Here is a 72,089-nt window from a genome sequence, read left to right as displayed (position 1 = left end):
GATGACTGAAATTTCAGTAACAAGTTCTGTCTATGTATTGTTTACTCCAAAAAAATAAATCTGGCAGTCATTTCTCATAATATCATTCGTTTTTTTAGTTTTCGGTAGATAATAGAGATGCCGATAAATGCGTTAAAATGTAATATCCGAAATTATCGGTATCATTTTTTTAATTATCGGTATCGTTTTTTTGTTGTTGTTTTTTTTAATTAAATCAACATAAAAAGCACAAGATACACTTACAATTAGTGCACCAACCCAAAAAACCTCCCTCCCCCATTTACACTCATTCACACAAAAGGTTTGTTTCTTTCTGTTATTAATATTATGGTTCCTACATTATATATCAATATATATCAATACAGTCTGCAAGGGATACAGTCCGTAAGCACACATGATTGTGCGTGCTGCTGGTCCACTAATAGTACTAACCTTTAACAGTTAATTTTACTCATTTTCATTAATTACTAGTTTCTATGTAACTGTTTTTATATTGTTTTACTTTCTTTTTTATTCAAGAAAATGTTTTTAATCTATTTGTCTTATTTTATTTTATTTTTTAAACAGTACCTTATCTTCACCATACCTGGTTGTCCAAATTAGGCATAATAATGTGTTAATTCCACGACTGCATAAATCGGTTGATATCGGTATCGGTTGATATCGGTATTGGTAATTAAAGAGTTGGACAATATCGGAATATCGGATATCGGCAAAAAGCCATTATCGGACATCCCTAGTAGATAACTAACTATTCTTGGAACGCTCCCCTTCAATCAAACCCTCTTGGTGTGATGTCACCTACAGAACTGGTGCTGATTCACCCACATAGACAATGTGGATAAAACTATAAAACTATTGTTTTGATCACTTAATTGCATGTTTGTTTGTTTTACTTCAAAACGGATGTACACTATGAGCAAAAAAATAAATATGAAATAATTTCCTTACTTCCCTGCACTTTGAGCTCCTCTTTGGGGCAGTGTGGCTTGGTTGGCAAAGTGGCCTTGCCAGCAACTTAAGGGTTCCAAGTTCGATTCCCGCTTCCGCCATCCTAGTCACAGCCGTTGTGTCCTTGGGCAAGACATTTCACCCACCTGCTCCCAGTGACACCCACACTTGGTTAAATGTAATTTAAAGATGTAGATCAGTGGTGCACAAACGATTTGCCTCCAAGGGCCAATGTGAATATGTACCAATGGTCCGTGGGCCAAACACAGAGATTTTAAGCATACAGCTACACAATAATTCAGTAGTTTGATCGCATACTGCCATTATTTAAGGTATTGGAGATCATCACGTTCGATAGATGGCTAATTGTCAGCCTTGTGGACATTACATCAATCATTGTGTGAGCTTTAAAGAGTATGACTATGTATTGAATTTATGGAAGCCACCTTTTGGCGGGCCAAAAGAAACGACTTGGCGGGCTGAATTTGACCCCCGGCTTCCACTTTGGGCACCCTTGTTATAGATAATGGGTTTCACTATGTAAAGCGCTTTGAGTCATGAAAGAAAAGCGGTATATAAATATATTTCACTTCACTTCACCATAGCCTGTGTTCCTCAAGCTCTTTCAGCATTTCCTCAATTGTCTTGAAGAAAACCTCAGTAGAAGAGGACGCAAAACAAAATACGTTTTTGAGCGCCGGGTCTGCTCTTCTTTTCTAGTTTATCCGCAGATTCCGACTCACTCGTTCTTCCCTCAGAAGGTTCTCCAAATTTTCGGGATCGCATTTGGCATGAGACTTTTAGATGTTTTTCATCCAAACTCCGACCAAATCTCTTCTTCTTCGAAGCCATCCATCCATCCATTTTCTACCTCTTGTCCCTGTCGGGGTGGCGGGGGGTGCTGGAGTCTATCCCAACTGCACTCGGAGGTAAGGCGGGGTACACCCTGGACAAGTCGCCACCTCATCGCAGGGCAAACACGGATAGATAAACAACATTCACACTAGGGCCAATTTAGTGTTGCCAATCAACCTATCCCCTATTGGAGGGGGGAGGAAATCAACATCAATAAAATGATGGCTGCAAATTTCACTCCTGTCTCTTTGTCTGTCACATTTTGATTATTGTGCATTGACAGTTTGATAGTTTGATTAAAATTTTTTACTGTAACTTCACATTTATGATGTCAGTCAGCCATTCCAGCAAATCACATTGACTGAATTATACAACTATATACCTGTTTTTGATAGGAAGTGTGTGGGTCTCCTCTTGCGTCTGTTCAAGTCTGATTGTGATTATTTCCACAAGCTCCCTTGTGTTATCTGTCCTTATAAAAGCCACCACATCTTTCACCAAAGGGACCTTCAATGCTTTTACTGTACTTTGTCACGTTAGCGCACACAACAACCTATTTTTTCTACCCAACATCAAGGTTAAATGCTCCATGTGCTTTCTTCTTAATAATCCTGCCATGTTGAGGGTAGGGTAGTACATGCAGTAGTGTACATGTATTTACATTATTTCAGAGTCTGGTGGGATGACTTGGTTTCCTCAGATCATTAGATTGGTTACAAGATGGAGAAGTGAATGCACTCCTTTGAGTCTGGGTTCTCCTGAGACTGAGTGTCCAACCTGACACCTCCAGCAAGACTCTAGAAGACCTCACATTGAGACCAGATGTTTCTCAGATGTGTATGAGGAGGTAAATTAGCAGTGCAAATAGAGGTGTTGTGTTCAGTATGTATGGTGTGCACTTCCATTTACAGTCTTGCTTTACTGGTACTTACAACCCCAAAAGGCTGTTTTTGAAGCATTCAACAACACATTTCACAATAATCCGTAATATCCCCTCACAGGGTTTTTAAAGTCAATCTATCTAAAGTTAACCTGCCCCCATTTGAATATGAACTGAATGGTCTTTATCATTCATATCAGATTGCAGCAACCAGGAGACCTTGAGGCACTTGGCAAAGAACATTTTTACAGCTAGATAGATTACGTGCAAACATTTTGGGGCTGACAAAGAATATAACAGACCCACGCCTATAAAAGCTTCTGTATTACGATGGTGTATTAAGTGTCAGTAAACATGGCTGTAAGGGAACTGTGCGTGTATCTGCAGTATATGTGGAAAGCTTATAATTTTCCTTGGCATAAACATGCTGGGCCACTGTGGGTGTGCTTACCTTTGCAATTTAGGACAAGTAAATTGTTGGCCCGAGTGACAGTTTCCTGACTTGGTTATTACAGAAGGATTTGAAGTTTTGCTCTACAGGCATTATTACATGATAATTCAAGTACTTCTTTGACCAGTTTGTTCCATGTTGGGAGTTATACTGTATGATTAGTAGGGGAAAACACACACAGTTGGAACACAAACATCTTGGCTAAGAGCCTGTGGTGAATAACTTTGTGGTGTATAGGTGTGGTGTGCATGTATATATTTCTAAGCAGACACGTATGTTTTACTTGTCTGCCTTATGGACCTATGTAAGGTGGGGAAGAAGGTTCTGTGATGCTGGTTGACCTCCAGATTATTGATCAAAAAAACATTTTCCTTAGGAAATAACTGAAATTAATTGATTATGTTCTTATGTTATGCAAGCAATGTATGCAAAATATAAGTTCATTCTTCTTCTTGTGTCAGTGTCAACAACGCTGTGGATCTGAATGTTTCAAATGATCCATCGCTTGTACATTGCTTTCTTTGGACTCATATTGAGCTCGCAAAACTAGAAATTGTTTTGAATTTGTGCGAATGAGTGTGAATTTTTTGGGTTGGTGCACTAATTGTAAGTGTATCTTGTGTTTTTTATGTTGATGTAATAAATGTTTTTATTTATTTATTTATTAACTAATTTTTCTATTTTTTATTTTTTTATTTCTTGTGCGGCCTGGTACCAATCGATCCAAGGACCAGTACCGGGCCGCAGCCCCATGGTTGGGGACCACTGCCTTAGACCTACTTCTGATTCCTGTTTACAACGCTAAGCCTTTTAGGTAATGTAGTATATAAACATTTAGCAACACACTGGCTTCCTAACTTCCTAGTTTACATACAGTATATTTATTTAACCTTTATTTATTCAGAGTAGGGCAATTAGGAACATATTTTCAATTGCAATGCTGACTATCGCAAAGAGGCATCATTTATGACCGATATATTGGGGTGTGATGATAATCTCTCATCATCTCTCATTTACCAACAACAAACTACAGCTACAGGTTGCTCTCAGCCGTTCACAAATGCTCTTAACATGGGGGGTAAAAGTGTTGTAACATAAATCAATGTTTAAGTTAAACAAACACTTTTCATGTCTAAAATAAACACGGGGAATGGCTACAAGTTGTAGACACCACCATAGGTGTTTCTTTCTACAAAACCCAAAACCAGTTAAGTTGGCATGTTGTTTAATTTGTAAATAAAAACAGAATACAAAGATTTGCAAATCCTTTTCAACTTATATTCAACTGAATAGACTGCAAAGACGATATATTTAATGTTCCAACTGAGAAACTTAATTTTTTTTTTTGCAAATAATCATTAACTTAGAATTTAATGGCAGCAACACATTGCAAAAAAGTTGGCACAGAGGTATTTTTACCACTGTGTTACATGGCCTTTCCTTTTCACAACACTCAGTAAACGTTTGGGAACTGAGGAGACCAATTTTTTAAGCATTTCAGGTGGAATTCTTAGCCATTCTTGCTTGATGTACAGCTTAAATTGTTCAACAGTCCGGGGTTTCCGTTGTGGTATTTTACGCTTCACAATGCGCCAAGTTTTCCAGTTTGAACGTTAAGTATCTTGTCTTTGCAGTGTATTCAATTGAATATAAGTTGAAAAGGTTTTGCAACTCATTGTATTCTGGTTTTACAAATGTATTTACGATTTACACAACATGCCAACTTTACTGGTTTTGGGGTTTGTGTAATAGATTAAAACAGTCCAGTAATTTGACAATGAGTTTTGAGTATGTGCTGTTACTTCCAAGTAGTTTCTATTTTTAAGTCTGCGTGGTATAAAATGAGTAAAACATCAATACAGTATTGTTTTCTGTTTTGTTGCAATCATGTGCTTTTTGAGGTTAACATTGCTAGCAAATTCATAAGAATACAAGTTGATTTAATGTTATTAAAAAATAAGCCTCAAAACATTGCAGCTTTCTGAAAAAGATGCCGGGAATTCAGGCATTTCAGGCTGTAACAATCACACAGAAACCGTGAAATCCTTGATGATCATTGAAGATTGCAGTTCTGTTGGAAACCTCAAACCGATAACACTTATCCAGTATTGTCTTTTATTTTTGGAATGCATTGGAATGGTTGGAAAATAATCAATATGAAGAAGATCAAAATGTTTTAAAACTGCTTGAGAGATTAAGACAATACTTTTTTAAATTGCCTAGAGAATGAACGAGAGGATAGGTTAATGGGGTTGAGGGGTTGGGGAAATTAGTAAGATTATCATTGTAAATGTAAATGGAGAGTTAGTGGGGTAAAGACATTTTCTGCTTCTTCCTTCTCTTTTTCGGACACAATTCAAATTGTGACGATCTATGAAGCGTGTTTTAATTTTGTCGTTTGTCCGAATAAAGTATAAGTAAAAATACCTTTCATTTTATTGTATTTGTTACAGTTACATTTTACTGACTGATACCAAAAGAAACCACTGTTTCTACAAAAAAAAATAGTCCGGTGACTATGCCCTAATGTAAAGTGCAGCTGTTTTGCAGTACAGACTTTAAAGATTAGATTAAGATTGACGATTAACACCCTTCTTATAGTCGCGTTCACGCATACATGGAATTTGACCTTTTCACTTATCCCATCACCAAACACGCCAAGCAATAGATTATCCACATATGAACGACTGCTGTCAGTTTGATCCTGTTAATATTTAATCTGTCTCATCCCCCTTGATACCTTAAATAACTTCAGTTTTGAGATATCTGTGATAAAGAGTGAATAAAATGTCAAAAAAGTTGTACGAGCAGCTCGCCAGGCGGCTTAGTGAAATGACCAAGTATATCATATTTCAGCCACTTCCTGTGGTTAAGGTAATAGCTTAATCCCGCAGACCCCCATGCTGCATCAGCCCACTGCACATTGACCCCAACTGGTTCAACAGAGTTTGGGAGACCTCAGCTGTTGAGCTGCTGTGTTAAATATCTGAAAGAATGTGTTTAAAGTGGTTTTTGTGTTTTCGGTGGCGGCAGGGCCGGCGGGCTCCACGCTTAGAAACCCCTCTCCTCTGGCCAGGTGCCAGGCTCTGCTCCCGTCTGAGGGGCAAGAGTGTGCTGCCGAGGATGAAGTTGTGGCCCCTTGGTGATGCGTTCACTGTCACTCATCTCCAAAGTAAACATGTATCTATGTTGCATTAATGGTACTTTACTGCCTCAGTTAACCTCATCACTCACTGCATTTTCCAACAGAGATGGAGAATGTAATGTTTCATGACAGAGTGCAATAAAACACCCTTGAGAGTTACTGTCGATAGTAAAAATGAAAAGATGAGTGTCTCGCAAATGTCTGATGACTTTGAGATGGCCTCATCGTGTTTGAATGTACTAATGGGAAATAAATCCTCCTTCCCTTTGTTGTTGGGCTGAAGGATTCAAAGAGATATTTCAATCCCTTCTGATAAAAAGGCATCACCACAGACAAAGACATTACCACAGACGCTTGTAGAGTTAGATCGGACTGGGACTGGTGCCGATGTGAGCTTGGCCGGCTGCCTCGGAAAGCCACACATAAGAGCATTTATTTAATTGCCAGACAGAGCAGAATAATTCTGTCATAATCTGAATTTACACTGTCACTTGAGTGGGTGTTGTATACGGAGACAGAACATTGAGACGGCGGAGGCGTGGAAGGAGGCGCATGGATAATATGGCTATTGTCATATCCAAGGGCCCCATCACTGTACGAGAAACTGTAAGAAGCATGAACAAGCGTTCCTTCAGAGCATCGAAAGGACGTAGTGATGTCCCTCAGCCATGGACAGAGCACGCTTGTCTTAGTTATCTTGAATGCAGACATGCAAGGGCAACGTTCATTCATTCAGTCCACCCCCACTGTCCTGTCAGAGAGTATTTTCTCTGCACGTTTGGGGCTGTGTTTGTGCACCGAGGTGGCATCATCTTCCCGGAGTGATAGATACCTCCACTAAGGTCAACACCACCACCCCCTAAGTGTCCTTGTGTTTTCCCTTGACCCCTTCCAAGAAGGTCGGCTTGCCATGTTGCATCTGTCCCACTCTGGAGACACTCAAGGAGAGCGAGTGCTTTTTAAGAGGCGGGGTGGGGGGCAAGGCTGGGCTTCTCCCCCGGTTGGCCATCTTTCATGCATGCATGCTTTTGCCCTTGAAGAGCCGTGAAGGATTACTCTGTGTGGTCTTTGCCTGAGCACACGTCACTCAATGCAACCAAAGTGGGTGACCAAAGACTCCTGGTCATTTTTTTCAATCTTGGACATGCTCATTTTTGACTGATAATCTAGTTTTAAGATGCCGCTTTGCACTAAGAGAGTGTATACATTCCTATATATAAAAACTCAATTAATGATAAAAAGAACTGTAAACAGAACATTTATACAGTGGTTTTGGCACGCCCCTTTTTTTCTATTTTTTGGTAAAAAAAAGGTAATTTCCTCTTATCACCAACAAGAGTCTTAGGGGCAGAAATATTTGAGGGGAGGCATTAAATTTTTTCAGTGGGGCCCCTGCCAAAAATGGATTCCCGCCATGTGAGCATGTGAGCTTGTAAAATCTGCACTGCTGGGGCTTCGTCTGTCCACAACTGATTACGAAATGTAGGACAAACACTTATATTTCTGGTTACTTCTGTTATTTTGTTTTTGAAATAATTTAGGCCTTTGCCGTGTCCTAAAAATGAAAGAGTTTGACCATTTTTATGATATTAATGAGATTGTAACGGACTGTTATTGATTTGATGTTGATGTGCTTAAACCCCTTTCTTGTCTAAAAGCTACTTGCAATATAATATGTACTTTCAAGCACATAATAAAACATAACAAAGTGTTTGGATGTGTTTATTAAATCAATGTATTCTTGGTTGCCAAAAAGGGATTCAAAGCAATATTTTGATATTGACGCATCTCATCTGTGCATAAATCAAACAAATCAATCAAATTGATAAAAATATTACTTTGAATCGCTTTGGCAACCATAAGTTGTCGTTTGGGGTGGATTTCAGCTTTTTGAAAGGTACTTCCATGAGTAAACATTACAGTATGTACTTTATTATCATATACTGCAGTGGTTCTCAAATGGGGGTACGCATACCCGTGGGGGTACTTGAAGGTATGCCAAGGGGTACGCATACCCGTGGGGGTACTTGAAGGTATGCCAAGGGGTACGTGAGATTTTTTTTTAATATTCTAAAAATAGCAACAATTCAAAAATCCTTTATAGATATATTGATTGAACAACAAAATATGAATGTAAGTTTATAAACTCAGTGAAGCACAAGCTCAGGTTTGTCACTAAAATGTATGTCAAAAAGAACTGTGAAAAGAAATGCAACAATGCAATATTCAGTGTTGACAGCTAGATATTTGGTGGACATGTTCCATAAATATTGATGTTAAAGATTTCTTTTTTTGTGAAGAAATGTTTAGAATTAAGTTCATGAATCCAGATGGATCTCTATTACAATCCCCAAAGAGGGCACTTTAAGTTGGTGATTACTTTATGTGTAGAAATCTTTATTTATAATTTAATCACTTGTTTATTTTTCAACAAGTTTTAGTTATTTTTATATCTTTTTTCCAAATAGTTCAAGAAAGACTACTACAAATGAGCATAATTTTGCACCGTTATACAATTTAATAAATCAGAAACTGATGACATAGTGCTGAATTTTACTTTTTTATCTGTATTTTTCAACCAAAAATGCTTTGATCTGATTAGGGGGTACTTAAATTAAAAAAAATATATTCACAGGGGGTACATCACTGAAAAAAGGTTGAGAACCACTGATATACTGTATGTAACTCTCTAATGGGTAATCTAACACTTTATGCAGAGATGAGATGTGTCAATATCAAAGTATTATATTGAATCACTTTTAGCACCCAAGAATACATTGATTTAATGAACACATCCAAACACTAGTAATACTTATTATGTGCATGAACAAAGACTAGTTAATATTGCATGTAGCCTAAACCCCCAAAAAAGGTTTTAGCACATCAACATTGTTTAAAACAATAACATTTCTTTACAATCTTATTAATATCATAGAAATGGCCAACTCTTTAATTTTTAGGACACGATACAGGCTTAAATAATTTCAAACATATCGTTACAATAACCACAAATATAAAGTGTTTGTCTTACATGGAGTAATCAGTTGTGGACAGATGAAACCCCAGCAGTGAAGATTTCGCGATGATCACGAATGGAATAATAGATGTAACTTACAGTTGTGATGTCACGATCGACGACTGCTGTTGATGGCATCATAGGAGTAAAAATCAAATGAGTCCTCTTCACTTTATCCCATTGTACCCATAATACGATGTGGAAAATGTTGAAGCCAGACATTTTGTATTTGTTTTTGGCGGGGACTCTTGACTTCCTCATCTGGAGAAGAAAAGCATTTGATTGGCTGTCATTCGTAACCAACCCACACCCCTCTTTCAATGTACGCAGTTATAGAGTTGTGATTGGATATACTCCGAACTTGTACCACCCAGACAAAGACAAACTTAAATATGATTGGATTTTGGTTCTGTCAACCTTTTCAAATCTTTTTTGTACTTAACTGAATTGTCAGTTAACTGTGTGCCTTTGTTTTGAATAAATAATGTCCAGTTTTTTCCTGCTCCAATGTAAAATAAATAAATAAAATAAAATATACAGCTTCCAGCCGACTCTGTGGGCGGACACGGCCATGACGCCGGGTCTGACTAAAGGTAAACGTGATGATACATTTTGTTTGTCATTTATGTGTATTTCACAATTTTTTCAAGGCCAAATTAAAATATGTTTTGTTGTAGAAACATTTCATCCACCCATTGTGTGCCTGGCAGCACATCCATTGTGGGAGGGCTTAAATTAATGCGCCGCGTAATGCCTAAAATCAGGGGCGTCACTAACTTTCAAGGACAGGGGGGGCTTAGCCCCCAGGAGATGCACAGGATGTGAGCGAACGTAGCGCACGAGCACAAAACCTCACAAACGGCTAACAAAGACTTAGAAATTATTCATTGTTATTATTATTATTTCAGTCGGTTTATTTTCAATCTGTGTTCAGTACAACAACAAACATGGGTTTGCACAGTGACATTTTAATTACAGCATCAACAAGAAACAATTACTTGCATGATCCTTCAAGATACACTGAAACACAATGAAAGTCATGGCATTAGCCTCTATGTTATTCATTCACAACATAGAGGCTAATGCCACGACTTTCGCTCACAATACAATAATTGTTTGTTCCCAAATATTTTGAAGTTGCACAGATTACATTTTGGGCACATATGTGACTAAAATGGTTGTAAATTTAAGCCCTGGAAATATTACTTAATTACTTGAATTAAAGTAATATCTGGATCGGGATAATTTGGCTTATATATCATATATTTATATATATATATTATGGCAAGTCGTTAAGGAAATTAAATATATATGGAAGTCTGAATAGAAATGAGAAAGGTTTATATATACCGGTACTGTAAATAAGAAAGACTTAGAGTCCGTCTGCTGATCTGAAAAAGAGCCAAAGCTGTCAAAGAGCTGAGGGACCATCTTTAAATTTCAATGCTGAAACAAATAATGCAAACAATAAAATGTAACTTCCAGGGCTTGAGATTAAAGTAGTCCCGTCGTCCCGGGAACGGTAAAAAAAATGCACGGGACGAAATTAAATGCTCTCCGGGACGATGGCTTTTAACCATTTATTTTCTTTTTATGTAATTATTAATTTTACATTTTATATTAAATGTCTTGGTTTTTCCTCCCTCTGAAAATCCTATGAAATGTTTAACAAGCCATCCTATAACAATACAACAGCTATTAATGTAACAATACAATAAATATATTTAATGATGTTTTTTTCATTATTTTAACAATAGGCTAATGTATATTACTTTATATGGATTCTACAAAAAACACAAAACTTAAAAACTAAATTATTTACAATTGCAGACATAAGGTTTCGTGCAGCTTCACTCATTGTAAAGGAAGACGGAAGTCCACGCAGGAGAAAAATGACTACAAAGATGGTGTCTGGGTTTTTCTTATATATATATATATATATATATATATATATATATATATATATATATATATATATATATATATACTGTATATATATATATATATATATATATATATATATATATATATATATATATATATATATATATATATATATATATATATATATAAAAGACTTAAAGGTATACGAGATAGGCTCCAGCCCCCCCCGCTTATCGATAAGCCATTTGTTTTATTTATTTCTGGGTGGATCATGTTGACTATTGGTCCTCCTAATTGTCATTCTGGTGATGTTACGTAAGGACATATATATATATATATATATATATATATATATATATATATATATATATATATATATATATATATATATATATATAAATGTATATATATATATCAAATAAAACAAATGGCTTTTCGATAAGCCATTTTTTATTTATTTATTTATTACAACGCCAAAATAGGCCTAACAACGCCAATGGTTGTAATTCTGTAGCACTTTGAGATTTGGAATCAAATGTAAAGTAGATTACAAATACAATCTATTATATAAACAAATAATATATATATATATATATATATATATATATATATATATATATATATATATATATATATATATATACATATATATATATATGTCCTTACGTAACATCACCAGAATGATTGACAATTAGGAGGACCAATAGTCAACATGATCCACCCAGAAATAAATAAAACAAATGGCTTATCGATAAGCCATTAAAAAAAAAAAAAAGTTTTAATATTTATTTATATGTATCATTATTCTCCTACTCACCTTTCCAGTAGAGGCCTCTCCCCTCTCACTTTATGTGCTCCTCTGCCCTGACTCTTACAGGTCAATAGGGGTTGTGGAGTGATTATTATTATTATCTACTGATGATAGTCATACGTGAATGAGCTCAGCTCCTGTTCTCCTCCATGTGTAAAGTGAGAAACACAGCTGATGCTCCAGAAGGAAGTAACCCCAAAGATAGCAAATGGTAAAAAAGAGTGCACATTTAACTTTATAAATAACCAGGACCTTCATGATGCATTTCAGGCTAACTAGCTAACTAAGTAGCAGCATTGTTTTAGAGTGGGAATGTAACTTTTTGTCAAACACAGACCTGGTGTAAAGTGGAGCTAATAAATTTTAATACAAACAGTGATGAATACTTACTTTCTTGAAAAAGTTTCTTCTGTCCATTTTGCATTTGTTCACGTTCTTGTTCTGCAGTGCTGTGTGCTATTGTGCTTCGTACACCTGCAGGACCGCAAGCAAGGTCGCAGAGAAAATTCAGACTGGATTTTGAGTGATGTGGGCATTTTCTATATGAACAAGTCCAAGGACCGCAAGCAAGGTCGCAGAGAAAATGCGGACTGGATTTTGAGTGATGTCGGCATTTTCTATATGAACAAGTGGAATGGATTGGATACTGACGCACTAAAGGGGCTCTCTACCTTACGCTATGAAGTGAGGGGAAACTGAGTGAATAATGACAGGTTATATGATTATTTATTTAAACTCATATTCGGGCCACTTTATTTATAATGAATATGTTGGCATGTATTTGTAAAAAAAAAAAAAAAAAAAAAAATGTTATTATTTTTTTTTTTAACACCAAATTATTTAGGGGGGCTTAAGAATATTTTAGGGGGGCTCGAGCCCCCCTAAAATAGGCCTAGCAACGCCAATGCCTAAAATTATCAAAATCTGTAAATATTAAATGTTGTTATAGATGTGCACGTTACTAAATAACACATAAACCAACATCATGTATATAAAATCGTAATGAAGGTGTGTGGATGTTTTTGTAGGGGCTCTATAGGCAGAATAGAACGGCTCCCATAAGCTTCATTGCAAGCAGACTTTTGATAGGCTTTTTTAAATATTTAGAATGCATAAAAATGAATCCATCCGTCGTCATGTCTTTAATAATGATTGTGAACGATAGGCAAAATTCCCCAAAAAGTGCAATTTCCCCAAACTAAAAGACGGCTAGAAACATACCAAAACATCTGACTTCCATTCATCTGAGAAACTTGCCTTTTCGGTGCTGCTGTTTTGGTTAACAAGAGAATATGCAACAACCGGTCATGTAGTCTCAGCAGTAAGCTTTTTGATGAACAATATGCAGCTTCAAACTGCCCTAGTTATGTGGGTAATCGTTATAAAAAAAAAAGGTAATCACAGTTACCACGAAGACAAAGTGACTGAGATAAATGGATCAGGGTTCAAACCGCCAACCCTTGAGTTATTTTAATATCTTAATATCCTTATATTAAGGATACTGTTTTAATTATGTGGTAAGAACTAACCTTGTATCTTTTGTGCTACCAATTTTTGTCCATATCTTTTCTATACTGCTTAACTTTATTAGGGTCAAGGTTAAGCTTGAGCCTAAGGCTGCACCAAAATGGCCAAAATAATATTGAGTTTTTTTTTTTTTTAATAATATTGAAATCGCAATTATTATTTAGGTAAGGTAGTAGAAAATGGATGGATGGAAGGTTCAGGGCCATAAAAGCATACACATTCAATTGGACACCGCTGCTTGAGCTAATTACACATTTGAGTCAAGTGTGAAACATGTAAATTAAATGACAAAATACAAAAAAAAGGCATTATTTAGTGTAATAATTGTACACACGTGAATTACAGTTCCACCTTTCCTGGATTTATACGCATGCGCAGATGAGGGCGGTGCCTGAATTCCAATGAAGAGCACATTGACGGAAAAGTGAAGTGAATTATATTTACATAGCGCTTTTTCTCTAGTGATTCAAAGCGCTTTACAACCCACGATCTACATTTAAGCAGCATTTACACCGGTGAGGGTGGGTGAAGTGTCTTTGCCCAAGGACACAACGACAGTGACTAGCATTCTCCATATACGTGCTACTGATTAGCATTAGCAATTTATTTCAACGTCTCCAAATTTAAAAAATCAAAAGTTGCATTGTTAGGAAAAACAGCGTTACATAATTACGTCGTTATTAAATGAAAAATGGTCTTTATTTATATAGTGCTTTACCATACCTGCAATAATACCGTGTTCATTATAAATCACCTTCACCCATTCACAAAAAAAGCTGCCATGCAAGGCAACCCATCAGGAGCAAGGTGTGCAATGGCAGTGATTAGGATTTGAAACCCTCAAGCTTCTGGCCGACCGCTCTACCCTCTGAGCTACGCCACCCTCAAAAAGTGTCTCCAGACTCTATTTAGCACGATGGCTCGACCGCTAATCCTGCTTGTACAACTTCAAAGGAGACAAGGAGAGCAGCGTGTTGTGCAGCCGTCCACACCTGTCGCCATTTAATAACAGAGGTGCGGTCTTTGACGCACGCCAAGGACTCCACAGAAGTGAGAGGCCACCGGCTGCAGCAGCCCGGGAAAAGATTGTTAATACCCAGTGGTGTGCCATCAGGGCCAGCAAGGCCTTCTCTGCTGGCCTAACATAACCAGAAATCATGATCATGATTAAAGATAAAAGTTATTTTTAATTTACTTTACCTAAAAATCCAAAAGTATTCATATTCTCTTCATGTCATATTATGCTCCTTCCAATGCTGTTTTTAGTTTAGAGTTTTTATCCAATCAGAATTCATGCTGTACGAAACCTGCCCGTGGCCTTCAGAATCAGCAATGCGGGCGTCTTAGCCCTGCAAAGGAACGGACACATACGGTTGATAGACAATTGTGATAGCCAATCAGATCACAAGTTTTTGTCAGTAATCCCTTCTAACTGGACTAACGCTGTGATTGGATACTCACTTGGGAGCCCCAGTGAATAGCCAATCACAAGTTGCGAAAACAGAAAGTGGCACCGGAACCATACGAACCATAGAAAACCACAGAAAACTCACCGGTACAATAACCACAAAGATAAAGTGTTTGTCTTACACCTAGTAATCTGCTGTGGTCAGACGAAGCCAAGCATTGCAGGTTTAGCAAGCGGTGTGTGCTCCCGCGAAGAAAATACATTTTCGGCAGGCAATCACATTTTGGCACAACACCGGCGGAGAAATGGTTTCCCCGCCACTTTCACAAGAATCAACCGACTACGACGGTACCACTGGCTTATACGCCGTCGGAGGGGTGCTACAAATTGTGAGATCAATTATTTTATTTCTTTATTTTTTCAAGTTTCATTTGTTTTATACAATTCTTTTTAATTTTGACAGTATACCACATAAGATATGTTTTAATTGCTGAAGCGGATTTATTGAAAGTTAAATGTGCCGAAAAATAGACCCTTTTGTACATGTGCAAGTGGGTTTCTGTATAGTATCTCCAGCCGTGTCCATGTGGTGACTTAGCCCTTGTGTGGTGTTCGGGTCTGTGGGACCCGTTTTCATTTTTTATTAAAAGAAAAATTATCCAATTAATTCATTTTTCAAACTGAGACTCACTGACTTTGGCTCATTTTCTGTGAAGAACATATAACAGAATACATATTTAATGACCACACACCATACACCCCCCCCTACACAATTCTATTACATATAAGATGTCCGGGTCCACTGGACCCGGGGCTAATAGAAGTCTGGAAATTGATGTTCTGTGTACCACACACACACACACACACACACACACACACACACACACACACACACACACACACACACACACACACACACACACACACACACACAGAGCAGGCCTAGACAGGAGGAGGACAGAGTGTAGGTACACAGAACATCAGATGGTCAAATGTGCGAGAAAATGAGAGCAGACAGTCTTGACAAACAATGTTGCAATGTTGTGTGGAAACCGCAGGTGCAGAAACACAAAAGAAGAATCCCTGTGGGATGCAGAAACTGGCAGACAAATTTTCCGTGCAACGTTCATATTGTTGTTACTCAGCCAGTGTTTGTGGGTCTGATGGACCCGTTGCATTTTGTGGCTTTTAATGCCTCACAATCAAACACTTTTAGGTTAAAATACTGAACAGATGTTTATTGGGATAAGGTATGATATTTTGAGAGGTGAAGTCGGACTAAGTAGGACATCACTGAAGGCTGAGGTGAGAACCGCACGGCCCGCCACTGCCACTGAGGTGATCGACGTGGTCATGGAGCTCTGTGCGGCCGTGGATGTGCTTGATTTGATATGCAGCAGAGCCTGCTTTTTAAATGTTCATATCGCAGATGATCGCACTCATTTAATCGAAGCAGACAAAATCTTGATTAAAATGTGATCAATTGTGCAACCCTACTGGAGCTTATCTTAGAAACCCACAACAAGCACACTCTACACAGAGATGCTCACTTATGTGTGGCCAACATGCTACCCATTAGGCCACAGTAATTTTCATGGCACGGAATGCCTCTCTAATTGGAATTTACTCACGTGCCAATTATAAAAAAGACTGCATTGTAGCGTTTAAAATCCCTGGCAAAATGTAGTCATCTGGAAGTAACATAATAGAAAAGTCCATGTGTTATCTCCATCTAGTGCAAACACAGCACTGATTTTTTTTTATCTTCCGGAAGAGGTGGATGTGATTTGAGTTTGGAGGTAATCTGATGATTTTTTTTTGGACTTTGTATATGCCTTTTCTCCTTGACCATAGGTTGTTCTCATCCATATCTCCTCTCCCTGGGTTAAATGCTTTGGCCCCCAGTCAGCAATAAGTCATTTATTTGCAGAAGCAAGCAGGCATGCTCCATGTATTTTTTTTTTCCCCCCCACTAATCTGTCCCTTGAGTATCAGTTCTAAACTGAGCTTGTTATGGAACCTGGCCCATCTGCAGCAAAATCCCATCCAGAGGCATTAATTGATGGTGTGTGACCAAAGGGGACGCCGAAGCTCAGCCTTCCCGATACAAACCCATTTAGCTCACCATCAGGCATGCAGCCAGCTCAATAACAAACTCAATTGCATGCTCTCCATCTCCTATCCCCCACTAAACGACTCTCGCTATATTGAACGCACTAAATTGTGTCGTACCCTTTTATTGTGGCTCGCCATGAAATTACAAACTGTAATAAAAAAAGGAATTTTCCATGGTTCTACTTGATGAATGCTGCCTCTTGGAAACTCGAGGCCTCACTCGTGGAGTGACGGGCTGGACGCTGCATAGGCCGGGACCCCCTGCTTGGAAGCGTTTAGGCTGAAAAGAAATGCCCCCTAAATCATCCATCTAGGCCTGCAAGACCAAAGAAATGGGAATTTTTTTTCAGTTATTTATATTGAAATAGAGCTACAATTATATTCTAGGATACATAAAACAGACTTTTACTGCGTCAGGATAAATGTCCAAACATGGAATGCAAAATCTCGGCGACTCGTAGATTAAGTTTGGTGAAGAGGGAAAAAAAAGCATAGACATGAGACAACCGCACACAAAGCGAGAAACAACTTATAAAAACGATTGTCGGAATGTTTTAATAACAGTGATTTGGATGCAGAATTACATGTGGCCGATGTACTGCGGGTGAAACGTATTGTGTACACTCGGTCACAGGGCTATCATTAGTGAACGTGTGGGAGGACTTTGACAGTGTAAGGCTGACCTCACGCTGTAATCAAAAGGTTGCACTGCTTAATAAAATAGTCACTGACTTAAATAAAGGGTTAGGGCAGCTAGTACACTAAATTGTTATAGACCAGGGGTGTCAAACTCATTTTAGATGGGGGGGCCACATGGAGAAAAATCTACTCCCAAGTGGGTCGGACTGGTAAAATCACAGCACAATAACTTAAAAATAAAGACAACTTCAGATTGTTTTCTTTGTTTAAAAATAGAACAATCACAATCTGAAAATGTACAAATCATAATGTTGTTGTTTGTTTTTTACATTTACATGTTGCGGTTAATAGTATTATATCTTTATTTGTCATTATTTATACTTTCTGAATAAATTATGTGATAATGTTCATCAGTCAACTCACTGGTGTGTTAATTTTCAATCTATCGAGATAAAAAGATATCAAAATCAAATTACAGGATGTTATTTATGTAGTTTGCTCAATTTCCTCGACTGGTGCACTAACATGTGGTTTATTTTGTACATATGTAGCATCATCTAGAACAGTGTTTTTCAACCACAGTGCACTGTAATTTCACCTATTTGGTTAAATATATTTTTTGCAAACCAGTAATTATAGTCTGCAAATTATGTGTTGTTGTTGAGTGGTCTGTGCTGGTTAGAGCTCGACAGAGTAACCGTGTAATACTCTTCCATATTAGTAAGTGGCAGCCGGTAGCTAATTGCTTTGTAGATGTCGTTAACAGCGGGAGGTAGCGTGCAGGTAAAAAGGTGTCTAATGCTTAAACCAAAAATAAACAAAAGGTGAGTGCCCCTAAGAAAAGGCATTGAAGCTTAGGGAAGGCTATACAGAACAAAACTAAAACTGAACTGGTTGCAAAGTAAACAAAAACAAAATGCTGGACGACAGCAAAGACTTACTGTGGAGCAAAGATGGCGTCCACGACATGACATGACATGACAATCAACAATGTCCACACAAAGAAGAATAAAAAACAACTGAAATATTCTTGATTGATAAAACAAGGTAGATGCGGTAAATATCGCTCAAAGGAATACATGAAACTGCTACAGAAAAATACCAAAAAAGAGAAAAAGCCACCAAAATCGGAGCGCAAGACAAGAACTAAAACACTACACACAGGAAAACAGCAAAAACAGCAAACAACTGATAGGTCGTGACCGTAGACCTACTTTGAGACAAGAGCTACATTGATGCATGGTTGGTTATGGTTTAAAGTCATATCCAACAATTGCGACAACGACTTGTTACTGTCAACTGAGTTTTGTTTTTTAATGATTTCTGCTGGTGGTGTGCCTCCGCATTTTTTCGACGCAAAAATTGTGCCTTGGCTCAAAAGGTTGAAAAACACTGATCTAAAAAGACGCACATAATTTATATTGCGACAACTAGTGGATACATTTAGAACAGCAGTTTCTTTCATTCAAAAGTTTCGGCTAATTTTTAAACTTAGCAAGCTCATCCCGCGGGCTGGATAAAACCTGTTCCCGCGGGCCGAATATTTGACACCCCTGTTATAGACACATTTAATAGTTTTCCCGCATTTTCACCGGCCTGTCGTGTGCCTGAGTCGGACACGGGTGGCACAACAACCAGATATTGTGATGGTGTGCATGAAAGAAGACACAAGAGAGGTGGAGAGAGTTCACCAGCGAGGGAGGGCAGAGGGAGGGATGAAAGCAGGAGGCCCAGACAGGCCAGAACAAGACAGCAAAGAAAAATATCTAATTGGAATCAAGTGTCCTGACAGAGTGCGTGGGCTGACTGGATTCCGCAAAGAGTGCTGCTTTTCCACTTGCGAAAAAACAAGCACATGAATGTAAGAGAGGAAGGATTAAAAAAAAAAAAAAATCCCCCTGCTTTTGAGTATTTCGGCTTTTTTCCCCTCTCCTGGGTGGGTTTGGTGAAGACAAATGACAGAAGGGTGTGGAAGACCAAAACATATTTTGTACTGAGGCCATGTCCACATATATTTTTCTGAAACGCACACACTCTGTGTTGAAATATGTCCCTTTACACCAGTGGAGGTAAAACATATCACATAAAAACACATGAATGCGTATTTTGGCCATTCAGCGGCCCGGAAAACCAACCACAGCTGAGTTGGTCGTGCTTTATAACGCCGTGTTCATCATCCAAAATAGAAAATATTATGCAAAACCCACTTTTTTTTGCCTGATGCTAGGCCCGGGCTGATAATACATTTTGCTAGCCAAAATATTGTCCCACAAATTATTGCAGATAAACGCAATGTCAGCATTATTTTGAGACCAAATCAGGTACTAATGTAATTAAAGTCCCAACGATAGTCACACACACACTAGGTGTGGTGAAATTATCCTCTGCATTTGACCCATCCCTATGTTCACCCCCCTGGGAGGGGAGGGGAGCAGTGAGCAGCAGCGGTGGCCGCGCCTGGGAATCATTTTGGTGATTTAACCCCCAATTCCAACCCTTGATGCTGAGTGCCAAGCAGGGAGGTAATGGGTCCCATTTTTATAGTCTTTGGTATGACTCGGCCGGAGTTTGAACTCAAGACCTTCTAGTCTCAGGGCGGACAGTCTAACCGCAAGGCCACTGAGCTGGTGCATTTGCAGTGTTCGGCAAATGTAAAGTTAAAGTTAAAGTACCAACGATTGTCACACACACACTCGGTGTGGTGAAATTTGTCCTCTGCATTTGACCCATCTCCTTGTTCACCCCCTGCGAGGTGAGGGGAGCAGTAAGCAGCAGCGGTGGCCACGCCCGGGAATCATTTTGGTGATTTAATCCCCAATTCCAAACCTTGGTGCTGAGTGCCAAGCAAGGAGGTAATAGGTCCCATTTTTATAGTCTTTGGTATGACTCGGCGGGGGTTTGAACTCACGACCTACTGATCTCAGGGCGGACACTCTAACCACTAGGCTACTGAACTCAGTTATATTGTATATGAGAAACTTGCAAATACAGAAGTTTCCGTTAGTAATCCGTTCTAAAAAAAAAAGTAATTTAAAAACCGAATCGTATGAAAACTGAAACAATTTTCCCCCGAAGAAATGTTTGATTCCAGACAACCAAAAATATTACCCACAAACGACAGTTTATGGGGAATAATTATTGTCTTACAAGCATATGGGAAATGCAATGTAAATGACAAATGAGAGTGATAAGTGAACATTAAAAATCACTTATACTTTTATTGAAGGGCTTGGCGATTAGCGGACACTCTAACCACAAGGCAAGGAACCCTTTCAAACGCAATACATTTAGTTATTTGTAATAATTATATTATATTAATTATCCTAAATAAGTAATAACAAAATTGACTCTCGATCTCTGTTAGCAAAAATTTTACTTTGATAAATATTGAATATTAAATTGTTTTTTGTTGTTGTTGCCATCACTTTTCAACAAATTGGAAACACTTTCTCATGTGTCCATGTTGATAAACTCATCTTTCTCATTCAGTTTGAAGCCAAACTATACCTACATATTTATTGTTACATTGCTCTGCTTCTCAATAGCGACTAGATAGCAAGCTATCTATATTAACGGTCCAGCCTCCATCCACAGAGACAACGATTGTGGATGAATAACAAGAGGATTCACTCTGTTCACTTAATTCTGCTATAGGCACAGTTATCAAGTTCATTTGTATTTATCGTTCGATTAATTGAATCATGACGATCGGCCCAGGGCCTACATGGTGGCACGTGTTTTTGGGTATTTGGGGTCCACATAAGTCCTGAAAATTTTTAATCAAACCATGAACATTTTACAAAAATGTAACGCTACCGTGGCATGACGTCGTCCTTCCAGGATGCGGCGGAACGACAGGAAGCAGCTTGCAGGTAAGAAGAATGATTTATCCTCATAAATCAGGGAAAAACAATACAAAACAAACAAAACAAGTGTGCCTAACACAAGGGAGGCTAACAGGATAGCTTCCGAGGAATGTGAAGGCGGGACTTAGCGCAAGACAAACATAGGGAACCAGAAATCATCAAATGTCACAGTTGCGTTAAGCAAACAAAAGCACCAGGATGAGTGAGGCGAAAAGGCAGGACTAAATAGCTCTCTGATTAGTGCCCGAGGCAGGTGAAAACAATAAATAACTATGGCAACCAAGGAGACACAAAACAGGGGTGCTGAAACAGAACTAAGCCAACAAGTGGCATAAAACGTAAACAAACTATGATACGGGCAACGGATCAGAACAGAAATACAAAATAAAAAACTATTTTGCCTTCAAACAAGCCATTTGACGACAATTGTGACGTACAGTATCTTCAACTGCTGGTTTAGCGCAGGGATCTGTAACCCGCAACCCAGGAGCCACGTGCGGCTCTTTTGCCTCTTTGTTGTGGCTCTCTCAGATTTTTGTAAAACTCTAGAATGAGAAAAGTTAGCATTTTTAAAAAGAGTTCTATAATTTGCGACTGTCTGTGAGGCCGTGGACGCGGACAGACTGCCCAGCAGGCACAAGACATTAAAGCAACATTGAGGATTTGTTGAATTAGGTCCTGACGTAGAGCAACTTAAACATAACGTTCAGTTCAGTTCAGTTTCAGTTTCAGTTTATTTCGAACATGCATACGATACAATGTAATTCGTCACATATTTCCATTTGTTTCATTTCAGCACATCTGAAAAGGAGTAGGAAGAAGCTGAGCTTAATTAATCCTACTCCTTTTCTTACCATAGCAATTGTATCCTATTTCCTTGTTCTCTGTAACAGAACAGTGAACAAATGAATAATAAACAAATAATATACCATAGTAAGTAAACAAATATTAAATACATCCATCCATCCATCCATCCATCCATTTTCTACCGCTTAATCCCTTTGGGGTATATTAAATACATAATAAATAAATATAAATAATATTTGTCTCAATAAAACATTTAATAAAAAACAACAACAAAAACAAACAAACAAAGGGTTCAAGATATTCATCATAATTCTTGTTCTGTGTACTTTGTGAACACTTGTAGTTTGAACAGTCTCTTAAAGTGGTATATTGGTGCTTTGTTTGATTTCTTTGGTTAATCCATTCCATAATTTAATTCCACATATTGATATACAAAAGGTTTTAAGTGTTGTACGAGCATACTAATGTTTTAAATTAGATTTTCCTCTAAGGTTATATTTCTCCTCTTTTGTTGAGAAGAATTGTTGTAAATTCTTGGGTAGCAGGTTCTAGTTTGCTTTGTACATAATTTTAGCTGTTTGCAAATGCACTAAGTCATTGAATTTCAATAAATGTGATTTAATAAATAAAAGTTTGTATGTTCTCTATATCCAACATTATGTATTATTCTAATTGATCTTTTTTGTAACACAGTTAGTGAATTTATAGTTGTTTCCCCTTATTTCTACACAATAACTCGGATATGGTAACACTAGTGAGCAGTAAAGAATATGAAGTGATTTTTGGTCCTCAACATGATTTACCTTATTCATTATTGAAGTGTTTCTTGCTAATTTATGTTGTATGTTTTTTACATGAGCTTTCCAATTCATTGTATCATCTATTATTACACCCAAAAATTCAATGTCTACTCCGTCTATTTGTATTTGTGTTTGACTTTCTCTTCTACTGTTGGAACAATATACTTTTTGACAACTTTTAATCAATGTTGGGTTCTGACTAGGGATGTCCCGATCCAGGTTTTTGCCCTTCCGATCCGATACCGATATTGTTTTTGCATTTCCGATCCGATACCGATACTGACCGATACTGGCCTATCTGAGCATGTATTAAAGTTTAAAGTTATTTAGCCTACTTAGTTGTCAGAATCATGTTGAAAAGGGTTTTAGTACTCTTGATAACAACTAGCCAGCTGAATTAGGTGAGTTTGAATAATACACAATGGTTGGTAACAAGAAACTGACCTGTTTATTCAAGGATAAACACAAAATAGACAAAATTATACATGACAAACAGAAATGGCATCATTGAACTAGGGCTGGGCGATATGGCCTTTTTTTAATATTGCGATATTTTAAGGCCATATCGCGATACACGATATATATGTGGATATTTTGCCTCAGCCTTGAATGAACACTTGATGCATATAAACACAGCAGTATGATGATTCTATGTGTTTTGATTGATTGATTGAGACTTTTATTAGTAGGTTGCACAGTGAAGTACATATTCCGTACAATTGACCACTAAATGGTAACACCCGAATAAGTTTTTCAACTTGTTTAAGTCGGGGTCCACTTAAATTGATTCATGATACAGATATATACTATCAGATATATACTATCATCATAATACAGTCATCACACAAGATAATCACATTGAATTATTTACATTATTTATAATCCAAGGTGTGGAGGGGGCGCCGGATGTAAGTGTCAAAAAGACAGCCAAAAGAGTTTGATATGAGAATAAATCTAAAGTTAAAATATAGGGTAGAAATGCACCTATTTGCAGGAAATGTAGTCTTGATTTTCAAACTTTTCTTTCAAGGCTTGCATGTCTACATTAAAACATTCTTCTTCATACTGCATTAATATATGCTACTTTTAAACTTTCATGCAGAGAAGGAAATCACAACTAAAAAAATCACTAATTTTTTCATACGGTGTTGATGTGGAAATGTTTGCCTCGGCATTTTGATGGTGTGGGTGTGTGGCACCGAATGGAGATAAGCGTCTCGACAGACGTTACAATATTTGAACAATGATGACGAAAACTGTTTTCTCTGTCGTGTCCGTGTGTCGAAAATTGTTATGTGCTTATTTTTTTATTTGATGTTGTGCGTGGCATATAATTGCAATGCGCAGAGGACCCTTAAACAGTGCGCAATTGCACCAGAGTTGGTCACACGGCTGTGCTAGCATCACAGCTAACTTTAGCCATGCTGCTACCTCTCTGCTCGGGGAGGACGTATACGTATGTGACGTATGACGTGACAGTATGTGACGTGTGTAAGAAGGTGCGCTTGCTGTCTGTGAGAGGGAGACACAGGAAAGAGTGAGAAGAGCCTGTAGTGTAATGCCAGCAGCTAAAAGCAACTGCGTGAGAATCCACAGACCTGTGGATGTGTTGAAGGTGTGCTGGAAAATGCGGAACAGAAATTAGGGAGCAGCAGAAAAGTGGAATGTATTATTTAAATCGGTGCGTTGGAAACCACGGACCGGAGTTTTTTTTTAAAACTGGATCTGGATCGGCATTTTCCCATGCCTTGCCGATACGCATTTTTTGGCAAATATCGGCGGCCGATCCGATCCAAATATCGGATCGGGACATCCCTAGTTCTGACGTTGATTTGACCATTGAATTTTGGTCATTTCCCAACCAATATTCTACAACCCATATACAACGTTGAATCAACATACTTTTTGATGACGTTTAATCAATGTCAGAGTGTGAAATTGATTTGACCTTTGAAATTTGGTCACTTTCCAACCAAAAACGTGGATCCAACACAATCAACATTGTCTCACTTTACAAATACAGCTATTTTGCAACGTTGCTTCAAAGTCAGTTTTAAAGGATGTGTATGTATAATCAACCTTGTATCAATGTCTTGTGCCTGCTGGGTGAGTTCTGAGGCTCAAGGAAGGCAAGTAACAGAGCTTTGTTCAGCTTTTCCAGTGTGCAACCCCTTGGGTAAGCTAACTATGAATATTTGCCAAAAAAAAAGGGAAAAAAAAGAAAAAATGTTTTATTTCAGATTGCTTTTCCTGTAAAACAAAACATAAAAAAGATGAAGCCGTGTTACTTTTTGCTGCTCTATACTATTTTTCTTTAGCAAAATGTCTTTTTTGACAGTAAAGGTTGCACACCCTTGGTTTAGCGCCGGGGTGTCAAACGTACGGCCCGCGGGCCGGGTTAGGCCCGGAACAGGTTTTATTCGGCCCGCGGGATGAGTTTGCTAAGTATAAAAATGAGCGGAAATTTTTGAATGGAAGAAACTGCTGTTCTATATGTGTCCACTAGATGTTACAATAGAAATTGTAGATTATGCTACATATGTAAAAAAAAAAAAAAAATGAGGAAAATGAGCAAACTACATAATTAACATCCTGTAATTTGATTTTGATATAATTTTTTTATCTTTATAGATTGAAAATTAACACCAATGAGTTGACTGATGAACATCATCACATAATTTATTCAGAAAAATAAAGATATAATACTATTAACCGCAACATGTAAGTGTAAAAAATCTGTTCTTTTTTTAAACAGAGAAAAAAAACTGAAGTAGTTATTTTACCAGTCCGGCCCACTTGGGAGTAGATTCTTCTTCGTGTGGCCCCCGATCTAGAATGAGTTCGACACCCCTGGTTTAGCGGATACCTCCATACATGGTGAATATTTTCCAGTTGACTCTTGAACAAATACCCCATTTTTATTTGTTTAGTGGTGTTTGTAGTCCAAACGAAATGTGTATGAGGCCGATTTTGACAAAATAATCACAATTGCAGGTTATGTAAACAACAAGAAAGTATGCTAAATGTATTAAGAGTGTTTTTTTCCCTCCTTATTCAGTTATCAACATTTATGATGAAGAATCCTAAAACCCCGAGAACGTCAGGGCCTTGGACTCAGTGATTGTTACATGAAAAGAAACAACAGCCAATCGGGAAGTGAAGGAGACGGAAGAAAAGCGCTCGGCAAAGCTAAATGTGAGATGGATTTTCAAAATAAGGTGAAACATGGTGAGTTGTGGCCTTAACACCGTGGAATTAGCAACTACCGTATTTTTCGGACTATAAGTCGCAGTTTTTTTCATAGTTTGGCCGGGCTCCAGTGCGATTTATATATGTTTTTTTCCTTCTTTATTATGCATTTTCGGCAGGTGCGACTTATACTCCGGTGCGACTTATACTCCGAAAAATACGGTAAGTCAACAGCTAACTAAGCTTATTCTCTTTATTTTCTGGTCATGTCCTGTGACTCATTGCTGCCTCTCACGGTCTGTCCAGGTACTACAACAGGTGTGTCTGTCAACACATCATTAAGCAATGTTTTATTATTGTTAGGCATCTTCTTTTCAAAAAAGTGTTTGTTAATATTTGAAAAAGAAAACAACTTTACTTGGGTTCGGAATGAAAGTGAGGAAAATTTGACCCTGGGCTAATACAAAAATTAAAAGAGACCATGTGGCTGACTTGACTGGAGGAAATGCTTCCTGGTTTAAAACCACTTATTACATTTCCATTTTCTAATGAATACTATTTGCTAATGAGGATACAAAGTGTGTTTCCTGTGTGCTCGGGTCCTGTGTCACGATGACGTGGGGTAGGTCAAAGGGCATGGCCGCCATTTAAAGGGTCAGTTCTGAGGAATCCTTCTCAGATTCCATGGCGCTCTGTCTGGACAAAAGAAAAAGGATACAATTGCTGAACTATATGTGGTTGATGCCTAATGCATTTCCCCGCACAGACAGTGTGGGTAAAAGGCAGGTAAAACTATTATTTTGATCACTTAAGTGCACATTTAAATCACCCTGGTGCATGATTACTCCAAAACTGATATGGTTAACATTATGAGAAAATACAAACCCCGTTTCCAAATGAGTTGGGAAATTCTGTTAGATGTAAATATAAACGGAATACAATGATTTGCAAATCATTTTCAACCCATATTCAGTTGAATATGCTACAAAGACAACATATTTGATGTTCAAACTGATAAACATTTTTTTTTTGCAAATAATCATTAACTTTAGAATTTGATGCCAGCAACACGTGACAAAGAAGTTGATAAAGGTGGCAATAAATACTAAAAAAGTTGAGGAATGCTCATCAAACACTTATTTGGAACATCCCACAGGTGAACAGGCAAATTGGGAACAGGTGGGTGCCATGATTGGGTATAAAAGTAGATTCCATGAAATGCTCAGTCATTCACAAACAAAGATGGGGCGAGGGTCACCACTTTGTCAACAAATGCGTGAGCAAATTGTTGAACAGTTTAAGAAAAAACTTTCTCAACCAGCTATTGCAAGGAATTTAGGGATTTTACCATCTACGGTCCGTAATATCATCAAAGGGTTCAGAGAATCTGGAGAAATCACTGCACGTAAGCAGCTAAGCCCGTGACCTTTGATCCCTCAGGCTGTACTGCATCAACAAGCGACATCAGTGTGTAAAGGATATCACCACGTGGGCTCAGGAACACTTCAGAAACCCACTGTCAGTAACTACAGTTGGTCGCTACATCTGTAAGTGCAAGTTAAAACTCTCCTATGCAAGGCGAAAACCGTTTATCAACAACACCCAGAAACGCTGTCGGCTTCGCTGGGCCTGAGCTCATCTAAGATGGACTGATTCAAAGTGGAAAAGTGTTCTGTGGTCTGACGAGTCCACATTTCAAATTGTTTTTGGAAACTGTGGACGTCGCGTCCTATGGACCAAAGAGGAAAAGAACCATCCGGATTGTTATAGGCGCAAAGTTGAAAAGCCAGCATCTGTGATGGTATGGAGGTGTATTAGTGCCCAAGACATGGGTAACTTACACATCTGTGAAGGCGCCACTAATGCTGAAAGGTACATACAGGTTTTGGAGCAACATATGTTGCCATCCAAGCAACGTTACCATGGACGCCCCTGTTTATTTCAGCAAGACAATGCCAAGCCACGTGTTACATCAACGTGGCTTCATAGTAAAAGAGTGCAGGTACTAGACTGGCCTGCCTGTAGTCCAGACCTGTCTCCCATTGAAAATGTGTGACGCATTATGAAGCCTAAAATACCAAAACGGAGACCCCGGACTGTTGAACAACTTAAGCTGTACATCAAGCAAGAATGGGAAATAATTCCACCTGAGAGGCTTAAAAAATGTGTCTCCTCAGTTCCCAAACGTTTACTGAGTGTTGTTAAAAGGAAAGGCCATGTAACACAGTGGTGAACATGCTCTTTCCCAACTACTTTGGCACGTGTTGCAGCCATGAAATTCTAAGTGAATTATTATTTGCAAAAAAAAAATAAAGTTTATGAGTTTGAACATCAAATATATTGTCTTTGTAGTGCATTCAATTGAATATGGGTTGAAAATGATTTGCAAATCATTGCATTCCGTTTATATTTACATCTAACACAATTTCCCAACTCATATGGAAACGGGGTTTGTGATAAATATTTAAAAAAATCGCTTTTACTGGACTTCCCTGCTCTTTCATCTTTTCTTCCAAACACACCATAGCCTGTGTTTTCTCGTGTTCTTTAAACATTTCCTCAAGAATCTTGAGGAAAACATCAGTAGAAGAGGACGCACAATTGAATGCTAGCGGCTTACGTTCTTTTACTCTTGTCTTCAAGCGCCAGGTCTGCTCTTCTTTCTTCGTTTTTCCATAGGGTCCGACTCAGTCTTTCTCCCCTTGGGGGTGCCACTACAGTGTTTCATATTTTTTCCATCTAAACTCCAACTAAAAATATTTTTCTTCCAAAGTCAGAACCATTAAAATGATGGCTGCAATTTACACTCTTCTCTCTTGATCCGTCCCGTTTTGCGTGAGTCAACTTGACTGGAGAGGTCCTTACTTTCCTCACATCCCCATCATTTGGAAATGTATGCAGGCTGATCCCTTCATTAGTTGTATTGCTACAGTCTGCAACAATGCATCTGGCGGAAATAAGGGTGAAGATGCGACTAAAACACATACTATTCATATGAAATTGTTTCTTGTCTTCTGTAGGTGACGTCAGCGTTCTGATGCAGGCCCGTCCACAACTTGTGAGAAAACAACAAATCAGTACTTTGTCTATCGTAAGGGGAATTTTACCTGTAGACATAATTTTCTAGGTTCAGAACCACAAAAGAAGTGACAATGTTGTCGGCAGAGCGGTGTCTAAAGACTGTGTTCACACACAAATCCTATAAGTGGAGCACTCTATAGTCCGTTTGTTTAGTCAAATCTGAACTAGGGTTGTACGGTATACCGGTATTAGTATAGTACCGTGATACAAATTAACCTCCTCTGAAAAATACCAGTCCGACCCCTCCCCGTGCCCCTGTCGTCATTACTTTTTGACATTGCTGGTTTACGAGCAGACGAGCATGTTCGGCAGCGCACAATCACAGAGTACTTACGAGCAGACACAGTATGTAGACAGAAAAGGGAGAACGGACGCATTTTGGCTTAAAAACTAAAGATAAAGGTGAAGTTATAACACTGAAATGCACTCAGGAAGAGGTGCTTTAAAACATGGCTAGCTAGCTAGCATTTAAAGTCCAGCCCCAGTCTGCAGTGTTTTATTTACTTCTAAATCACTAATCCTGGTCTCCATGGCGACAAATAAAGTAAGTTTCTTACGAGTATCATCCCTGCAGGACGAGGAATAGCTAAACATGCTTCACTACACACCGTAGCTCACCGGCGTCAAAATGTAAACAAACGCCATGGGTGAATCTACACCTAACATCCACTGTAATGATACCAAGTACAGTAGCGTATCTAATCGATACTACTATGATTACGCCAATATTTTTTGGCATCACATCTTTTTTCGTTTAAAAAAAATGTATATTATGTTTATAAACTCAGGAAATATGTCCCTGGACACATAAGGACTTTGAATATGACCAATGTATGATCCTGTAACTACTTGGTATCGGATTGATACCCACATTTGTGGTATTTTCCAAAACTAATATAAAGTATCAAACATCAGAAGAATAAGTGATTATTACATTTTAACAGAAGTGTAGATAGAACACGTGAAAAGGGAAAGTAAACAGAAATTAATAGTGAATGAACAAGTAGATTAATAAATCATTTTCTACCACTTGTCCTTCATACTTTTGACAAAATAATAGAATGATAAATGACAAAATATGTTACTGCATATGTGAGCAGCTAAATTAGGAGCCTTTGTTTGTTTACTTACTATACTATAAGACATTGTCTTGTATGTGCACTATTGTACTTAAGGACAAACTTGCAATAAGAAACATATGTTTAATATACCCCAAGATTTTTTGTTAAAATAAAGCCAATAATGCAATGTTTTGTGGTCCCCTTGATTTAGAAAAGTACCGAAAAGCATCAAAATAATTTTGGTACCGGTACCAAAATATTGCTATCGGGACAACACTAGTCTGAACACAGTCCAGGACCAAAAGGACTGGACCAAACAGGGGGGGCCGAAATTGCCTGAACGATGTGTCTTGTGTCACCTGTCAGTGGACTCTACATGAGTGAGGCAAATGTGAATGCGGATTGTACCAACGACCCAAAACAACTTCCAAAGACATGCACCTGGGGATAGGTTGATTGGCAACACTAAATTGGCCCGAGTGTGTGAATGTGAGTGTGAATGTTGTCTGTCTATCTGTGTTGGCCCTGCGATGAGGTGGCGACTTGTCCAGGGTGCACCCCGCCTTCCGCCCGATTGTAGCTGAGATAGGCTCCAGCACCCCCGCGACCCCAAAGGGAATAAGCGGTAGAAAATGGATGCACCCAAAACAACGAGTAGGATGTCACCATATGTGACCAGGCGATGCATAGCAACACCCAACAGAAAGCTGAGTGAAAATCATCAAAAAATAAGACTGAGCTGTAACTGCAGAAGCTAAAATCCAGAAGTCAAACATATCCAACTCTTTTCAGCAAAGAGGTTGTAACTTATTACAGTTCGGTGAAAAAGTCGTAAAAAAAAAAAGTGGTCTCTTTACAGCACACCTCCCGGAACCTTTTTGACGTCTTTACGTCCTCTTCTTTACATCTCATCTGGTAAATATTCCGCCATAGAAAAAAAAGTCATATGATCAAATGTCAGAAGAAGTCATGTTGTTTTGGGTACAAGTGAACGCAGCCAAATGAGATTAAAGCAGTGTTTCTCAAATATTTCCGGCCATCACTTTGGTAAAGACACTTTTTTTCACAAGCCCCCTGAATTGAATTACTGTTGAAAACTTGGTCATATATATTTATCTGTGCAACACACGTCTTCCTGTGTACTTTCTACTTCAACTGGGAAGAGCACGGAGCCTGTTGGTTACTTTAAGCACTGCTGCCACCCGGCTTAGGCATTTTGTGTTGTTCTAACATTAATACTAGCGCAATGATTCTCACACTGTGGTATGTGTACCACTTGTGGTACGCAGGCTCTATTTAGGGGTACTTTAACTTTTATGTGCAACATTAATTCATTATTTAAGTACAGTGTTTTATTTTCCTATATGGTTACTGTTCAAACTGTGTATAATGTTACATTGGCCAAACAAATATACATTTTTAATGAATACTTAGGCATGCTATGCTACTGTATTTTAATGTTGGTCATTATGGTGGAGATCCAAGTGTTTTCTGAGGTGGTACTTGATGAAAAAAGTTTAAGAAACCACTCTACTAGGGTGATGACACAAATATTGACAATCTCCCCTGGGGTCTTGACCCACTTCTTGAGATGCACTGGACTAAGATAACCACCAAGTATATTTCCAAAAAAGTTTGTGCACAGACTAGTGTGTGAGTTTACCCTTACAGCAATTTTCAGCTTTTTCAACACATTTTAGGATTAGATCAACACTTAGATGAAGTTATCTCCAAAGTAATACCACTTCTAGGACATGACTTAGCAATATGACACTTGCACTAACGAGATATAAAATATAACAAAATAAAAAATAATATTTTTTTGTTAATTTAGTCAAATGTTAAAGGGGAACTGCACTTTTCCCTATCATTCACAATCATTATGAAAAAAAAGACGACAGATGGATTTTTTTTTAAATTCATTCTAAATATTAAATACATTTGATCAAAAGTCCACTTACAATGGAGACTTTGGGAGCCGTTCTATTCTGCCTATAAAGCCCTTAAAAAACATCCAATCACCTCCATCAAGGTTTTATATACATGATGTAAGTACATATGTAGTGTAGTAACGAGCACATTTATAATAACATTTAATATTTGTGTATTTTAATCATTTTAAGTGAAATGTGGGGGGAAATGTGTCGTTCTCGCCGTTTTCAGGTCCTATTTGGAGGTCAAAGTGTCCCAACTTGTTGGATTATATCCTCAGCCATCCATTTTTCAGGTGATATGCATGGTTTATGATCTAGAATAAACTTACTGGGAGCAAGGAAAGCGAAGAAGCAGCAGACCACTTGATGATGTAAACATAGGGACACACGGTAGTGATCACGGCGCCGCTATAATCTGTTTGTCTGTGTTAGCGCTTATAATAACAATATCACTAATACTTGGTTAATATCTGAGTCAGGAAATGTAAATTGAGTATTATTGGCGCTTTTTGAATTGTTATTTATCGGATTTTATAGGCGGAATGGTGGAGCTCCCATTGGCTACGCTGTAAGCAGACTTTTATTTACATTTATTTAATATTTAGAATGAATAAAAAAAAAAAGAAAATCTGTCGTCATGTCTTTCATAATGATTGTGAATGATAGGCAACATTTTAAAAGTGCAGTTCCCCTTTAAGATAAGCATATTGGTGTTTTTGTTTTTCTCTTTACACTGTACTCTACTGCTGTTCTTGCTGTATGGGCCTCACCACACATTCCTCAAAAACATACGATGGAATGTATATGAGTGTAAAGTTAGATAAAGGTGGGAGGGGCACAATATGCATTATATTGTATACCCCAAGACCCCCTAAGGGTGGGAAGGGGCCACCCAGGCAAATGCTCAAAACAGCATGGTCGAGAACTACCCATTATGTTTTTAATGAATAAACTTTCAATGAACTTTTTTGCCGACGTCTAAATTTACAGTACAACTTGTGCAGTGCAGCGTAATAACAGCTCATGATATTCTTCGGTTATGCTACATGACAATTAGTGTTATTTCTGATGAGGGGCTTGGCTGCTCTGTTGCCCACAGAGCGGAGACATTGTTAGTCTGGCGTCACATCTGTAACCAGATGACATTCCAAACAAATATGGCTGAGTGGGGCTTTTTTCATGGTACTTATGTAGAACAAGGGATTTGCACCTTCAAGCACCACATGGGCACCAATTGGAGGGTGCAATTGAAACCTTTGCACTGGACACAATATTTGAGAGTAAGGGATTGCACAGGAAATTAAACTTGACAGCGGTTATTATTAATTGTACAACCACAATCGAGGGAACACTCTTATCGCCGCAATGTCAAATTTATACAGTAGGCATGAGATGATTAATATAGTTGATATTTGTCTGCCTGAGAAACAAAGCAGAATGGAAATCTGATATGTGCAAATTGTGTGACAGGAGGACATTTATCATGAGAGCAACCGTTGTTATTGCATTGTTCACAAGTCTATCTACACTTGACATTCAAATCTTGCCAAAGGGCAGGGTGCACCTCCCGTTCCGTCAAAGAATCCGAGCTGTACACTCTCATCCTGACACACCCCTCCAAGCATAAACATTAGGCCAGGCCAAGGCAATAGCCAGGCAGTCTCCGTATCCTTCACAGGTCAGTCATCCTGTTGAGCCGAAGGTCAAAGGAAAGCTTTTGGAGGCCGTGCTAAAAGCCGCTGTTGTTTGAAAAATGGGTTTGCCTTTAAGTGATGCACTGGTTTAGTAAGTTTTCTGCACCAACAAAGAGTAACAGTGATCCTGGTCACCGGCGTGATCTTTGCTCTACATTTTCAACCACAAAAACAACACTCATCCTTGCACATTGATGTGATCACTGACATTGTGGCAACACTCATGGCCTTTCAGGTATGTCAAGCTCGCTCATGACAATTATTATTAGTCTTGGGTATTTTGTTTTATTTTCTATTTGCACACTTTTGTCACAACTTCTCCTGTCTCAGCGCTGGCTCTTTTGTCTGTCCCTGATTGACAATCAGGACACACCTGTTCCTGGAAGCTCATGAGGATACTTTATATGCCAGTATGCCAGCCTTGTCCTCTGTGTGTACTCCCCTGCTGCGCTGTTTTCTTGTTTTTGTCGTTCAATTAATCTTTACTTGTGCTACTACATCTCTGCATCCTGGGGTGATGCTTAAAACGACAAAACCCAAAACCAGTAAAGTTTGCACATTGTGTAAATCGTAAATAAAACCAGAATACAACGATTTGCAAATCCTTTTTAACCTACATTCAATTGAATAAACTTAGACTTAGACTTAGACAAACTTTAATGATCAACAAGGGAAATTGTTCCACACAGTAGCTCAGTTACAATGATGGAAAGTGTAAGGATGGAAAGGACAATGCAGGTATAAATAGACTAAATATAGCGATATAAAATATAACATATATACGTAATATTTACATAATATATGTACAGTATATTATATATGCTGATATTTTATATTATATTATGTCTATATCATATATACAATATATAACAATTACCATGTACAATATTACAGTATATGTGACAGGTGCAGCATAAAATAGAGAGTAAATCCAGCAGAAAATAGAAAATAGACATTCAAATCAAAGAGAAGTAGCTAACATGTCAGGTGTCAGGTAATAGACATATATAATCTATTGCTGTATGGCGAGTGATTATACAGCTGGACGGAGTGTGGAATGAAGGAGTTCTTGAATCAAACACCTTGGGAACGAAGTTGAAGGAGCCTGTTGGAGTATGAGCTCCGCTGTCCCTTAATTGTCAGGTGGAGTGGGTGGGCAGGATTGTCCATGATGGCCAGCAGTTTGTCCAGTGTCCTCCTGTCCCTCACTGACACAAACGCCTCCAACTGCGTGCCAATAGTTTGGCCGGCTTTCCGGATCAGTTTATCAATCCGGTTTGAGTCCCTTTTGCTGGTGCTGCTCCTCCAATAAACCACTGCAAAGTACAGGGCACTGGCCACAACAGACTGATAAAATATCTTCAACAGCTTGCTGCACACATTAAAGGACCTAAGCTTCCTCAGGAAAAAGAGTCTGCTCATGCCCTTCTTGTAAACAGCTTTGCAGTTGTCCTTCCAGTCCAGTCTGCTGTTCAAATGGACTCCCAGGTACTTATACTGCTCCACTACTGCCACCTCCCGGCCCTGGATCTTGATGGGCTCCACCGGGGTCACTCTCTTCCTGAAGTCGATGACCAGCTCCTTGGTCTTGTCCACATTAAGGACCAGATGGTTCGCCTTAGACCATAGACTGCAAAGACCAAATATTTAACGTTTCAACTGGTAAACTTTGTTATATTAGCTGATTTGGAATTTGATGCCTGCGACAGGTTTCAAAAAAGCTGGCACAAGTGGCAAAAAAGACTGAGAAAGTTGAGGAATGCTCAATAAACCCTTATTTGGAACATCCCACAGGTGAACAGGCTAATTGTGAACAGGTGGGTGCCATGATTGGGTATAAAAGCAACTTCCATGAACAAGGATGGGGCGAGTGTCACCATTTTGTGAACAAATGTGTAAGCAAATTGTCAAACAGTTTAAGAACAACATTTCTCAACAAGCTATTGCAAGGAATTTAGGGATTTTACCATCTACGGTCCGTAATATTAAAAGTTGTGTGTTTCTTATGCTTAATTGATAAGCGTGTATTTGCGTTTTGGCGTCCTACTCTATTTAGCGGTCCTTGAACGCACCGTAAAAACACCTCTGTGTCATACTGTTTCAAGTATACAGTATATTGACCACTCTGTGGTAAGAGAGCACAGCTTGTAGGTTCAGTTTGCACAAAATTTAATTTCTTCGTTGCTCAGACAGTAATGTGCTTATATAAGTTTAGCTTGTTGTACGTCGTTTCTCAATAGACTTAGACTTACTTTTATTGTCATTCAAATTTGAACTTTACAGTACAGATAAGAACAACATTTTGTTGCATTAGTTCGTTGTAGTGCAGGATAAAAGAGCAATAAGGTGCAGATATAAATAAATAGATTAGTGTACAGATAAATATATTGCACTTCTGCATATGCATCCACGTTTATGGATGTATGTTATATTGTCTTTATATTCCAGCGAGTTATTACGTTTTTTGGGGGGGAATTTCCTTGTTTTAATGTTAGCATTTAAGCAAACAAGCTGGCACCAGTTCGTCCGTGAGTTTATCAAAGTGTAGTTATCAACCTCGTTTTTTCAATAATTTTAATTAAATTCGGTAACACTAACCGTTGAGAGTTCTACTGCGGTTATCAATAATACCGTTTATTGTTACATCCCAAGTGAGCTGTAGCGACGATGCGTTGGTACACAAAGGAAAATGTTTCTTTTTGGATCCTTGAGGCGTGTGTGAGTGTGACTAACAGCAAATAACCTGCGTTTAACCCCATTCAGATGCAACAAAATCTGAACGCTGGCTTTAAAAGTAATAAATATGCCAAAATGTAAGTCTTTGGATATCACATTCTGTCCTGCGTCAACAAGCTTGTGGCACTTTCCCAACAATACAAAACAGCCAAAGAGATGTTCCGCTTTTTGTGCAAGTGTCTTCCTTTGAAATGTCAAATCCAAGAGTGAAAAATGTTGAGAGAGGTTCCCAACGTGATGATTATCTTCATTAAACCCATAATGGAGAGGGAATGACTGCAGCCAGGGTGATTACACACAGGTAACTGCTAAAATTATAGAATGTTGTCAAAGGAAAGGCACGTAGGGACCCCCCTCATGTGCTCATTATGGCTTCTTTCAAGCCAAGTCAGGGAAGCTCAGCTTTAGCACAGGTGTTGTGGTGATATGCCCCTCAGGCACACGTATTCTATTTTCAATAGCGTACATGTCGTGACATATTTTCGGTACATGGCAGGCTGTGTATATGCAGCAGGGGAGTCTGCAGGTGTGTGTGGGTCATAATACATTATCAGAGGGAAGAGAAGGGAGGAAGACCAAGAGGAAGTGAGAGAGGAAAACCGAGAGCTCGACACAGATCACCGCAGATGGTTATTGTTTAGAAATCCAGGGTCATGATCTCATGCGGCGCTCGCCTTTCTATCTCACAGATCCTGTCGACGATGAATTAATCAACCGAAACAAGAGTCTTGATATTCCGAGTCCTCTCCTATCAGATTACTGCTGTCGACCGAGTACCATTGCTTAAGCAATTGGCAGAGACACTTCTGATTACAGTGCTTGCCAAGAGCGCTTTGGAGACAAGACCTGGCAAAAGTTCGGGGAAGTAATCTATTACACATTGAAGGACATCTACAAACAGCCCACCTTGAGTTTGACAAAGGTAGGCTTCCTTCTCTCATTCTCTCCACTGTGTTTGTTCTGCTGTCAAACCACAGGGATATCCTGTCGGCGCATGCTCCCTTTCTTCTCAACCAATCCCATTGTCGGGTGCGGCAAGGATGTCAGGCGATGATAGATAACGCGCCAAAAAGATCCCCTCTGTTTGCACAAAATGACCTGCAAAAAGCCTTTGATGAGATGGAGTGCCTGTCGCTCTTCCACATCACACCTCTCGCTATCTTCTACTCGCGTGCGCATGGTCCGAATGTACGGCAACGTGGGAATGAAGCGTTCAAGACATAGCAGAGCTGTCTGCGGGCATATGAGCCACAGAGGCCCCATTACTTTCTCTGCCTGTTAGGAAGGAGTTAACCCCAAGAAGGGCGGGAGGCCAAACATTAGGCTCAGTAGTAACTGAGTGTCTAATTAATGCTGCAATGTGTCCAGTCCCCAGGACCTCCTCAACCTCCAGACCCTTTCTCAGACTCTAGAAGAGAGGGAGAGGTCAGCATGGCGGAGAGAGGGCATCCGGGCCCCCCTTATGCCACTACATCTGTCCACGGAAGGGATGGAGTCTCTGATGGGGCCTCAGGCCAATGACCCTTGTCAGCCATGAAGTTATGGGAGACAACAGATTAGTCTCCAGTGACGGATGTGTGGAAGGAGACTGTTTCATGGTCAGAAGATTTACATGCACTCCTTCCAAAAACTATTGACGTTTTCTTGAGATTTTAATGGCTGGACTTCAGCATAAGTGGCTGGATTAAATCACTTTGGTGACTGTTTTCTTGTTATTCTTCTGAATTACTGTGAAATACTTTGACATTCCAGTCGGCATGATATTCTTGCCAGCCTTTAATGGTTTGTGATACAGAACAAACATTATTTTGAGACCATCGACTCCCATCCTTTTATGAGTACTAGATCCACATCAATAATCTGGCATAGTATTTGATTGTATCTGCCCTGGGGAGCGTTATTAAAATAACAGATTATTACTAACACACCATCAATCACAGCTTGTGTTGTTCTTCTGCTTTTATTCGAGGGTCTTAAACTTTCTAGACAGAAAAATTGGAAAAGCTTTCCAACCATTCTTTTATGGACCTTTGTTCACCGTTGGAACAGAACCCTTGTCAAACGGTCCCGACCAAGTTGGAAGGATTGTCGAAAGTTTTCAAGCATTACTATTTGGTATACATCTATTGACCATCCACTGATTAACAAGTTGCTTTCTATGGCTGTATTCTTAAGGATTTAGATGCACACTATCTGGTCCTGTTTTGGTTTTAAAGAAATGGAAAGAAGTTCCTGTTTGGTTATTTAAAAGTAGACAAAGTGAAAATAGTCAGCTAATTGTTGCATTATGCATCAGTCTTTGCACATTATGAGTAAACTGTAACTACTTGAAGTTTACGTCAGTCAATAAACTTCAAGTCCAGCTAACACTCATCTTATCTTATATTTTGTTTGGCATCCGACTCAAATTCCTAAACTTCCATGCTTGTTCTTTTAATTTCCAAATCCTTCACTTTAAGCCAAGATCGCTGCATCTGAGTTAACTTTGGCCTAACTTTGGCTGTTTTATCGTTGTATAAATAAATAGGCAAAGACATTCGCACAGTTGTAATTTATCTGGGAATCGTAACTGTCTGTGACATTCCGTGTTTGTTTCAGATGCTGCTATTTTAGCGCATATTTGTGCCTCAGTGAGATCTGTCAGCGCGTAAACAATAGTGTGATTGGTTGCTTTCTGAGTGTGTGGAGTAAACACATAACACACTTCAGCTAGAGTCTTGTGCCAAAAAGGAAACTGGCATAGGCAACCACGGCGTCGTGTAGCTCTCCCCACCAGGAATCCTGCTGACCAAAAGCCGCCTAACTCCCTCGTTAATGGTGGTGAGAGCCACCCAGCCACATGTGAGCATTCCTGGGGCACCACGGCCTCGCCGCAAGCTCGTATTTATCGTCTGTGTGGTTGAAATACCGCAGAGGAGTCCTTACAGCCAACACATAACTGGAGGAGTACATACACATTCGTTACATTGTGACTCCTCTTCAATGTTGCCAGAATCTCAATTATTGTCTATGTCAGAACTACGTTAGACTTTAAAACAAGTCTGCTCTGTAGTCTGGCACTCACAAAGTCATGCATACAAGCAGCCAACCATCACTTTGTTTAAAGGGTGACCTAGTACGCTGCAATTACTGGTCGTCTAGTCTTTTGTATTCTAATTAACCCAAAGATAATGGAGTTTCACAGGCACCCAAAAAAGTCCCTCTCTTACAGGAGATACAGCGACTGTCATATCAGGTGTGTGTGGCACACATAGGCTATTAGCAGCCTCTGTAAGGTGGGGAGTCCTTCCTCTGGGCCCTTTGATTGTGGACTGTCTTAGTAGTTTTAGTGCTGCTCGCCTATTATCATCCTCCAAGGTAACATGCAAAAGGGCTTTTATGTCTTCCCTGAACTTTGGACCCAGCTGGATGTGTTTAGAACTTTTGTAATGTAACAGAGGTTCAAAAGATTTCACTACCTTCAATTTAGCTCTCCCGCTGACACTGTTGGGCCACTTTAATATGCTTACACTCCAAGTCTGGATCTCATCAAGGCCATATGAAGGAAGAGGGAAAGGTGGGTGGGTTTCCAGTGGGACTGCTTTACATGGAGACTGACTGTGATAAAGTGCGGATCCATTAGCCATAGTGGTGCTGAGGCCTGACAGATGCGACCGGTCTGCGGGCTGACACCAATGCATTAGATGAATGACACGACCTGCAACTACAGACTGTGATCAAAACCCTTATTTAGAGTGCACTTTATCATCTCAACCAGGCGACCAATCCACCAAACTTTTAAAACCATGATGCCACTTTCCTCTTGCCTCAATTGAGAATGTGACTGGTAAAAACTGTAAAACTTAACTAAGGGGAGCAGAAAGACATGTGAGTGACTCACTTATATTATGGTCTGTAACAGTGGCATTTAAATGAGCGTTAATAAAACAAACAGTTTGTTTCTTTTTCAATCTAATTTGATTTATTGGGGCCATGTCAAAATTCACAAGCACACATTTTGCTCAAGTGATCCACTGTCCAAAAGGCGTGGGAGGAAGCAGAGCTTGTCTGGTCCCACCCCTGCGCCGTAAGCAGCAACAACAACAAAGAAAATAGATAAAAAAGAAATATTAGCAAGAGATAAGAAGTGACAATAATTCAGAAGGAGTATAGTGTAAAGAGAAATGTATTCATATTCTACCCCAGTCCCACAATGAGTACATGATGGTAATATCAGTCACTTTGCTTCAACAGTTTTTTAGTGTACTTTGTAAACACCATCTGCTTATAGTGTTTCTTACACTGACTTATGCTAGAACATTGTTTAAGTTCTTTACTCAATCCATTCCATAATTTAATCCCACACACCGATACACCAAATGCTTTCAAAGTTGTGCGTGTAGGTTCCGTTTATTTCTTATTCCAGTTAGTTCCAAAAAAAACCTAACAGAGTCCTTCACGGTGACAGTAAAAAACAAGGGTGACCGCATGAGGCAGGGAAGAGATAGAGGGATCAGAGGAGGCAAACTAATGGCTCCCAAAAAAACGGAAAGTTTGCATAAAAACTTGAAAACTGATAATTAAATGTTGACCTCCAAAAAGGCTGCGATGTGTAAGTCAGGTCAATAGTTGGTTGTGACACCGGAAAGACACACAACCTGTATGCTTTTGTAACCCCCCTGGCTCCAGCGCCATACTTGCCAACCCTCCCGATTTTCCCAGGAGACTCCCGAATTTCAGTGCCCCTCCCGAAAATCTCCCGGGGCAACCATTCTCCCCAATTTCTCCCGACTTTCACCCGGACAACAATACTGGGGGCGCCTTAAAGGCACTGTCTTTAGCATCCTCTACAACCTGTCGTCACGTCCGCTTTTCCTCCATACAAACAGCGTGCCGGGCCAGCCACATAATTTATGTGGCTTTTACACACACATAAGTGAATGCAAGACATACTTGATCAACAGCCATACAGGTCACACTGAGGGCGGCCGTATAAACAACTTTAACACTGTTACAAATATGCGCCACACTGTGAACCCACACCAAACAAGAATGACAAACACATTTCGAGAGAACATCCGCACCGTAACACAACATAAACACAACAGAACAACTACCCAGAACCCCTTGCAGCACTAACTCTTCCGGGACGCTACAATAACATCTGCGGCTTTTGGAGCTCAGCGCACAACTGCACACACAACAAGAAGGAGACGAAGCAGAAGAACGAAGAGGAGACATGGCGACGACGAGTAAGAAGAAGAAATACGCTCACGAGTTCCAAAATGATTGGAAAAAAGAATTTCATTTCATCCAGGACAGCTCAAAGGGGAAGGGGTATGCTGCCTGCACCTCAACCCCGCCCCCTCAACCACGCCCCCCCTAAACACGCCCCCCCATCTCTCGAATTCGGAGGTCTCAAGGTTGGTAAGTATGTCCAGCTCCTTTACAAAGGTCGGTGATTGAACCAGCGTCCTCAGCTCAAGAGTTGAGAGCTCTCGCCAAAAATCGAACCATGTCCGCTGAAACAAAAGACTGATACCACCACTACTAGGAATCATAGACATCCATCCATCCATTTTCTACCGCTTATTCCCTTTGGGGTCGCGGGGGGCACTGGAGCCTATCTCAGCTACAATCGGGCGGAAGGCGGGGTAAACCCTGGACAAGTCGCCACCTCATCACAGGGCCAACACAGATAGACAGACAACATTCACACTCACATTCACACACTAGGGCCAATTTAGTGTTGCCAATCAACCTATCCCCAGGTGCATGTCATTGGAGGTGGGAGGAAGCCGGAGTACCCGGAGGGAACCTACGCAGTCACGGGGAGAACATGCAAACTCCACACAGAAAGATCCCGAGCCCGGGATTGAACCCAAGACTACTCAGGACCTTTGTATTGTGAGGCAGATGCACTAACCCCTATCACACCGTGCTGCCCCGAATTATAGACAGTTAGCTGCAATTTCCGTTGTTATTGCCTGAGCGCAAGTTTTGGCCAAAAACATAACCACTCGGGGTGTACATCTCTACCTTATATGGCGATTCGATATGAATCTCAAAACATAGGTTACGATACGATTCACTAACAATGCTTTTTAAAGCATTGGGATTAGATTTAATACAATTCAATGCAATTAATTCGATGCAGATGGAAGCTTTGCATGGTGAAAAGAAAATTAAATCTATCATCTCAGAACAATGTCACGTGTTTATTTTTCAAATAGACACATAAAAAACAGTCGGTGCCTGCATTATAGCAAATAGTAGAAATATCAATTTCAAGGCATTGCAATCCATAAACTTAAAGAAAAGAAGATGTAAACAAAACACTTTTGGAAAAGCTACCAGGTATTTAGTGTTGTTTGCTCAGGTCACAACAATTAAATACAGAGAAAAGCAATCTGTGCATCAAGTAACACAAGTGCAACATACAATTAAAGTCAACTAAACAGCAGCTTCAGTGTCTAAGCTGAAATACTTTATTTATTTATTATTTTGAATGCATTAAAAAAAAAAATACACCCATCGTCACGTCTTTCATAATGATTGTGAATGATAGTGAATTAGTGAATTATATTTATATAGTACTTTTCTCAAGTGACTCAAAGTGCTTTACATAGTGAAACCCAATATCTAAGTTACATTAAAACCAGTGTGGGTGGCACTGGGAGCAGGTGGGTAAAGTGTCCTGCCCAAGGACACAACGGCAGTGACTAGGATGGCGGAAGCGGGGATCGAACCTGCATCCCTAAAGTTGTTGGCACGGCCGCTCTACCAACCGAGCTATACCGCCCCAATAGGCAACATTCCAAAAAAAGTGCAGTTCCCATTAAACCATTTAAGTTGCGATCATTTGAAACTTTAGAGCAGTGGTTCTTAACCTTGTTGGAAGTACCGAACCCCACCAGTTTCATATGCGCATTCACCGAACCCTCCTTTTTTTCAAATTGAAGACAAAGTTATATGTTTTTGGTAACACTTTAGTATGGGGAACATATTCTAAGTAACAAAGACTTATTTCAGAGTTTTTTGGACACTAGGGGAACATATTCTAAGTAACAAAGACTTAATTTAGAGTTATTTGGTTAGGGTTAGGGTTCGGGTTAGGGTTAGGGTTATAATAAGGCCATGCCGAATAAGGCATTAAAAAGTACTTAATAATGACTAGTTGAGAGCCAATATGTTACTAATTTGCATGTTAATAAGCAACTAATTAATGGTGAATATGTTCCCCATACTCATGTGTTACCATGTTTTTTTAATGGTGCATAAAATGAACCGTGCATGAACATCACCTTGTTCAAAGAACAAGACCAACACAGTGCATAAACTCACAACAAATTACACACCTGCAAATCAGTCTGACTTCTGCTTTTGCCGTATCCGTAGTACGCCGAAAGGGAGAAGTTCTTATTTACACGATGAGTCGGGTGTGTTTTGACCTCCGCCGAACCCCTGAGCCCGACTTCGATCGAACCCAGGTTAAGAACCACTGCCTTAGAGGATGAATTGTTGTGTTACAAACGTTTGTGTGGTGTCGCTTCTTATTTGTACATTTTCCAAGCTGGTTTGTTGTGTTTATGCAGCAGCAGCTGAACCGAATGTTACAGCGGGCCATAAATATGATGATCAGTTGGATTAAAAAAAATACAGGAAGCAGTATCATTAGTCCAGAATCTTCACGGGCCAGATGCGTAAGGACCGACCCGATTAGAAATCGGTACTAGTAGATAATGTGATTACCTCACAGAGTTGGGTTTAAATTGGAGCGGGAAGTCTTTAAAATTTGCGTCTTTGTCTTGCCAGTTGGTAGGTCTGCTAGCATTAGCATCCTTAGCGCCCTCATTGACAGCTTGAATGTCTTCATGCCGTCACAGCGGGTGAGTGCTCAGATAGTCGTGCTGCCGCTACTTTATCGCTGCTTTCCAAACGTTTGTAGCGGTTGATTTAAGGACATAATTCACCATACCTGTTACTTGACTTTGTCATTATTATTCACTGTATTGTTCGATTGTGCACATAACAATGTTGTTCTGCTTTAGCATTCATATATGCAGTTAAGAGCGAGTAATTCGCTGCGGCCCCTTTAAGTGGCCGTCAGGAGATTCTCCCAAAGGTGGGGGTTTGTTGTTCCTGCCATTTTTGAATGTGTGTGATGTTGCCGTTCATTCTAGTTTTGGAGGAATAAACGACGCACACGTTTTTGTGTGTCAAACAACACTTCAAGTTGTCTTGCTTTCACGCTAAAAGCGCAACACGTTACAAATGGTCATACTTTTATTCAACGGACCATTCTTTTTCAAAACTAAATCCAAACGTTAGATTTAATATTCGCGGGTGCATTGTTTGTAAACTCTTTCAGTGCTGTCTCCCATGTTGCTCAGTCGCAACTATCGTATTATGTCATCACAGAAATCTCGCAAGAATAGAGCGACCATATTTTGTAGTAGATCTACAAGCAACCGATTCTTGACTTTCCAACTGGGCATCGATCCATACTACCCGATCCATACTATATATCTGGGTTCGTGAACCTTTTTGGCTGAGAGAGCCATGAAAGCCAAATATCTTAAAATGTATTTCCGTGAGAGCCATATAATTTTTTTTTAAACACTGAATACAACAAAATGCATGCATTTTTAAGTAAAACCAACATTTTTTTTAATAACATTGTTATTCTGAAGCTAACCAATAATGAATAAAATACTTTTTACCATTAATGCGACTTCTTGAACAGGTGCGGTAGAAAATGGATGGATGTATGAAAATGCATGAGAATGTTTTATATTTTGAACGTTATTTTTAACACTGTGATTACCAGCGGAATTATTCATTACTTATCCTGTTAAGTAATGTCAGCTAAGATTTATCTGAGAGCCAGATGCAGTCATCAAAAGAGCCACATCTGGCTCTAGAGCCATAGGTTCCCTACCCCTGATATATATAGATTGATCCAGAGGCTTGCCAAACGATGTATTCATAATGCAGCAATTATCTACCTTTAAGTAGAGCACCACACTCTTCTCATTTAGATTTTTTATTTGCCTCACTTGTTTGTGATTCATATTGCCGCGTGGAGGCTCTTTTCCCGCATCTCACCGCTGATTGGTCAGCTGCTGCGTGCTGTCAATCATTGTCTTGTTGGCGATACGGCAGCCACAGAAAGCCTATCAATGAGCTTGTGGGCGGTCTAAAGGGACAAGCTTTAGTCTGAGCGGATGTTTTCCGGCAGGTGATAGTGTTTGACTTGTCTACATTGAATAGCGTAACATTATTTTTGGACGTTAAATCATACTTGCCAACCCTCCCGAATTTTCCGGGAGACTCCAGAAATTCAGCGCCTCTCCCGAAAACCTCCCGGGACAAATATTCTCCCGAAAATCTCCCGATTTTCAGCGGGAACTGGAGGCCACGCCCCCTCCAGCTCCATGCGGACCTGAGTGAGGACAGCCTTTTTTCACGACGGGAGGTGACAAGAACTAAATCATCCAGACTAGAGATAAATTGTATTATTGTGTTTATCTTACCTAAAAATAAATATATTTATTAATTTAAAAAAAACAACCAACTAAATACATTTTTACTATATTTTGCTAAAAACTTCAACATTTATTGTATTTTTATTTGTATTTTTTCTGACTCCTTATTGCATCCAGCCATAGAATATACATTAAAATAAACATATTTGAAATAATTAATTTTAAATTATCATAATAATTCATTTAAAATGACCATATTTAATTATTAAAATAATTGCTTGTTTATCAACAACTTTAGCATTTTATTCATTACATTTTGAAGCTCTCAGAAGCCAAGTTATGTTATATTCACTAAGATTTATTTATGCAAGTTTGAAGTATCAATTATCTAAACACAGTTTTGTTTGCATATTTTCAGGATGTATATACAGGTAAAAGCCAGTAAATTAGAATATTTTGAAAAACTTGATTTATTTCAGTAATTGCATTCAAAAGGTGTAACTTGTACATTATATTTATTCATTGCACACAGACTGATGCATTCAAATGTTTATTTCATTTAATTTTGATGATTTGAAGTGGCAACAAATGAAAATCCAAAATTCCGTGTGTCACAAAATTAGAATATTACTTAAGGCTAATACAAAAAAGGGATTTTTAGAAATGTTGGCCAACTGAAAAGTATGAAAATGAAAAATATGAGCATGTACAATACTCAATACTTGGTTGGAGCTCCTTTTGCCTCAATTACTGCGTTAATGCGGCGTGGCATGGAGTCGATGAGTTTCTGGCACTGCTCAGGTGTTATGAGAGCCCAGGTTGCTCTGATAGTGGCCTTCAACTCTTCTGCGTTTTTGGGTCTGGCATTCTGCATCTTCCTTTTCACAATACCCCACAGATTTTCTATGGGGCTAAGGTCAGGGGAGTTGGCGGGCCAATTTAGAACAGAAATACCATGGTCCGTAAACCAGGCACGGGTAGATTTTGCGCTGTGTGCAGGCGCCAAGTCCTGTTGGAACTTGAAATCTCCATCTCCATAGAGCAGGTCAGCAGCAGGAAGCATGAAGTGCTCTAAAACTTGCTGGTAGACGGCTGCGTTGACCCTGGATCTCAGGAAACAGAGTGGACCGACACCAGCAGATGACATGGCACCCCAAACCATCACCCAACCATGCAAATTTTGCATTTCCTTTGGAAATCGAGGTCCCAGAGTCTGGAGGAAGACAGGAGAGGCACAGGATCCACGTTGCCTGAAGTCTAGTGTAAAGTTTCCACCATCAGTGATGGTTTGGGGTGCCATGTCATCTGCTGGTGTCGGTCCACTCTGTTTCCTGAGATCCAGGGTCAACGCAGCCAACTACCAGCAAGTTTTAGAGCACTTCATGCTTCCTGCTGCTGACCTGCTCTATGGAGATGGAGATTTCAAGTTCCAACAGGACTTGGCGCCTGCACACAGCGCAAAATCTACCCGTGCCTGGTTTACGGACCATGGTATTTCTGTTCTAAATTGGCCCGCCAACTCCCCTGACCTTAGCCCCATAGAAAATCTGTGGGGTATTGTGAAAAGGAAGATGCAGAATGCCAGACCCAAAAACGCAGAAGAGTTGAAGGCCACTATCAGAGCAACCTGGGCTCTCATAACACCTGAGCAGTGCCAGAAACTCATCGACTCCATGCCACGCCGCATTAACGCAGTAATTGAGGCAAAAGGAGCTCCAACCAAGTATTGAGTATTGTACATGCTCATATTTTTCATTTTCATACTTTTCAGTTGGCCAACATTTCTAAAAATCCCTTTTTTGTATTAGCCTTAAGTAATATTCTAATTTTGTGACACACGGAATTTTGGATTTTCATTTGTTGCCACTTCAAATCATCAAAATTAAATGAAATAAACATTTGAATGCATCAGTCTGTGTGCAATGAATAAATATAATGTACAAGTTACACCTTTTGAATGCAATTACTGAAATAAATCAAGTTTTTCAAAATATTCTAATTTACTGGCTTTTACCTGTATATATATATATATATATATATATATATATATATATATATATATATATATATATATATATATGAAATACTTGGTGAATTCTAGCTGTCAATATACTTTTCCCCTCTTAACCACGCCCCCAACCACGCCCTGCCCCAACCCGACCACGCCCCCCACCCCCCACCTCCCGAAATCGGAGGTCTCAAGGTTGGCAAGTGTGTTAAATAGTGCACAAGACAAAAACTGCTCCCCCTAAATTGCGTCCATGCATCGGTGTGTGGTCCAGCATGACTCTTGGGGCATTAGGTAATGAGGTTTACCAACATGCTCTTGCACACTCGTACTGCTGACTTTTATTTATAATGTTTAACATTTTGGGATCCCTCCGGGTACTCCGGCTTCCTCCCACCTCCAAAGACATGCACCTGGGGATAGGTTGATTGACAACACTAAATGGGCCCTAGTGTGTGAATGTGAGTGTGAATGTTGTCTGTCTATCTGTGTTGGCCCTGTGATGAGGTGGCGACTTGTCCAGGGTGTATCCCGCCTTCCGCCCGAATGCAGCTGAGATAGGCTCCAGCAACCCCCGCAGCGGTAGAAAATGGATTGATGGAAAAACTAAAAGCACAAATGCTATAGCAGTATTTTTGAAGGGTTGTATTTTAAGGCACACTCACATGAAGCAATCCACATCACATAAAAACAAACGTGCGTGTCCAAAGTAGATGTGTCACATATTTAATACTTTTCTCTCCTCACAACTAGTTATTAATTATGACCGCTAGCCTTTATAACCTAAATCAGAGATCTCCAATAAGTACTTTGTTAGCTACCAGTGACTTTCCACCTCATTTTGAATATGTCAGCAAAGGGTCAAATCATTTTGAGCAGAGGAAGTGAACAAATAAAGAAAGAAATTGATATAAAATGTAAAAGAGATAGGATTGAATAATATCTGCTTCTTCTTTTTCCTTTTCAGACATGCTGTCATGAGGAATTGTAAATATGTGATGTACCACATTGTAACGGTATGCCTGTTCGAAATATATCGAAACCATAACCATATTTGGTTAAATTCTTAGGGCCTGATCTACGAAGATTCCAAATAACAACTGCTAAATAGCGTGTGCAATATATACAGTCGTGGTCAAAAGTTTACATACACTTGTAAAGAACATAATGTCATGGCTGTCTTGGGTTTCCAACACTTTCTACAATTCTTATTTTTTTGTGATAGAGTGATTGGAGCACATACTTGTTGGTCACAAAAAACATTCATGAAGTTTGGTTCTTTTATGAATTTATTATGGGTCTACTGAAAATGTGACCAAATCTGCTGGGTCAAAAGTATACATACAGCAATTTTAATATTTAATTACATGTCCCTTGGCAAGTTTCACTGAAATAAGGCACTTTTGGTAGCCATCCACAAGCTTCTGGTTGAATCTTTGACCACTCCTCTTGACAAAATTGGTGCAGTTCAGCTAAATTTGTTGGTTTTCTGACATGGACTTGTTTCTTCAGCATTGTCCACATGTTTAAATCAGGACTTTTGGGAAGGCCATTCTAAAACCTTCATTCTAGACTGATTTAGCCATTCCTTTACCTCTTTTGACGTGTGTTTGGAGTCATTGTCCTGTTTGAACACCCAACTGCACCCAAGACCCAACCTCCGGGCTGATGATTTTAGGTTGTCCTGAAGAATTTGGAGGTAATCCTCCTTTTTCATTGTCCCATTTACTCTCTGTAAAGCACCAGTTCCATTGGCAGCAAAACAGGCCCAGAGCATAATACTTCATCACCATGATTGACGGTAGGCCTGGTGTTCCTGGGATTAAAAGCCTCACCTTTTCTCCTCCAAACATATTGCTGGGCATTGTGGCCATACAGCTAAATTTTTGTTTCATCTGACCACAAAACTTTCCTCCAGAAAGTCTTATCTTTGTCCATGTGATGTCAGATGAAACAAACATTGAGCTGTTTACATGTAATGCAATGTGCTATTGGTGGATGTGGTGCAGGTGACCTATTAAGACTGCGTGTACAATTGATAACAAGTGCAAAAGTATTTTGTGTCTACTTGCTGTCACCATGGATACACTCATTTACTGCGCATCCATGGCATCATATGGTCCAACCTGTGGTGTGTTGCTATGTTGTGGAACATGCGACAAACTACAATACACTACTATAACTACTATACTATACAACTATAATATGGGATTTTCTGGGTTATTATAAACATTCCTCCGGATAATGGAACCGGTATTTTCCAGGACGCCAAAGACATGACGTCATTGTGCCATAAACACATGCATTAACAGTGATGATGTTTTGGAACTATACAGATGCAAGGAAATGCATTTTGCAACAATTGTTTTCATATCGGATATATATTATAATAATATATGAAAAAACGAACGCCATAGAAAAAAAAACGCTAGCAGACATCTAAACAAATCAGTTGAATTTGTTTTAATCAGCCCCTTATGTCATCCAGTCCGAATATGTTGACAGACAAAGGGTTATTTCTCAGGAGTCTCACCTACTTCTCCCAGCCATTTACGCGTAACTCCAGTGCCAGTTTGCACGTACCCTCCAAACTTGCTAAATATCGACGCAAAACAAGTACATTTCCATTTTCTCCTCCCAGTATATGTAATAATGTAATTAATGTATAAGGCAATGATAGCTGTTTTATATAATAGCTAACCTTGCCTTTTTTAGCTCTCATTGTGATGAAAGTTGAAGACCCTTGAAATAAAACATTTACAGAAAAATCCAGAAAGTTAAAATAGTTGCAGTAATGCAGTGTTGTTTTCTGAAACAATGTCACACACAATAATGTACAAAAGCTTGTGCACTAGTAACCACGGACGAAAAGATACTGCTCCGCTGTTGATTTAAGTAAAGTCTGAATGTTATTAATGATCATCTTTTGACACTTCTTCCACTCCCGTCCTGGCACGCTACACCACTACAACAAAGATGACGGGGAGAAGATGCTGTCGAAGGTGAGCCACGTAAATAAGACCGTCCACAAAACGGCGCATCCTGAAGCAACTGTCAGAAAGCGACTTGAAGATGATCTGTAAAACATTTTGACCAGAGAACCACCATTACATGTAATGTAGACCAGTGGTTCCCAACCAGTTTAATGTAGGCATTATTTTGAGGGACCGGCTTTCCACTTGTGCTAGATAAGTACAGCAAAAATAAGTGCATGAAAAATACAACTCACTATAACGCTGAATTAGTGGTGCAGATGGAAATCAGCCTTTGGCTACAATGTGAAGTGAAGTATATTTATATAGCGCTTTTCTCGAGTGACTCAAAGCGCTTTTACATAGTGAAACCCAATATCTAAGTTACATTTAAACCAGTGTGGGTGGCACTGGGAGCAGGTGGGTAAAGCGTCTTGCCCAAGGACACAACGGCAGTGACGAGGATGGCGGAAGCGGGGATCGAACCTGGAACCCTCAAGTTGCTGGCACGGTCACTCAACCAACCGAGCTATACCGCCCACAATGTGTCACATTTATATTTTATATGTTCATTAATGTGCATTGTATCATGTCACAAAGTTATAACACATATAACAAATGGCAACTTACAAAGAGGAGTGGAAATGTCTGATTTTTTTTTTATTTTTTTATTTTTTTATTTTTTTTTTGTCCTGTCCAGCTTCTCAGGCAAATCATATAGTTGATGTAGATGCCCATGTCGGCTGTTCAGATTTACTTTACAAAAGAGAAGTGTAGGATACTTCTCTTGTTGCCCTATTTGTATTTGACTTTATTAAATGTATTTATATTATCATTTAGTGCAGCCGGGCCGGAGCAGGAGGGGATAGAAAGAGAAAAAAAAAGAAGACAGAGGGGGAAATTGTGGGGACAAGAGGGGGATTAGACAGAGAGACAAAAACAACAACAGCAAACAACAACAACAACAACAATAGAGCAACATCAGCAAATATGACATGTACAAATATGATGGTAAAAGTAATAGCAAATAAGCAGTTAGCGAAAAATAAAAAATAATACAGAAATGACAATGAGCATTATTACACTACAAATGGATCAATACAAATACCAATAGAAATAGCGCTATTGATAATGAACAATACCAATAATTTACCTTTATTATCAACAATACAGTTGTTTAAATGCAACAATACATATACGTAATGATAACTTGAGATACGAAAGAATGCAGAAAAATGGAGGGGGGGAAAGAGAAGCAACCTACATTAACCTTGTAGATTGTTATAGTCACAATAGGTTAAGCTTTGTCAGTGTGCCATGTGTTACACCCAGTTTACCCTAGGGCAACAACGTTAATATATGTTTGATGAAACGTGATTATGTGCATGAGTGTAAGTATGCATATGTACTTGTATATGTACAGAATGTGTATATGTGTTTGTACAGTGAATGTATATGTACAGTATGTGTATGTGTATGTTTGTATATTGAATGTGCGTGTGGATGTACGAACATTAGGTAGGTAAATATGTACTGTATTTGTGTATGTATGTGGGAGCGTAGGTACCTATGTACGTATGTGAGCATATGTGAATTTGCATGTACAATACATTCGACTCCCAGAGTGCGTGGGAGCCAGAGCACGGCCCCATCACCCCCGAGAGCCCAACCCACAAACAGGAGGCGTGGTGCCCAGGGAACCAGGGACCACCGCCCCCACGCAGCCAAGCCGGCCAGCGACAGGAACCCCAGAGCCCGACCCACCGTACCGCCCACAAGGGCCAGCAGCAGGCCGCAGACAGACGCACCCGGCAGAGGACAGGGCACGAGAAAAGCAGGGGACAGCCAGACCCCAAGCCAGCGAGAGACCACACCCCACACGGGCAGAAAGGCGAGACGCCCCGCCCGAGGGACCCAGAGACTCCCCGCAACCGGACGGGAAGACCGCCCCCGCCCCACCGGCAACCGGGCCCCCACGAGCCCACCCTCCACCCCCGGAGAGCGCGGCGAGGCCAGCCCCCGGCCACCCCACCCAAACCGGCCGCCGCAGGACCACCCAGGCACAGGGCCACGGGAACCACCCACCCCACCCGCAAGAACCCCAACGATGGAGATGGAACAACCAGCAACCGCCCCGCCGAGCCCCCCCCCTGAGGGAGGGGAAAAATTAAAAAATAATATTAATAAAATATATTAAAAAATAAATAAATAAATAAATAAATTAATTAATTAATTAAAAAAAAAAAGAATTAAAAGAAGATCACAGACATGCTGACAAACAAGGTCACTACCCCAGCAACTGGCCGACTCGCAGCACCTCGGAATACCTTGCAGCACCAAGCTACCACAATAGACGCAGGGACTAGGCCCAACAGGCCCCAACCAAGACGGGCACCCGGAAGGGATGGACAGCGGGACCCAGGAGCTCCAGACACGCAGTTCGGATGCAGTAGCCTGAGGCGTCGACCCCCGTCTGACAGGCAGGCCCAGAGCGTACCCCCAGAAATATACATACATACATACATATATACATACACATACACACATACACGTATACATACCCACACATACACATATATACATATACATACACATATGTACACATATACATACACATATGTACACATACACATATATAAACATACATACATACACACACATATACATACATATACACAGTTCGTCAGCCCCGACAGCCATCACGCGCGCGCGCTGCCACCAGTCACAACATCAGCCACACCCCTGCACCAGACCCAGCAGCCACGGGCGCCCACACCACAAACAAACGGCAGCAGAAACAGCAGCCGCAATAACCCCAGACAGCCAGCACCAGCCAATCAAATCAAAGCGATCAAAAAAAAAACTGCGACCAGCAACCACACGCCACCAGGGCCATGGAGACCAGCCGGCGCCAGCCCGCCGGTCAGCCCGAACGCCAACACGCAAACAAGAGACACCAACAACCCCCCCAACCAAAAGGCCCCCCACCCCAACCCAAACCCGCACAAACACACCACCGCCCAAACAACCGAGACACAGCATCCAGACCAGACACGGGGGCTGCGCCGCCACCACACCAAGTCACCAACAGAGACCCCACAGCGCAAGGTCGGGCCACATAATATCGCACTGCCGATAATATCGGCCGATAAATGCTTTAAAATATAAAATCGGAAATTATCGGTATCGGTTTCAAAATGATCGGTATCGGTTTCAAAAAGTAAAATTTATGACTTTTTAAAACGCCGCTGTGCGGAGTGGTACACGGACGTAGGCAGGAGGACAGAGCGCCAATTAACCTTAAAAGCACTGCCTTTGCGTGCTCGCCCAATCACATAATATCTACGGCTTTTCACACACACAAGTGAATGCAATGCATATGCGCCACACTGTGAACCCACACCAAACAAGAATGACAAACACGTTTCAGGAGAACATCCGCACCGTAACACAACATAAACACAACAGAACAAATACCCAGAACCCCTTGCAGCACTAACTCTTCCGGGACGCTACAATATACACCCCCCGCTACCACCCCCCCACCCCCAACCCCGCCCACCTCAACCTCCTCATGCTCTCTCAGGGAGAGCATGCCTAAATTCCAAGCTGCTGTTTTGAGGCATGTTAAAAAAAATAATGCACTTTGTGACTTCAATAATAAATATGGCAGTGCCATGTTAGCATTTTTTTCCATAACTTGAGTTGATTTATTTTGGAAAACCTTGTTACATTGTTTAATGCATCCAGCGGGGCATCACAACAAAATTAGGCATAATAATGTGTTAATTCCACGACTGTATATCGGTATCGGTTGATATCGGAATCTGTAATTAAGAGTTGGACAATATCGGATATCGGCAAAAAAGCCATTATCGGACATCTCTAATGAGGAGTGTTATTGTACATCTATAAACAAGCTTATTGGTGAGTCTAGTGGGACAGGCGAAAGTTAAGTCGTAGAAAATGCAGTCGTTTGTAAATTATTTAATGTTTCTCAGCGGCAGTAGCAAATGCGTACCGAACCGGTACCGGTCCCCAGACCGGTGGTTGGGGACCACTGATATAGACCACAAGGAAATGTTTTAAATTAAAAAAAAAAAAATCATAGTATGACCCCTTTAAAGGCCTACTGAAACCCACTACTACCGACCACGCAGTCTGATAGTTTATATATCAATGATGAAATCTTAACATTGTGACACATGCTAATATGGCCGGGTTAGCTTACTAAAGTGCAATTTTAAATTTTGCGCGAAATATCCTGCTGAAAACGTCTCGGTATGATGACGTCAGCGTGTGACGTCACGGATTGTAGAGGACATTTTGAGACAGCATGGTGGCCAGCTATTAAGTCGTCTGTTTTCATCGCACAATTCCACAGTATTCTGGACATCTGTGTTGGTGAATCTTTTGCAATTTGTTCAATGAACAATGGAGACAGCAAAGAAGAAAGCTGTAGGTGGGAAGCGGTGCATTGCGGCCGACTGCAGCAACACAAACACAGCCGGTGTTTCATTGTTTACATTCCCGGAAGATGACAGTCAAGCTTTACCATTGGCCTGTGGAGAACTGGGACAACAGAGACTCTTACCAGGAGGACTTTGAGTTGGATGCGCAGACACGGTACCGTGAGTACGCATGCAGCTGCGGCTTCCAAACATTTGATCGCTTGCCCGTACGTGCGTGCCGCTATGTACATGTCACGTACGTAACTTTGGGGACTTTGGGGAAATATATGTGCTGTATGAACCTTGGTGAGGTGAACGATACTTTGGGCTGTGGGATTGAGTGTGTTGTGCAGGTGTTTGAGTTGTATTGGCGGGTTATATGGACGGGAGGGGGGAGGTGTTTGTTATGCAGGATTAATTTGTGGCATATTAAATATAAGCCTGGTTGTGTTGTGGCTAATAGAGAATATATATGTCTTGTGTTTATTTACTGTTTTAGTCATTCCCAGCTGAATATCAGGTCCCACCCGCCTCTCACAGCATCTTCCCTATCTGAATCGCTCCCACTGCCCTCTAGTCCTTCACTCTCACTTTCCTCATCCACAAATCTTTCATCCTCGCTCAAATTAATGGGGAAATCGTCGCTTTCTCGGTCCGAATCGCTCTCGCTGCTGGTGGCCATGATTGTAAACAATGTGCGGATTTGAGGAGCTCCACAACCTGTGACGTCACGCTACTCGTCTGCTACTTCCGGTACAGGCAAGGCTTTTTTATCAGCGACCAAAAGTTGCGAACTTTATCGTCGATGTTCTCTACTAAATCCTTACAGCAAAAATATGGCAATATCGCGAAATGATCAAGTATGACACATAGAATGGACTTGCTATCCCCGTTTCAATAAGAAAATCGCATTTCAGTAGGCCTTTAATACGCCTTATAATCCGTGGCGCCTTTTGTATGAAAAAAGACCTGAATAGACCCGCTGATTGGCAGTGCGCCTTATAATCCGGTGCGCCCTATGGTCCAGAAAATGTGGTATTCTGTGCCCAGATACTGTCATCCTAACCAGGGTGTTTAGTTTTGCTGGCGATGGGGTTAAGTCACGACAACTAGAAGGAAAGGTCAGCGCCCGAGTTGCAGCCGTTTCTAATAATGTGAACTGAATTGGTGAAGCATAGTGATGTTGGCTTGGGTGAGGGCAGCTTACACCATGTAAATGTTCTTCAGGTGGGACATTAATAGCCTATTTCCTGCTCTTGGCAGCCTCAGCGCGTTGAGAACGTGATGAGTGTGTGGTTAGGCGTCGAGAATAAATCTGCCTGCGGGGTTGGCATTGGAGGGGTGGTAGAGGGGGAACATTAGGCGGGTGGCATAAAGCAGGCTGACATCATCAGAGCCGATACAAACAGAGTTCTGCTTGAAGTCCTTCCCAGTCCAGAGGAGCAGTGCCGCCCTGTGTCAGCCTCCTGAGGTCATGTCAAATGTATTACCCTGCATGTACGAGAGGACAGCGGTTGGTGAGCATGTGACTGATCTGTGGTTCCAATTGAGTCTTGTGAGACCTACCAGGTCCGAGATTAAAGACAATGTTTAGTTATTTCACAGAGAGCCAGAGTGAACAGGACCAGAGCGATGTGTTTACCCAGGTGTGTGATGGAGCCTGCCAGCTGCTCTGCTACAATATTGAAAGCAGACTGAAAGCTTAGCTGTATGTACAAATGGGAGAGGGCCCTTTAGAAGTGGTTTGGTTTATTATTTTATTTTGAAGGCAAAACAAGGCAACGGTCTCCTTCACCCTTTCCTTGCCTCTGTGAGAAAGTGTGCGAAGGGAGGAATTACATCATGCTTGCTCTAGCTGGACAACACGGACTGTGTCACAGAACAAGCGTGACTTCATTAAAATTGACTAGGGACTCAAACAAAAAACGCTTTTTATCGATCAAACTCACTTTTTTTTCCAGCAATGTGCATGCAAACATACTTAAAGTAAATTTAAAGTACCAATGATTGTCTCACACACACACTAGGTGTGGCGAAATGATTCTCTGCATTTGACCCATCACCCTTGATCACCCCTGGGAGGTGAGGGGAGCAGTGAGCAGCAGCGGTGGCCGCGCCCGGGAATCATTTTTGGTGATTTAACCCCCAATTCCAACCCTTGATGCTGAGTGCCAAGCAGGGAGGTAATGGATCCCATTTTTATAGTCTTTGGTATGACTCGGCCGGGGTTTGAACTCACGACCTACCGATCTCAGGGCGGACACTCTAAACACTGGGCCACTGAGTAGCTCAAACAATGCTGCATTTAAAACAACCGGGGCCTGATCATTAAGATCCAAATAACATGGGCTAAGTAGCATGTGCAAACTATAAATTGTGTGTGCTAATTGATAAAAAGCACAATAGTAGTGCAGCCACTCTATTTATATGAGGATATTGTGTCTGTACTGGCTGTCACCATGGAGACACTCATTCACCTCCACATTTACGGCATTATATGGTCCAACCTGTGACGTTTCGTCATGTTGTTGACATGCGGGACGCACACACAAAAAAAGAATCACCTTTTTTGAACGATATCGAAGTGGGATCGAGAGCAGGGGTTTTTGACCTTGGGGCCCAACTTCTCCACTACATAGGGGTCTGGAGCCCACTCAAATATTAACACTGAATTAGTAATCCCACCCTTGTTTTTATTTGTATTGAATAATTACTTTATTTTTAAAACTATAAGGTGCCCTTAAATTACTTTTATTTTCTCAATATGTAACCCGGTACGCCTAACATACGTATTAGATCTGTTTGTGCTCAAAGACCTCAAAGCACATTTATTTGGTACAAGGTGTAATGATAAATAAGAGACAAGTGTGGACTGCAAGTTGATGCCTGTTCAATAAATCGCGCTAGCAAAGCGAGTCCAAAACTTTGACGTTTCATTGAGAATGTATAACATTAAACACGGCGCTCAAAAATCTGTCAAAATGTTTTAGTGCGACTTTGGTAAGCTATGAAGCTGAATGAAGTGTCCGCCCTGAGATCGGTAGGTCGTGAGTTCAAACCCCGGCCGAGTCATACCAAAGACTATAAAAATGGGACCCATTACATCCCTGCTTGACACTCAGCATCAAAGCTTGGAATTGGGGGTTGAATTACAAAACATTATTCCCGGACGCGGCCACCGCTGCTGCTCACTGCTCCCCTCACCTCCCAGGGGGTGATCAAGGGTGATGGGTCAAATGCAGAGAATAATTTCACCACACCTAATGTGTGTGTGACAATCATTGGTACTTTAATTACGGCTACCGTTGTCAGGCATATGCTTCAACATTCGAGTATTATTATGGAAGGACCCCAAAATGGCATCTACTGTATTAGGAGACATTTTATCTGGCGTTTTGTTTCGCAACATTACACAAGACTAACTTTTCTTACCTATTGGTACCTACTGTTGTGTATTTGGGATCTGCAAAAGTCCCAAAGATTTGCGCGCGTCCGCCATTGTAGTCTGACGGCGTATTCAATAAGGTTCTTCTTTTTCACTATCCGGTTGTTGTTGGGAATTAATCCTCCGCTGTTGCCATTTCTAATATAAAGTAGCTTATAGTTCTAACTAGAGATGTCCGATAATATCGGCCTGCCGATATTATCAGCCGATAAATGCGTTAAAATGTAATATCGGAAATTATCGGTATCGTTTTTTTTATTATCGGTATCGTTTTAGAAAATGGATGGATGGAAATTAAATCAACAAAAACACAAGATACACTTACAATTAGTGCACCAACCCAAAAAACCTTCCTCCCCCATTTACACTCATTCACACTCATTCACACAAAAGGGTTGTTTATTTCTGTTATTAATAATCTGGTTCCTACAATATATATCAATATATATCAATACAGTCTGCAAGGGATACAGTCCGTAAGCACACATGATTGTGCGTGCTGCTGGTCCACTAATAGTACTAACCTTTAACAGTTAATTTTACTAATTTTCATTAATTACTAGTTTCAATGTAACTGTTTTTATATTGTTTTACTTTCTTTTTTTATTCAAGAAAATGTTTTTAATTTATTTATCTTATTTTATTAATTTTTTTAAACAGTACCTTATCTTCACCATACCTGGTTGTCCAAATTAGGCATAATAATGTGTTAATTCCACGACTGCATATATCGGTTGGTATCGGTATCGGTAATTAAAGAGTTGGACAATATCAGAATATCGGATATCGGCAAAAAGCCATTATCGAACATCCTTAGTAGATAACTAACTATTCTTGGAACGCTCCCCTTCAATCAACCCCTCTTGGTGTGATGTCACCTACAGAACTGGTGCTGATTCACCCACATAGACAATGTGGATAAAACTATACAACTATTATTTTGATCACTTAATTGCATGTTTGTTTGTTTGTTTTTTGTCTTATTTTATTTTATTAATTTTTTTTTAAAGTACCTTATCTTCACCATACCTGGTTGTCCAAATTAGGCATAATAATGTGTTAATTCCATGACTGTATACATCAGTTGATATCGGTATCGGTTGATACCGGTATCTGTTGATACCGGTATCTGTTGATATCGGTATCGGTAATTAAAGAGTTGGACAATATCGGAATATCGGATATCGGCAAAAAGCCATTATCGGACATCCCTAGTTGTAACTTATATCTCTCAGTAGCCTTGCTATGGAAGCGCTAAAAACTACCGGAACAACAAAGATGACGGAGAGAAGACTCTGGTGGAGCCACGCAAATAAGACTGCCCACAAAACGGTGCATCCTGAAGAAACGGTCAGAAAGCGACTTGAAGATGGTCTGTAAAACATACTATGCAACATATTGACCAAAGTACCACCAATACATGTTATGTAGACCACAAATAAGTGTTTTAAATGTAGAAAAAAAAATCATAACATGACCCTTTTAATGGGCCTTATAATACGGTGCGCCTTTTGTATGAATAGATCCACTCATCGGCAGTGCGCTTTATAATCCAGTGCATCCTACTGTATGGTCCAAAAAATATGCTATATTTAACCTATTTACAGTTTACAACCTTGTCAAATGATATGAAACCAAAAAGATCAATATTTATTTAACATATAAACCTTAAATAATTGCGTGCGCTATTATCATTGCACATGTTTCTATACATGCAACCTTTATTAGATCATGCCCTATATTTTGCTAAAAAAAAAGGTAAAAAGAGTTCAGGTAAGGCCTAATGCTAATACCGTGTATTTGTATTGCTGCATGCTGAAAATAGTTACTCCATGAGGTACATCATTATAAAAGTGTACATACTTGCTGCACAAAAACAACCTAATCACTTCAATAGGGTATTTCCACCGAGCCCACTTGCTTCTAATTACAGCAGACCTTGCAGTCATGATCTTTTTTTCCCCTGCTTTATTTGTCCACCATCAGTCTCATATGGTTGTAGTTTGCATTAATTCATATGTGCAGCACATTTGCGCTTGTGGCCAGAAGTATAATCTTTCGTCCCATCACAACAGAAAAGTATGTTCCGGATGTGTTTCGGAGTGCTCCCATCCCTGCCCTCTGGGTATTAGGGATTAGCTATATTTTCACATACTTAGGATATGCCAAGATCCCTCTTTCTTGCAGCAATGTAGTGATTACAATTTCCAATAGTCGCAGGTGCCATTACAAATAGAATGAAAGCATGGAAGTGTAAATTGCATGTTGCAGCGTATACTTCATAGCAGCATGTCTTCTCTCTTGATCAGTCCAAGATGTATCCAAACACTGGATTTATTGCAGCTCTTCAGGACATCGAGCTCTGCCTCCGCCATGACACCTGTGCTTTGTTTACACTCACAATAGTGCCAGATTTGGCCGAGACTTGTGAGAGCCTCGACGCGATTTTGTTGCTGGCAGCAGGGATGATTTGAGAGGGAACAGAGCATGAAAGAAATCATAAACAAAAATAATGATTAACAAGACATTACTGAGGTGTTTAAGGGATAATGCCAGGAGGTCTGTAGTAGAAATGACACATTTGTTTTACCATTTGTCCTGACACAAGGAATGCAATTATATCTCTAATTATGCATAGTGCCGTTTTTCATTTTAAAATCTTTGCATTTTAGACCATTTTACTGCGACCACAATATGATGCATATTGATTTTCCCCATCCCTAATGGTCATGTTGCCAGAAAATAGCCCACACAACATTTGTATACAATGTGTGTGAGGAACGTAACTAATATGAAGAAATGAAAATCTATACAAGATTAAATACGTGAAATCAAGATTTAAAAAATATTATTTTTTTATATTTACTGGGCACTTTCTATGTTAGAGCAGTCTGTTTATTGTAATTAAAATGGACTCGAATCGAACACATTATTTTAAAAATAATTAATGTAATATGGTACAATAAAATTAAATTTGCCAAACTGCCATTTTACTTGTTTTATCAATCATTTCAATCTTCTTTGGTCTGTTGTTAGATTATTTCAAAGGGGACCTATGAGAATTTTCCTCTTTTCAGACTTATGAATGTTAGCTACTTGTGTTAAACAATGCCAAAGTGTCAAATCCTAAGGTTCATGTATTTGGGCATGAGCTTGCACTCAGTTTTGGATGCATCTGCATCTTTTTTTAACAGTGGGTCATTTGTGATGTCACAGATTGACGGATTTACTAATATGGGCATTTCCAGTTCATGCTTACAGGACCCTCCTCTCCACTCTATTTTGCTGATGTCTTTTATATGTCTGTAAAATAAATACTGCCGTGTTTATTTCTCCACTATATTCTACACTGCACTTGTTAATGTGGACGAGTAAGTACAAAGTTGGATTAGTTGCTAAACTTAGATGTAAAAGACAGTGGTATTGAAACATTACTACTGTATTTTCCGTGCCATAGGGCGCACCGGATTATAAAACGCACTGCCGATGAATGGTCTATTTTCAATCTTTTTTCATATATAAGGCGCACCGGATTATAGGTCGCATTAAAGGAGTCATATTATTTTTTTTGTTTTTCTAAATTGAAAACACTGCCTTGTGGTCTACATCAGTGGTCTCCAACCACCGGGCCGCGACCCGGTACCGGGCCGTGGATCGATTGGTACCGGGCCGCACAAGAAATAAAAAATATAATATATATATATATATATATATATATGTATATGTATATATATATATATATATATATATATATATATATATATATATATATATATATATATATATATATATTTTTTTTTATTTTTTTTATTTTTTTTTTATTTTTATTTATTTATTTATTTATTTTTTTTTTTTTTTTTTATTAAATCAACATAAAAAAACACAAGATACACTTACAATTAGTGCACCAACCTAAAAAACCTCCCTCCCCCATTTACATTCATTCACACTCATTCACACAAAAGGGTTGTTTCTTTCTGTTATTAATATTTCTGGTTCCTACATTATATATCAATATAGATCAATACAGACTGCAGGTATACAGTCCGTAGGCACATATGATTGTATTTTTTTATGACAAAAGACAAAAAAAAAAAAAAAACCTTTTTCAGGATTTATGCAGATCCCGAATACAGATCAGCAGGTACCAGAAGGTAAGAAAAGTTGCTTTTGCATAATATTGCAACGCCAGATAATATGCCTTACCTTATACACACACCATAATAATACTCGCAAGTTGAAGCACAGTACAATCCATCAAGCGGTGCGGCTTCATAGCTTACCAAAGTTGTACTAAAACATTTTGATAGATTTTTACGTGCCGTGTGTAATGTTCTATATTTTCAATGGAACATATAAACTGTTGGAGTTGTTTACTTGAGTCATATTGCCATCATATTGCAGTCTACACTTATCTCTTATGTTCGACTGCCATCAACTGGTCACTTCTTATCATAACACCATGTACCAAATACAATTACTTCGAGGTCGGTAAGCAAAACCATTAGCCACCGGGTTATAAGACGCACTGTTGAGTTTTAAGAAAAAAAAAAGATTTTAAGTACGCCTAATAGTCCGTAAAATATGGTACTTAGTTTGAGGAAACAAAAGATAAGGTAGGATGAGATATTATTTTCATAAATTGTGGCATGCATACAGCGATGGGCATTAACAAGCTACATGTAGCTAAGCTACATAGCTTAAATACATTTTCCAGTATCTTGGCAGTAGCTTATCTACTTTTCTAAAACGTAGCTTTTCCTGTAGCTTAGCTACTTTTGGAGCCATGTAGCCAGGTAGCTTACATTAAAGCTGCAAACTACAAAGAGAGAAAATGGACTGCGAATCCAGGCCAAAAAAAAATACGGAGAAAATACAATGATGATTGATTGGTGTTCGTATGATGAGTCACAAATGGCTAGGGTTCGGGCGAAACCTTACAGACTGGCCAATCAGAGGCAAGATAAAACAGGTCATCGAAACCATGATGCAAAATCATAACAATCACCCACTCATGTCACATGACGACGAGGGAGTCGGAGACAGAGGGACGCTTCAAACTGACGAGTCCAAAAAAAAAAGAAACATACTTGAAAATGGCAGAGGAATTCTAGCGCGCAAATTAGATTTTTCTTTTAGTGATGAAGATGACGCATGCAGGAAACCCACAATAATGCGTGTCCATAACCATATTTAGACTAATGTATGTGTTTAGAGAAAACAATGCCCAAAACCTTAGTTGTCTAGTTGTCATAACTGCTCTCTTCATCTAAGACGTAGAACACAAATTTAGGAACACACATTAAAGTGAGCTGAGTTCATGATAAGTTTTACTGCACCATTACCAACTGTTCCGAAACAACAAACAAGTCATAGTTTTTTGTCAAGATATAGATAGATGCTGTTTTTTTTTTACTGTCCGTAGAAAAAATTAATAACATAAGGGTGGGCCAAAGAAAAGGCAAACTAAATAAATATGTATAGCGGAGTGCGGGGACCCCTAGAAGTAGTTGTAGGGTGTCCCCAGCTAAATGACAGATAGTTAATAGTAATGGACCCTTATTGTGTCCATTTGTACACTCTCAATTACATTAACATTGATATTATACATGTGGGCTCATATATAAAAATGCTGTTCAATGCTTGCTTGCTTCAATTCTCCGGGTATAGCTTAGCTACATTAAATCAAGAGTAACTTGTAGCTTTACTTACTACATTTTCTAAATAGCTTGCCCATCAGTGCATGCACACAATATCACCAACGTGTGACATGCACTGACAGGCTGCTTTTTTATTTGGCTCTATATCTTTATCGCTCTACGAGTGGGCAGGTGTACCTAATGATGTGACTGGCGAATATTTGTCATGTTAAAAAAAGTTTATTTTCAAATTTGACCGAAAAAAAAACATGCAGATATGTTGCCTAAACTGTACATTTAAAAAAAAAGAAGTGATTATCCAGATTATACCCTGCTTTTTGCTCGAGTGCAGCTGGGATAGGCTGCTAGCTAGCCATGTTTCAAAGCATTTCTTGCTTAAGGCGCTTAAGTATTATTCTTTTACCTCTATGGTTAGTTTTTAAACCAAAATGCCTCCATTCTCTCTCTTCTGTCTACATCAGCGGTGTCAAACTCATTTTAGATCGGTGGCCACATGGAGAAAAATCTACACCCAAGTGGGCCGGTAAAATCCTGGCACGGTAACTTAAAAATTAAGACAACTTCAGACTGTTTTCTTTGTTTAAAAATAGAATAAGCACATTCTGAAATTGTGCAAATCATAATGTTGTTGGGGTTTATTTACACTTACATGTTGCGGTTAATAGTATTCTATTTTTATTTGTCGTTATTTATATTTTCTGAATAAATGATGTGATAATGTTCATCAGTCAACTCATTGGTGTTCATTTTCAATCTATCAAGATAAAATATGTATATCAAAATCACATTACAGGATGTTATTTATGCAGTTTGATCATTTTCCTCGACTCATGTGGTTTATTTTGAACATATGTAGCATCATCTACAAAGATACAAATAATTGCTATTGCGGCATCCAGTGGACACATTTAGAACAGCTGTTTCTTTCATTCAAAAATGTCAGGTTAATTTTTATACTTAGCAAACTCATCACGCGGACCGAATTAAACCTGTTCGCGGGCCTGATCCGGCCCTTGGACCGTATGTTTGACACCACTGCTCTACATACTGTTTCTGCTTGTAAGTACTCAGTGTTGCCTAACATGCTCCTCTGCTTGTAAAACTAGCAATGTTATGACATGATGACGGCGTGCCGCCATGTCCATAAAAAAAAAAGTATCTGTATTTTTCAGAGGCAGTATAGTACCATTTTTAATTAATTAGTACCGCGGTACTTCATTAGTACCGATATACCATACAACCCTACAAGGAAGTGTTTTAAATAATCTTAGATCCCCATGTTAAGAAATGAGTGTTTATTTCAGCGATTTTCAGTTCAGTTGAGTTCAGTTTCAGTTTATTCCGAACATGCATATGATACAATGTAATGCATCACATATTTCCAGTTGTTTTATTACAGCACGTCTGAAAAGGAGTAGGAAAAAGCAGAGCTTATTTAATCCTACCCCTTTTCATACTATTGCAATTTTATCCAGTTTCCTTGTTCTCAGTAACTGAAAAGTGAATAAATAAATGATAAATAAATAATATACCATAGTAAGTAAACAATTATTAAATACATAAATAACCTTTATCCAAAAAAAACCAAAAAACAAAATAATTAATTGTAGTACCCTTTTTAGATGCTAAAGATTCAGAGACGAGTGCATGTATAAACCCAATAAACCGAAACACAACCTAAAATGAAGGATAACAAAGATGTTCAATCCAAAAGATTTGTGTATCAGCTTTAAAAATGAAACTCATTTCAGACTTCTGCTGGTTTTTTTTGCAGCTATAAAGCTGTAAAAATCACTTCATGTAGGTTTAAAGAAAATAGAGCACATCGTGTTTGAGGTTGCAGGGGTTTTGACAGCTGTGCAGATGGAAAGAAGCCATCTGCACTCGGATGAGCTAGTATGTTAAAAAGAAAGATTAGAGCATGTGTGATACTATTTCAAAGTACAGAATGTATGTCATGTTTTCTATTGATGTTAACATGACAAAGACTCGAGCTGTTATGCTTTGCATATGCGGGTGCGAGAGCGAGTATGTATGCACTAGTGCCAAGACAAATCTCCTTTCACAAGTGGAAGTTGTTGCAACTGATGCCAAAAAAATTATCTCGTACCGAGTAATTGAACTTGACAGTAAAATGAAATTGCAATAATGGTAATGAAGAACAATTCAATGAATTCTCCTCTCACTGAGGGCCAATAAAATAGCAGCAATGAAAGTTTCTGGAGCCGATGTGGCGCTACAAGCTGCAAATGTGACAAATTTGTGTTTGTAGACAGTGCGGTTTCCAACAAGGCTGATCAGACATGACATTTGGGGGTATTCCTCCTTTGGCGGGGGCTGCGGGTAGATAATGACTGCCATATTACATCAACATGGTGCCATGCCGACCGCTTTAACAGATGACACATGCCGTCATGCAAAGGCTTTCATGTGCTTCCCTTCAACGGTTGTCACACAGCTCTCAAAATGTGTTTGTTGTGTGTTTGAACAGATGATCAGTAGGGCTCACGGGGCGTTCTGGACTCTTTATAGAGGAATATTCATGTTTGGATTATTTATTGGGCAATAGTTTGCCACTTATTAGCATTGAGAACAATCCTGTAGAAGAAAGCTGACCAAAAGCACGTCATATTTAGCAATAGGCTTCTTGCTTTGAGATCTTCATAAAGACCTCGGAAATTAAAAGTTACAGGTTTTTTTGCATTCAATATTTTGCCTTGGGTGAAGACAATATGCCACGATAGTTGGTTTTGTCAGAAAATATGCAAATTTTGCATGACTGAACAATTATTTCAGCCATTATTTTTTCTACTGTTCTAATGAGACAAGACGCTGTCACTTTGCAAACTGTTCAGTTATTGTATGACTGATACTCCAAGAGGCAGTTTTTCTTCTCAGTTAAACACATACATTTCTGCATCAACCATCTTGATTGCCATTTTATAAGTCCACATGTCCACAACAGAGGAAATTGGAAACATGTTTTATCTGGCTTTCAATCAAAATTTGATTCTGATTCTTAGGGTTACATTTCCTGCAGAGTCGAGTCAACCACGACAGCCCCACATCATCCGGAGCCTTAAGGAACTCCGGGCGGATCTCATCCAACCCCGAGGCCCCGCCACCGCCGAGCTTCTTAAATACCTCGGCAACCTCAGCCCCAGAAATAGCAGAGCCCATCACAGAGTCCCCGGACACTGGTTCCTCATTGGAAGGCGTGTAGGTGGGGTTGAGGAAGTCTTCAAAGTATTTCGTCCACCGATCCACAACATCCCCAGTCACCGTCAACAGCACACCGTCCCAACCATACCCGATGTGGACAGTGCACTGCTTACCCCTCCTGAGGCGTCAGATGGTGGTCCAGAATTGCTTCGAAGCCTTTCAAAATTCTTCTTCATGGCTTCTCCAAACACCTCCCATGTCCGAGTTTTTGCCAATGCGACGCCTGTCGATACTTGTCTGTTGCCTACGGAGTCCCATGAGCCAAAAGGACCCAATAACACTCCTTCTTCAGCTTGTCTATATCCCTCACCGGGTTCTGAGATTACCGCCGTGGCAGGCACCGATCACCTTGCGGCCAGAGCTCCGATCGGCTGCCTCGACAATAGAGGCACAGAACATCGTCCTCTCTCATAACAGGTTTGAAGTTCTTCCACAGGTGGGAATTGAAAGGCTGTCTGAAAAGCGACTTGATAAATCCTCAATGCATCCATTTTGTTTCACCGCTTGTCTCTCTCGATGTTGCTGGGGGGTTGGAGCCGATTCACTTGCCCTCAGTATGAAGGCAGGTGCACCCTGGACAAGTCGCCACTTCATAAAATGTCAGCGAAGCCAAACATCAGTTTATGAGGTATTTACATTATTAAAAGTCAAATCAGTTTCCCACCTAGACCTTCAATGATTACTTCTCAAAATACCATAATTGATGTCACCACATGACCATTGCTGGACAAATAATATACAGAAACAAGTTTACGCACTACTGGCCACTGAATCACCACCAACAGTGTACAAAACGGGTTATTTTCTGGCGCATTTAAAAATCAATTAAAACACATCAGCAATTAAAACATATCTTATGTGGTACTGTCAAAATTAAAATGACAAAAAAACATATTAAACGTGAAAAAATAAAGAAATAAAATATTTAAACTCACAATTTGTAGAACCCATTCGAGCCGTATAGACCCTCGTAGTCAGTTGATTCGAGTGGAAATAGCGGGCATTTCCCCTTTTCATCCCCGACATTGGACACAAGATGTGGGATCTCTTTAAATATCCTTCTTGAAAATGGCCTTGCAAATACATATCTGCCACCTAATCAACGTTTTGTTCTCCTTCTTTGTGGGTCAACACTTCCTGCTTCCTGCTAAATTGCACTCACTTTGGAATGAAAAGTGAGTATCGAATCACAGTCTCGTTAACATCATGCTACCTAGATAGGCTACTGTCAAAAACTTGTGATCTGATTGGCTATCGCAACTGTCTATCAACTGTATGTATTCTCAAATTCATCCGCTAACGGTCCCGGTGAGTATCCAATCACAGGACGCGTAAATGTCACGTTCAACCTTAGGCCAGCTAGAAGGTCTTACTGACAACAACTCGTGAACTGATTGGCTATTGCAATTATCTAACAACTGTTTGTGTACGTTGTTGATTCTGAAGGCCCCGGGCAGATTTCGTACAGCATGGCAACATAAGCTAGCTGAATTCTGATTGGATACAAACTCTAACCTAAAACAACAGCACTGGAAGGAGCATAATATGACATGAAGAGAATATAAATACTTTTAGATATTTAGGGAAAGCAAATCAAAACATTATTTTATCTTTAATTATGATCATGATTTCTGGTTATGTTAGGCACTGAGTTAAATTGTTAGTTAACATTTATAAAAAAAACAGCATTTTCCAAACTAATACAAACATGTCCACTGCAGAGGACACTGGAGGATTATTATTGTTTTAAATATGTTACACTGGATATTTACATTGTCTTTTTAAAGACACTCAACAGTAAGTTTTCTTTTGATATTTACTTGAAACAGTGCATGTCCCTGCACAATTATTTGCACTTCAACATACATGTTTGTAGTATAAGTGGAACATTTTAGCATTATGTTTGTGTTCAAGTGTTTTATCCCTAACATTCATACTACCTTAATTTACACAATATAACATTTTTAAGTCTTATTTTTTCTCTTTTTTTGGACATTTGCCACAATAATATCATACCATGGCCCTAATACGATGATGATATTGTCCCGTGAGATTTTGATACCGTTACAGCCCTCCTGAAAATAAACAACTTTTGGCAAATATGTGATTTTTTTGCACACTGTGAATGAAGAGGAAACATTTCTTACAAAGTAGTATGCATATACCATATGAAAAAAGGTAGTTTACGGTACAGTAACATTACCACATACATAGGTCCAACAATACATCATGTATGGCTGATTTAGCGTGACAAAAAATAGTCAGAAGTGCTAATAACAGATGATTGTTGGCCATTTCTGAAAACAAACTCAGGGGTGATGAGGACTCTCCAAAATTCCAAACTTTCAGTGCAAAGCCAATGCAGCATTAACAATGACAATATGTTACCAAAACTACCTCAAACTATTGACAAGTTAAATCAAATCAAATCAAATATATAAGTTAACCTCTAAACAATCTATTTCTACCTTTTAAATCATAAGAACTGAATGGATTTAATTGGATTTGTAATCGGACGTGGAACGATAACATCCAGGCTGGGGATGTGCCAGGAACATATATGCAACTTTATTGTTACGGCTCAAGCTCCTGCCGCAACACAGCCTGCTAGCCTAGGATCATTGGGACACACAAACTCCTCTACCACGTCAAGGTGGCAGTTTAGAGAGGAGTGATTCCCACCACATCATCTGCAAAAAGCAGATGATGTGGTCCTGATGGCTTCATCTGGCCAGAATCTTCAGCTCTCACTGGATCGGTTCGCAGCCGAGTGTGAAGCGACTGGGATGAGAATCAGCACCTCCAAGTCCGAGTCCATGGTTCTCGCCCGGAAAAGGGTGGAGTGCCATCTCCAGGTTGGGGAGGAGATCTTGCCCCAAGTGGAGGAGTTCAAGTACCTCGGAGTCTTGTTCACGAGTGAGGGAAGAGTGGATCGTGAGATCGACAGGTGGATCGGTGCGGCGTCTTCAGTAATTCGGACACTGTATCGATCCGTTGTGGTGAAGAAGGAGCTGAGCCGGAAGGCAAAGCTCTCAATTTACCGGTCGATCTACGTTCCCATCCTCACCTATGGTCATGAGCTTTGGGTTATGACCGAAAGGATAAGATCACAAGTACAAGCGGCCGAAATGAGTTTCCTCCGCCGGGTGGCGGGGCTCTCCCTTAGAGATAGGGTGAGAAGCTCTGCCATCCGGGGGGAGCTCAAAGTAAAGCCGCTGCTCCTCCACATCGAGAGGAGCCAGATGAGGTGGTTCGGGCATCTGGTCAGGATGCCACCCGAACGCCTCCCTAGGGAGGTGTTTAGGGCACGTCCGACCGGTAGGAGGCCGCGGGGAAGACCCAGGACACGTTGGGAAGACTATGTCTCCCGGCTGGCCTGGGAACGCCTCGGGGTCCCACAGAAAGAGCTGGACAAAGTGGCTGGGGAGAGGGAAGTCTGGGCTTCCCTGCTTAGGCTGCTGCCCCCGTGAACCGACCTCGGATAAGCGGAAGAAGATGGATGGATGGATGGATGGATGCCAACCCATCAAAGCAACCAATACGAAGTATGTTGCATTGTGTCCTACACTGACAATTCCCACAGTTTTAATATCTTGCTTAGATTTAGTAAGTGTGACTCATCTAAGAAAGAACCGTCGACTCTCAGGAGTTATACCGCTGTGATTTAAGTTAGGAAGTTAGGTTGTTCCTGCATGCGTGATTTAAGAGTACGTTTGATTTAAAAGCGTGTCGCGCTTGTGAATGTTTTATCTCCATCTGCTTCTGCATGTCTAATTTAGAGATCAAGAAGAACAGCAGTGAGCAGCACAGGAGCAAAACATCATTCATTCTAACTGTAAACACATGTTCATCCCAGTTGGACGGGATCTAAGTATTTTGTTAGTCTTTATGTAAATGTGGACAAAGAATGTTGGACGAGAATTCTTTATCCAGTTATCTTGACCAAACGTATTGACATTTGATGATATCTTTTCATCAGTATTGTGCTTCTGTCTTTGGTTGCTGTCAAACACA

This window comes from Nerophis lumbriciformis, linkage group LG02 (assembly GCF_033978685.3).
Source record: "Nerophis lumbriciformis linkage group LG02, RoL_Nlum_v2.1, whole genome shotgun sequence".
Classification (NCBI taxonomy): domain Eukaryota; kingdom Metazoa; phylum Chordata; class Actinopteri; order Syngnathiformes; family Syngnathidae; genus Nerophis; species Nerophis lumbriciformis.
The sequence above is the reverse complement of the archived record's forward strand: the minus strand, read 5'-3'. Positions refer to the sequence as shown.